The sequence below is a fragment of the Sciurus carolinensis genome, chromosome 3 (genome assembly GCF_902686445.1).
Source record: "Sciurus carolinensis chromosome 3, mSciCar1.2, whole genome shotgun sequence".
Taxonomy (NCBI): Eukaryota; Metazoa; Chordata; class Mammalia; order Rodentia; family Sciuridae; genus Sciurus; species Sciurus carolinensis.
The window spans coordinates 38,606,044-38,676,549 of record NC_062215.1 but is presented as its reverse complement, the minus strand read 5'-3'; the positions used below and the strand labels follow the sequence as shown (position 1 = coordinate 38,676,549).

The 70,506-nt window shown below is 54.3% G+C and overlaps 1 protein-coding gene across 1 annotated transcript; it reads left to right on the top strand.

Annotated features, from left to right (window-relative positions):
- Positions 1-13,136: 13,136 nt before the first annotated feature.
- Tmem132e (transmembrane protein 132E) lies at positions 13,137-65,277 on the top strand. The gene is made up of 9 exons (XM_047545822.1): positions 13,137-14,713; positions 52,815-53,745; positions 54,567-54,713; positions 54,989-55,181; positions 55,798-55,941; positions 58,023-58,228; positions 60,897-61,185; positions 62,101-62,292; positions 63,178-65,277. Exons 1-9 carry the CDS (start codon positions 14,647-14,649, stop codon positions 64,225-64,227), a joined length of 3,219 nt encoding a protein of 1,072 aa, XP_047401778.1. The 5' UTR covers positions 13,137-14,646; the 3' UTR covers positions 64,228-65,277.
- The last annotated feature ends 5,229 nt before the right edge of the window (positions 65,278-70,506 follow it).

The following is a 70,506-nucleotide window of genomic DNA, read 5'->3' as shown; positions in this document are numbered from 1 at the left end:
AACCTGGAGGAAAGGAGATAGTCGGGTACCAGGTGCAAAAATAAGCAGTGGACAAATATTTCGGCATCACTGAGCTGGATCTTCTACTAATAGGGACTATTATTGGCAGGAATAGACTCCTCTAATAATGGGACCATTATGTCAGGAAGAGAGTGAATGAGACAGGTAGTCTCACCAGGGAGAGAGGGATCTCTGGAGAATTCCCCAACAGAGCTCTAGTTCCATCATGCTCTAGTTCCTAGGAAGCCCTTTCTCCTATGACTTCCTCTTAGCTTCTGCCTCCTCTTAACCTGTGCTGGAATGACCCTTAAGTCCTCGCACATTCTCATTTTTTCAGATTCTTCCAGGAACTCCAGTTCTTCTGGAGCCTCTAGTTGCCTGCCCTTGAGTCAAGTGCACCCCAGGTCCTGCCAGCTGGACCGCCGGGAGGCCTTTGGCTGTCCCTGAAAGAGGATTAGCACAAATGATACTGAGGGGTGGGGGATTCTGTGCTGCAGCAAGTCCAGAAGGCCTTAGAGGAAGCACTTGGACTTTCTGCTGAGAGTAATGGGAAGCCACAGGTGGAAAGATACACGGAGTACTTAGCCATGGAACCTACCAGAATATCTGGGGGAGGCAGCCCAGGAGATGAGGGCTTCTGGAGCACAGAGTGCATTAGTAGGGGCTAGTTGTTAAATAAAGTCCAGTTCCCAAACTTACAGAAAGCAGAATTTACCCAACCCCACTATTTTGTATAAGTAAATAGCCAGGGTCTTGCTCAAGGTCACTGTTGGGTGCCCAAGCTAAGCTTGGGTTCAATCTCTAGTCCAGTGTTGCAGAGACTGTGGCTGAAAGCTGACAAGGGGCCCTCACAGAAGGAAAGAAGCCATTTTCACCTTTGCAAGGAATGGGAGCCCCCACTACAGCTGCCTCCTGCATGCAGCTATCACCTCCATGTCCCGTTTTTTCATGGCCAGAGGCAGGCAAAATCACAACTGCACCAGTGCTGTGAGAACCAAGGAGTGGGGAGAAAGAAGTTCCAAGAGGAGCCCTAACATCCTCCTGGTGTGTTAACTAAAGCATCCTACAGCCTACAGCTCAAACACACAGAGTAATGCAACCCAAGCACCCAGGACTGCCTGTGGAGGAAGAGCCCTTCAGAAACACCTTGAGGCTGCACAGGCTTCTCATTCTTCAGCTGGTTCTCCCCCTGGAAACTCAGGTTGGGGTCTGGAGTAGAGACCACGAGGCAGAAGGAGTCCCTGGGTCCTACTCAAAGTCTTCCCTGTCCTCTCTGGGCCTTTTGCCTCTGAAGCTCCTCTGATGTACTCTATCCCTTGCTGCTTTCCATCTTGGTCTCTGTCTCTAGTCATCTCTGTATCTTCATGGATCTTAATGAGTCTTTCCTCTGGGTCTTCCCTTGTCTCTCTGGTTCTCTGTCTTTGTCTCCATGTGTCTATGTCAGTGTCTTTCCTGTCTTTTCCTCTGTTTCTATGGCTCTTTTTCTGTGGCACCATCACAGACTAGCAGATCATAAAGGACTCCTTAGATATCATCAGGCCCAGACCTGTACTTGCAAAACTGAGGGAATTGGGGGCCCTACAAAGGAAGTGAATTGCCCATGATCATCTATCTTGTCTTGTACTACTACAGCTGGAGCCTCTCTTATTTCTCAAAACTGGAATGCTCCTTGCCAGTGTGTGCTGATGCCAATGAGAAGGAGGAAGCAGGGAAGAGGGATGATGGTGATCCGATAGCAGCTACTACAGGAGGCAGAACTGGACCAGTAGAAAAGAACTCAGTTCTAGTGAGGGTTGTCCATACACATGCCACTTAACTTTGAGCATGTCACTTGCCATTTCTGAACCTTAGTCCTCTTCTGTGAAATGGAGATAACTAGAGCAACACTGCCTGCTTCATAAGCTTTGGTTGATCTCTTACTTGCAGAAGGATGTGGTAGCACTTTGGAATAAATTATAAAGCATCACACAGGACTGGAGGGCAGAACAAGGATAATAACTAACAACTGTAGATAACAATCATCCTGATGATGATGATAATAATAGTGGTGATGGTGATGATGGTTATAATGGTGATGGTGGTGTTGGTGGTGATGATGGGGATGATAGCAGTCATGATGGTGGTGAGAGAGGTGATGATAATGATAACAATGATAGTGATGATGACAATAATGGTGATGATGGTAGTGATGATTGTGATGGTGGTGATGGTGGTGATAAAGGTGGTGGTGGTGATGATGGCGATGATAGTGGTTGTAATGGTGGTGAGAGAGGTGATGATAATGGTAATGATGGTAGTGATGATGATGATAATAGTGATGGTATTGGTGGTGATGATGGTGATAATGGTAATGGAAATGGTGGTGGTGATGAAGGTGATGATAGTGGTTGTAATGGTGGTGAGAGAGGTGATGATAATGGTAATGATGGTAGTGATGATGGTGGTGGTGATGGTAGTGATGATGGTGATGCTGGTGATGGTAGTGATGATGATGATGATGGTGGTAGTGGTAGTGATGATGGTGATGGTGGTGGTGATGATGGTAATGTGTGATGATGATGGTGAGGGTGCTAGCGGTTGTGATGGTGGGGATGGTGGTAATAGTGATCATGGTGTTAAGAACTGATGATGGCGACATTAGTGATGATGATGGTGATGATGGTGGTAGTGGTTGTGATGGTGGGGATGGTGGTGGTGGTAATGACGATGGTAGTGATAGCAATCCCAGTGATAAGAACAGTGATGATGGTGACGTTAGTGAGGATGATGATTGTGTTCACAACGACAAATGCAATGTCCTGAATCCAGCCTCCTGGTACTGAGGTGCAGAGCAGTGGGTATGTTTGGAGAGAGAGTCCCCCTCACCACTCCTCCAGAAACAGCTCTCCACTTTGTATTAGACCAGGCCTCCAACACTCACTTCACCCCGGATCTCAGATCCAGGTTCCAGCCCACCATCTCCCCCAGTCCCTGAAGGTGCCACTGCACACTGAGCCTGTGTGCATCCCCTCCTTCCCTGCATCCTCAGCACCACCCCCTGACCACCTCCCCAGCTCGTTCTTTCCCTCCACTCCTCCACACAGGCAAAGAGGACAAGCAGACTCCCTGCAGCTATTTATACCAGGGATACCTCACGTTCCGCTGCCTTGGCCGCCTTCCATTCTGCACCACCCTGCAGTCGCCTTTTGAAGACAAAAAGCCAGGTGAACAGAGCCCTGCCATCTGCCCACACCCAGCTCTTCCTCAGTTCCTGGAATGGAACCACTGTGGGATGGAAGAGAGTTGCTCGTGGGGTACCAGGCCCAGCTCTCGACCTTTCTCCCCAACAGGAAAGTGCCCTCTCAGTCTCTGAAGCTTGTGAGAAGAGCTTCCCACTATGCAGAGGTGGGGGTGCTGTTTAGTGGCTTCTAAACTCTGCTGTCACCCTGCCAGTCCTCAGAGGCTGGAGCCAAAGGAGTGAAGCCATAGGTGGGCAGCATTCTCTCTGTACACTGGGTAAACACACTCTCTTCCTACAGCCTCTTCCTTAGCACAGGGAAGGGACCAGGACCAGTCGGGGGATCTGAGGAAAGAGGAGTAGGAAGAGCAGAGTCATCAAACAATAGAACTGAAAGCTGAACTGTGGAGCCCCCGTATCCTTGTCCCAGTAATGCCACTCATTTGGCATGCCTTGGTTTCCCCTTTGTAGAAGGCAGAGCTCCCAACAGATTCAGAGGCCTTCTGGGTATCCTCACTGCAGAAGTGGGCAGACCTCATAGCCTCCCATTGCCCTGGCCTCCCCTGGGTCACTCAACAGATCCCCTACAACTCCTGCTGCTGCGGCTGCATCTTTGACAGACACCTCTCTGGAATCAATCACTCCCTGCAGAGTCAGGCCCCAGCCCCTGACGTTCCAATCAAGCACTTCACTCTGACCTTGGTTGCATCATCTCGGCTTGGAATAACGTCATCTGTCTTCCCCAGATGGACAGAGCCTGTGGGCCAGGCAGGGGGACCAGCAACCCTCCATTCCCAGAGCTGGCCTCATCACCACAGGGACACATTTCAATCAAGGGGAACTGCAGTGCTCTCAGGAAGAAAAGTCATCAGTTTTCCCAGGGACAAGCATTCATCTCTGCAGAGACAAACAGCCTTGGTAGCCACCAAGGGGAGCCCCATGTTTCTCCCACTGCCCTACCCATTAGTCAGCTGTCACCCATCATTTGGAAACTCCAGAATCCAGGTGGCAAGTGGAGGGAAGGGAGACCAAGGTCAGGGTCCAACAGGACTTGGTTAGATGTGGGGGAAGACCCCTGGCAAGGGGGCCCTTGCCTGACAGGGGAGATTCAACTCTTCCATTAGGCAGCCCCCAATCTGAGAGGGGAAGGGGGCTCTGCCCTGGGACTTCCTCCAGACTGATGGGACATAACCTCATCTGCAGGATGTCCCAGACTGAGCAGGGAGTTCCACCCTTGGGAACCCCCTTTGTGATGGGAAGACTCAACCCTGCCTTGTGGGGAGCATCATTTGAGAGACTCAAGCATGGTGCAGCCTGTCCATGACCTTGGAGGCAAAGCACCTGCCTTGGGAAATGCCATCTGAAGGACAGACATGGAGAGTGCCCCACCCCCACCAGCACCCCTAATATGCAGGGCAGGAACAGCTAAGTCCCTCCATACAGTGCTTCCTAGAGGAACTTTCATGATCCTCAGGCTGACCTGGCCCAAGTTCGAATTCCTACTGTGTACCCTTGAACCAGTGTTTCAGCCTCTCTGAGTCTCCTTTCTTTACCTGGAAAATGGGAACTTGCCTTGAAGTGAAAATGAGGCCAAGCGGAGCATCTGGCACAGGGAGACTCTCAGTAGAGGTGGAGGGCTATGAATCAGGCTGTCCCACAGGCCAGGCAGAACGGTGGCCAGAGCCAACTCCAGGATCTTGGTCCACAAAAAGGGAAAGGGAGCAGACCAAGTCCCACAGGGTAGTAACCAACCCAGCATCAGGGAACAGGAATGGAGCCCCCTACCTGCTCTGCCACATCCTCCTTGAGCTACCATAAGATGGCACCGGGACCAGATGCCCAAGAGGAAGGTTGAAGTTGACCTGGGGATTCAGGCTATAGGTACAGAGACAAACAGAATTCTAAAAATTAGAATCTCTCACCCCAGAAGCAACAGCAAAATTGCCTTGGACACCCCCACCTCCAAAGAAGTGCTTCTGAGCTGGCGCTCTTTCCTTTGGGGGTTATTTTTAGTTTGTTTTCTCAGTAATGATTCTTTTGGGTGGATTTCAGGGTTGTAGCTGTGTGCTCTCTGGGAGACGGGAGCGGTATCCATACACATAAAAAAAAAAAAAAAGAAGAAGGAAAAAAGAGGCTTGTTATTCATAGTAATTCAACTGGATTTGTAAAGTTATTATTAAGCATTTGTCACCACAAAAGTCGCTTTGATTTGGCTTTCCTTGGTACTATTCTCCCTGCCCAATTTTGCTTCCCTGCCTCAAACGGCAGGCCCAGAGCGTGCAGCAGTCTGTCCAGAGCACACAGCGAGACGGAGATGACTGTGCGGGAAGAAGCACCCTTTGGGGCTTGCATCTCAGAGAGGGAATATGGTAGGATAATCACAGTAACAAGCATTCACACAGCACCCGCCACGAGCCAGTGCAGCTCCCAAGTGCTGAGTAACTGTCAAGATCCCCATTTACAGATAAAAAACTGAGCACCAGAGGTTAAATTAGTTGTCCAAGATCACACAGCTGGTAGACAGCAGACCCAGGATTTGAACTTCAGGCCATCTGGCTCCAGGAGTTGGGTTCAGAGCCATCCAGTAGAAGCCCCAAGGAACCATCCAAGACTGGTGGAAACGGGGCCCCCATAAGACCAAAGAGGATTCATCTCTCTGTTCTGTGCTGCAGCCTAGAAAATTGCTTTGTATGGCTTGAGGAGAGGAGTGGGGCTACAGCTAAGGAAATCATTCTACAAATACCCCTGACTCCCTTTGGGTGTTGCCTGATAGTAGTTTCTGGATTGGTCATTGGAATTCCCGAAAATCAGCCCCAGAGGCACTGATAGTTGGATGTGCTCTGAGCAGGTAAATTGAACACAGGCTTCAGAGGCAGATTTTGGATGGAATCCCAGCTCCACCCTTTTCTGGCTGTGTAGCCTTGAGCAAGTTACTTTGCCTCTCAGAGCTTCCTCTTCCTTCTCTCTAAATGGAGATAATGTTTACATGTCACTCGGGATTATAGTGAAGTTTCAAAGGAGTAATGAATAGAATACCCAAGACAATGCAGGACACTGGCCTCCAAAGTATTGCCTCTTTTTCATTCATTCACTCGCTAAACATTTAGGAACATTTCTTTCACGTATGGAACCGTGTTCAATGTTGTGGGAGATTTAAAGGTGAACAGAATATAGTCTTTGTCCTTAAGGATTTTATAATAGAGGAAGCTAAGACAGAGATGGGGTGAATTCTAACTATGAGGCAGACAGTGATTGATTCCATCTGGGGGTGGTAGAATCAGGCTTGGAAGAAAAGCCTCCGCAAAAAGATAAGGAAGGAGGAACAGGTGTGTCCACAGTAAATACTTGGCAAAGGGCTCCAGGGAGAGAAAGGCACAACTCGTTGGGAAGAGGATCCAGGTGAAGATAGGCTGGGAGGTTGTGTCCAGCCCTCGGTGCAAATCTGGGGCATTTGGAATTAAGCCTGCAGGCAGTGGGAAGGCGTAGATGGCTCCACAGCAAGACTAAGACGTAAGTGATCTGAGAATTAGATTTGGGAGGTGGGGCGGGAACCTGAAGAATTACCATCTTAAGAGAACGGGAAGGGGAACCTGGTTCTGACTCCAGTTCTGACATGAGAGCCCGGTTAAGCCAGGGGAAGTACCCATTGCTGTGACACCCCCTAACGCGCACGGATACCCAGATCGCTTGGAAAGACTATCCAGATGTAGAGTGACAGGGCTCCCCCTCCCAGCAGAGTTGGCCTCCTCCACAATCCAGACCTGGCTCCTCCCTCCTCCCCAGCAGCCCTGACTGGCACTCGCCACCCAGGGCTTAGATAGTGCCAACCCTGTCTACGGCCATACCACCCTGAACGCGCCCTATCTCGTCTGATAGTGCCAACCCTAGGGGCCAGACAGAGTTGGCCAGACAGAGTTGGCTCGACAGCTATGTGGGGGCATAGACAGCAGCTCAGGAGCCTCTGGGGAGCAGGGAGGCCCAAGCTCATCCTCTCCTGCCTGCACACAGCAGCCAACTCGCAGAAGTCATAGTAATGTCAAGAGTCTGCTACCATTTAGTGTTTCTCTCTCTCTCTCTCTCTCTCTCTCTCTCTCTCTCTCTCTCTCTCTCTCTCTCTGTTTGACGGGTGTTTTGCCCTGGAATTAAGTGGAGCTGGAAGGGGGATGGGGTGGGGAGGAAGGAGGGGGAGAGCAGCATCCAGCCTACATGGCCCCGGTCCAAATCCTCCTTTGGCTGGGAGCCCGGGGTGGTCTCAGCTTACTGCCCACGTGTGCTGGAGGGAGGAAGGGAAAGGGAACAGCCAGGGTCAGAGTGGGGCATGGGTGGGAGCTGGAAGGAGTATACTGTCTAAAGAGGAACCAAAGGTGGAGATTTTAATGAAACGAGAGTAAAAAAGACCCGTGAACAGACGGTTCAAAGGGCCACTTATTTTGCAGGAGTTGGGGTGCGTGTGCATACACATGTGCTGCTAAAATGCTTTATAAGCCTCCCAGAGTCTTTGACCTTTATGTGTGAAGTTGTGACTGAATATAGCAGCTCAGAGAATGCCTGCCAGCCCAGGCAGGTGCCTCTGTGCCTGGGGACGGTGTGTCTGCAAGCCTCTCCAGCCTCCTTCCCCAGCTGTACCCCAGCTCCAGCCCTGCTGAGATCCAGCTCCCTCATGCACCAAGCTTCCTGCACCAGGCTTATGAAATATACTCCCTCTTCCTGTACCTCCTCTCTGTTCCTTCTTCTCACCACTCGTCTGGTCAGAGGCAAATCGTCCTTCCCTCAGTGCAACTCAAAAGTCACCTCCTCCAAGAAGCTTTCCCTTGTCCAACCACACCTGTAACTTAGGTTGAACTAGATGTCCATGGCCCCTGTACTTCCCTCTGTGGCAATAGTCACTGTCACCATGTATTGTGTACCCTGAGTCTGCCTTCCTGTCCCTCCCACCTGCTGAGCTCCCTGAGGCCAGGGACCATCTCACTCATCTTCAGAGCTCTGAGCACATAGGAGGTGATTGACAGTTCATTTTTCCATGATCATTAACTGAGTTCTAGATAGATGTCAGACCAGGAGCATAGATAGGATGGGGACAACATAGACTACCTGCCTTCCTGGGTCTCTGCATAAGATTGGTTCCCAAGTCTGCAGCAGAGCTGAGCCTGGTGGGGAAATTCTAGGGTGGGCACAGTGTGGGGCAGGGAGCCAGGCCATCCGTTGCAAGGTTGTATTCCTGTCTGAGTTGGTGACTGATTGTGCGACCTTGGGCTCATCACTACTTCTCTTTGGACCATCGGTTTGTTATCTACAAAAATAGAAGCAGGGAGATTCTGACCTGTAATCCTAAATTGCAAACAGGACTCCATGGGTGAGGGCAGGATTTACTATGTAGCAATGACTAGGTGCTCAAGTTGCAGAGGGAGACTGGGCAGAGGATAATGTACTTAGGGCTTGAGAGAGATACGGTTTAAAGCAAGGCTGCAGAAGGAGTGACAGGGCCAGGATGTTAGGTAGCCATATGTTCCAGTGTGCCCTAAAAGGCCCACTTAAGGCTGCCATTCCAAGGTAAATATCAATAGCACCCCCTTTAATTCTCAAAATTATCCCAGTTTGGATGATCAGTTACAGTCACTGTTTTGATCCAAATCGTGTACCCCTAAAATTGACATGTTGAAGTCCCAGCTCCAAATAACTCACAATACAATTGTATTTGGAAATCAGATTTTAAAAGAGGTGATTAAGTTGAAATGAGGGCATTAGCATGGAGCCCTAATCCAATACAACTGGTGTCTTTACAAGAAGAGGAAGAGACACCAGGGATCCACGAGGACACATAAATGACCATGTGAAGACACAGCAGGAGGGCATCCATCTGCCAGTCTAGAAAAGAGACTTTGGAGAAACCAACCTGACAACACCTTGATCTTGGACTTCCAGCTTCCAGAACTCTGAGAAATGAACTTGTTTAAGTCACCCAGTCTGCCATATTTTGTGATGGCAACTGAAACAGACTAGTACAGATACCTCATCTTTCAGAACTGGAACCAGGTGTCCACTTGGGAAACCTGTGTGCTGGTCATTATGCCTGCTGCCCTTAGCTGCTGTCATTCTGACCTGTGAGCCAGCAGTGGTCCTGGAATCTGAGCTGGGAGGCAAAGGTCCAGTGGCAGGGTAGGGGCTGGGTGACTGTTATGCTAGCCAAATGTCTGCACAACTGTGTGCTAAACTGGATGTAGATCTAACGGCATGCAGGTGTGAGTCTGGATGCCAAGAAAAAGAGGTGAGAGGCCGAGCTTCTCAGGTCAGTGCTGCAGAGATCACTGCCCTCTCTTCAGAGGCCCCTTGCTGCCAGAGACTCTGTGCTGACCTCCTTCACACACTGCCCTCCCCGGGTGGAATGTCCTGTTTAAGCCTAGAGTTCCATAAGCATGTCCAGGGAGAGATGGTAGCCTTGTCATCTAATAATCCTGAGCCATTACACATCATGTAAAAGTGTTAAGTGGGCTACATCACTGAGCTCTGGAACCACATTCCTCTGGTTTTGAGTTGGAGTGCTACTACTTTCTAACTGCATGACCCTAGGCAAGGAACTTCCCTTCTCTGAGCCTCAGTTTTCTTATCTGGAAATGCTAATAATTATAGTTTCTATTTAAGAGGGTTGTAGTGAGGACCCAGATAATGTATGCGAAGTGCCTGTCATAGTGGCTGGCATATAAAAAGCCCTCATTAATGTTTGCTGTTAGTATTACTAGGTTCTCAATATGGGATTTTTGAAGCTTTTGAACTTGTACCATCTGGGTCTTGGCTGTCTTGTTCAACCTATGCATTCTAGTGCCTAGCACAATGCTTTATACATAAAATTAGAGTTCAATAAAAATTCAAAGTATTTAATAAGGTGACTGAATTAATAGGCCTTTATTTTCGCAGCTGTAAAATGAGAGGGCTGACTCAGGACATCTGGAGCCCTCCTCTAGCTGAAGAAAGACCGGGACTCCACAGTGGTCCCAGGAGCATCCTCTTCCCAGGAGCATCCTCTTAGTGATGTCCCACATTGGTTTGTTCTACCTTCTGTCAATAGGCATCCTGAAAGACAGGGGTGTGCGAAAAGGCATGCTGTGAAGATCCACTGCGGGATAAGGTGGGCAGGGGAGGAAGTGGGTTCCAGTTTCAGTATGGGCCCTTGATGGGGTCTGGGGGCAGAACTCTGCTAGCTGTCCACCTACTTGGAAGGAGGCTAAGGCTGTTCCAGGCATCCCAGAAGCCAGAAATTGAGACAACCCCTAACCACTGCCAATGCCTCTATCCAGAAAGACTCTCCACCCCAACCAGGAAGGGAAAGCAGAAAGGAGATAATAGTGCCTTAAGTTAAGAAGGTGCTTATTTGGCATGGTTCCTCCCTCCAGCCTGGGCTCCACCTGGAACTGCTTCCACTGAACTGCCCCCTCTCCAGGCTCCAGTGGCATGGTGGTTGGGAATCCAAGATTAGGACTCACAGGTGAGGCCAAGGGCATCTTTTTGGTCTGGTAGGAAAGGCAGAGGGAACAAAGGACTCCCTCCACAGGTAAAGCACCTGTGAGATGGGAAGAGTGGCAGTAGTTGACTGTATCCTCCTCATACCAATTGCCTTCTCCCTGAGTCCTGGAATGTGCACTGCCAAAAGGAACAGTTCACAGGGCACTGATGTTGGTCATTGGTTATTCCAGTTTCCAGGTGGATACCAGCAGTTCTTTACTTCTCCATGACAAGGAGGAGAGAGATCCAGCATTTGGAGAATGATTACAGGGTGATATCAGACACAGTCCATGAACAGTTTGTCCATGTAGGAAGTACAGAAAGAACAGGCTGAAATCATGTCCTCTAAAGAGCACAGGGGTCACCCTCACCATTCCTGATATGAACCTCTGTCTTCTCTATAAGATGAGCAAAAGCACATAACTCCAGGTATCACAACTGTATTCAATTATAAGCTTAGCCTCTGCCTTCCTTCTAGAATGTAAATTCCACTAAGTTATAAGCTTAGTGTCTGCCTTCCCTTTAGAAAGTAAGTTCCCTTCTAAATGTAGAATGGGGACAAGGGCTAGTTCTCTCTTGCTCACTGTTGTGCCTATAATGTTTTTAATGTTGGTGATATTCACAGTACTGTTGTGAAAGGGAGGAAGAAGGGGAAACTGAGTTAGGGGCAGGGAGAAGAAGCCTGTGTCTGAGTCCCTGTATACCTTGACCAGAACACTGTGCTCAGTTTCCAGAGTGGGCTGAATCACTGGCCCTCCAGCTCCTGTGCAAGTTGCAAATTGTGAAGAAGGGAAGTTTGGTCCATATCTCTGGGGGAAGCAGTCTTGTCTCTTCCCTCTGGCCACACTCAGATCCCATGTCCTTTCCAGTCAGGTGGATAGGCAGGGGTAGAAGGATCCCACTTCCTTCCTCCCTTCTTGGAGTCCTCTCCTGCCTCAGAAGGAGGTTCTCTCCCCCTTTTCACACACACACACACAGCCTGAATGCTGACTTGCCTCTGAATGGGATGGTTAATAAGCCCTTGGGTGACATTAATTGCCATCAGGCATTGGGGGCCTCCTAATGAGAATCATCTTCTTTGACTACTCCAGCACCTTCCATTCCCAGGGTCTCCAAGAGCCTAGCAAACGCTTCTCACAATGCATCTCCAGCTCCAGACAGATGTGGGAGTGGGGGAGGGGTGAAACTGCTCCTGCAGGCAAGCTGAGGCAGGGACAGACAGCAGCCAGGGAAGAGAAAGCCTATTTTCCAAAAACAACATGTCACTTTCCTGGATGAAAAGGAAACTCAGGGTCAAGAGGGTTGAGGGTGATAGGATCCAGAACTGAGCACCCCATGCAGCATTATTCAGATATATCTTACCCCACACTCTCCATCTAGTTGAATGCAAAGGTATGGAGGGGTAATCTTCAAGACCCTGCCCCCCAAAAGAGGAGTATAGGACTGAAGACCCTTTTCCTCCAGAGTAAAGCAGGATTGAGATCAGGCCTCTGGGGGTTAGGGCATGACGCCCAATGATGCCAAAATCATTGCTATTGATCCAATGCTTGATTGACCGTTGACGGTTGACTTGTCGGGTCTGATCTTGGTTGTGAACTAATGGAAGGGTCCTGATGGTGGGAATGAACTGCCATCCACCCCTCCCCCTCATCAGCAAATGCCTGGGTGAATGTGCAATGGCAGTTCCTCGCCCAATCCCCAAACCCCTTTAAAGGTTTACAAAACAACCTGTAAGCTGACAGTCGCTCCTCTCCGGCCCCATCCCCCTACTGCCAGCCGACTGGTCTACCCGGAGCTGCGACCCTGGCACATCCTGGCACGAAGCTGAGCCCAAGAGCTCCTCGCGACTCAAAAAGAGCTGGGCGCGGCAGCCAGGCTGATTCCCACCGGTGCCCTGGAAAGCCCCACACAGACCCTGGTGGCGCGGGTAGGGTGCCCCCTACCCGCGCCTCTGGCAGAACGACTGTAGAACACCTCCGACGCCCGGCGGGGAGCTTGCATCCTTTGAAAAGGGACATCGGCGACTGCGGTGGCATGTTCCGTGGAGAAACGCAACCGCTGCAGTCGGCCAACCTCACTCGGGTCCCAGCGCTAGCCTGCGTCAGGGAGGAAAAATGAAACGTAAACCCGAGGAGAACGGAATCGCTAGGTCGGCTCTTGCCCGAGTCTCATTAAAGAGCCGCGCGCGCCCCTAGGCTGGGAATGCGGAATGGACACGTGGACGGACGAGGGAGAGCTAGGGCGGGGGAGCCTCCGTGGCGCGCGAGCCGTGGGCCGCGCGCTCCAGGGCCACGTGACCACGGGGAATCTGGGAGGGGAGGGGAGAGGAGGGGAGGGAGGGGAGCGAGCGCGCCAAGCTCTGCGCCCGCTACTGCTCTGGTGGGCGCTGAATCCCCGACCCGGGAGGAGGGCGGCGAGCGCGAGTGTGTCTCCCGAGTGTTTTACGGTGGAGCAGCCGGCGCGAGCGCCGAGGAGGCGGTGGCGGCGGTGGCGACGGCTTCGTGCAACTGTGGTTCCCCTGCCTCCTCTTCCTTATTGCTCCTTGATTCTTCTACTCCCCCTACACACGTCCATGGGGAGCCGGCCCCCCTGCTGGCACCTCTCTGCTCGGCCTGATAGGCACCAGCTGCCGCCTCCCCGGCCCGGGGCTGCGCAGGTGCCGTGTGCCCTGGCCGCTGGCTCCGCGCCGATGTCTCGCCACCCGCAGCCGGGACTGGTGCGGTGATCCTGTCGCCCAAACTGACTCCAAGAGAGCGAGAACCGATGCCCTGCTGCACGGAGACAGCGGGCGAGCGGGCGTCCAGGGGCAGGGCGGGGGCGGCGGGGAGACGGAGGCGTCGGAGACTCTGAACCCCGGAAAAGTTCAAGGTTTGTGCAGGTCCCCCCAGGGAAGGCGAGGAGCGAGGCGGGGTAGCGCGCCTCTGCTGATACAGCGAGACCCGCGAGGGGAGGCCGGGAGCTGCGGTGGGTTGGTGGAGCCCCTCTCCATCCTACAACGTTTGTGGTCTGGAGACTGGAGTCGATGCTCTGGGTAGGAAGGGCTCGGATCAGGGCGCATTAGCTGGCTTTCCCGCTCCCTCGTTTCTCTAAGCCCCATTTCATCTCCTATGGGGCAGCGGGTCCCGGCCGCGCCACCCTAGCCTCAGACACCGAGCCGCTGCCGGGCCAGGAGGCTCAGGGCCTGCTTGTGATGAGCGCGGGTCCTGGTCGAGACGTGCGAGAGAGCACTGGAGTCCAGGAGCGAACCCTGCGAGGGGACAAACATCTGGCCACCCGCCTCGGGCATTCGGTCTGGGCGTCGCCTAGGGTGGTGGCGATCCACGTCGCCCGTCTCAGTACTGCACGGAAACTTTTCCTTCTCTGGATGGATTAAAGTTGCCTTGATTTTCTCTTTGCGAAAGAAATCATTCATTTGCACCCGACCTAGGATTTTTATACTGGGGCTGCTGCAGGGCTCTTGGAGGAAGAAAGCTGCGCTCTCCATGTGGGGTTACCACCGAAACCAAGGAAAAAGGGGCTTCTGTTGGAAATCTGCACCCTCGTGCGAGTTCAAATTCAAGCTGGGCCGCGGGGCCAGGGAATTCGGCGCTCGTCTCTAGGCAGCCCCCGGGACGTCCGCTGCCACCGGGCCCCGGGACTGCACGTGCGGCTCCCCCCTCGCCTCACAGATCCTGCAGGGGGCACCAGCTGAGGGAGGTGGAGGCTCCTCCCGCCCGGAGCTGCGCCCCCACCATCTCCGAGGGTGTAGCCGGTGGCGCCTGGGACGCCCCCTCCCCGCAAAGTGTCCCCGAATTGCGCTTCCTGGCCCCCGAAGCTTAAACAGAGACAGCGGGACGCCACTGTCACACTGAGTTGGATTTGACCAAGCCCATCCTGGGGCCAAGTCATCGTCGACTGTTGCCCCCTCGGACCCCTTCGGCCCCGCCTCGACCATGGCCCCAGGGATGTCGGGCCGCGGCGGCGCCGCCCTGCTCTGCCTTTCGGCGCTGCTCGCCCACGGTAAGTGTCGCGGCGCAGACTCGGGGGTGAAGATGCGGCGGGCGCCACTGGAGGGGGCACAGGGAGGACCGGAGAAAGGAGAGCCCCTATCCCCATCCCCCCGGACTCTGCCGCCGTTCCCAGCCTAGCATCTTGGGCTGCAGCTTGAGTTATCGCCGGCCCCTAAGCCCTCTAGCGGGAGCTGAGGCTGGAGATCCGCGGAGGGGACCGAGCCCGGCCCAGGAAAAGGGGTTGGGGGAGGGTTCGTTCCATTCCTCTCCGGGTTAGAAAGAAGGGTCCAAACCCGAGAACCTGGGGGCGTGTCCGTCTACGGTAATCTGGAAGGGTCCGCTAGATCACATTCCAGCCTCCCCACCCGCGGTTTCCCCTGCAGCGGGCCGGGCTGGGGGCTGTTGGGATCGCGCGGTCGCATCTTCTCCGGCCGCTGGCGCGCAGGCGGGTGCGGGGCCGCGCGGCCCGCTGTCTGGCTTCCTGCGGCGGTCCTGAGGAAGGGAAGTGGACTGACAGGGCCCGGGGAGCCGGCCGCCCGCGGTCCTGTGAGCTGCATCTAAATGGCCGGCTTAGCGAAGCCGGGAGGTGGGGGTCTGGGCAGCGGGAGCAGGCCGGCGGCAGGGCGCGCGGAAGGAGCGGGCTCCGCGCTCTCGCTTTCTGCAATCTGTTGCGTCTGCTCCCCAGGCTCGCCCGGGGCTCCGCGGGAGAGGGGTGGGAGCGGGAGGGGCCGGACTGGCGCGCTTTGGCAGTGGGACAGCGGGGACACGGGTGGGGACAGAGGATCTCTGAACAGCCCCCCAGCGTGGTAACCCAGACCAGACGGAAGGTGGCTGCGTCGGGCCTTCCGCAAGCTGGAGACGCTCCAAGAGGCTACGGGCGCTGACCAAAGGGAGAGAAAGAGGACTGAAGGGAGGAGAATGGAGAAAAGCGGCCTCTGCCCCTTCCCAACGTGTATTTAACAGAGCTGGGACACATTTCCCCAACCAGCAAGGGCGGGGCGGATGATGAGGGCGAGCCTCGGACAGGATGGAGAGGGACTTGACAAAGGGGAAGTGGCTTCTCCACTTTGGTGAGGGACCCTCCATGTGCGGTGCTCAGCTTTTGCCCAGAGCTACCCAGTCCCTAGGAGCCTGCCCAAGCCCCCCCATGAATGAGCCCAAGGTCCCTATCCAGCGGCCTTGCTCACCCTGACCAGGGTGCATTCACAAGGTTGAAAGAATAAGAATGATCTCTGAATCCAAGGGTCCTGGGGCTATGAGGGGGAGGGGTGTCGGCTGACCGCCCTCTATGGATGGGGATTGGTTGTTCCCTGAGGGTAGTGATTCCAAGGGCTGTTTTGCCTTGAGTTCTTTATGAGAGCAATGGGCAGGGCAAGGGCCAGCCTTGGGTACGTGGAAGTGGGTGAGGCTGCTGGGAGTGCAGCCAGGAACCAGAAATCTCTGCCTGCCAGGTTTGCAAGACTGAAGGTGGGGAAGGGGAAGAGGTGGACTCCTCCGTCCACTGGAGCTGCATGGGCTGCTGGTGACTGGCCCTGGTGAGCATGGAAATTGGAGTGCCCAGCAGGAGGAACCCTGAAAGCTCAGGACCGAGTTTAGGCATGGTTCTTCCCATCTTTGCATTTTGCTGTCAGACTTCCATCCCGAAATCCAGTTACGGCCTCAGGGCAGCTCAAACACCGTCCTTAGGTCTCCTCTGTCCACCTTCCTAAAACTCAGCACTAAATTTCTTTTCCCCTTTGTCACCTGCCAGCATCCTGGCTGCTTCCTAAGCTCGGATTCCAGGTGGGCCTTGGCTCCTGCCTGCAAACACCTGGGAGTGTTTGCTCTCTGCCTCCTGTTTTCCTTAGGAACCCAGGACTTCTCCCTGCAGGTGGTCCTGGAGCAGTGGGGCGGAGCAGTGACTTTTTCTTCTGTCAGTCCTCACAGCCACTGCTAGCACAGTGCCAGCACTCATGGGGCTCAGGACCTGGCTGCAGGAAGAAAAAACTTGAGGTGGGGCAGGCTTCCACCTCCTGACCTTACGGCTACCTTTCCAAGCTCCTCTCCTGAGACCCGGAGCCTCTTCCCCATCCCAATCCTTAGTGTCCTCTTCCTCAGGGGAAGATGCTTCAAACTTGGGGATCCCCCAGATGGGAAGGCCCGAATAAAAGAAACCTCTCCCCCCTAAAGAAAAGGTCCCTTGGGCCTTCCTCCTCCAAGGCTACTGATGCCCATTCTGCCAACCATTTCCTCTGTTAAGAAAGGTACATGAACTTAATTTCACTTCAAGCTAATTCATGGTTGGGTTTTCTGGGCTATCCCGATACTGTGGGGTGAAGGGGCAGTTGCAGTGTTTCAATGCCTAGCAGGCTACTGGTGCTACAGGTTTCTGACCACAGCCAGACTGGAGGCAAGTAGCCTAGGTTTCTGTCTGACTCTGGTGCCATTGGACAGGGTGACCTTGGCCTGCCTCCCTAGTGTCCCCACCTTCCACGAGCCATGTGGTCTCTGGCCCATCCCTCCTCTCCTCTCTTTCTACCAGGACTGCTGGGCAGAGGCCCCCACTCCCTTTCAGGGCCCAGCTCAGCTCAAAGGGTTGGTGGTGGGGATATCTGGATGCCCCTACACCATGGCCAGTGTCAAGGCCTCTTCCAGAGATCATCTCTGAAGGCCACTTTCTTATATGTGCCTTTGGGGAGACTCTCCACCATTTTAGTTTGAATATGAGTTTGGGAGGACCGAGTGGTGGCTAAATCTGTTGGAGATCTGATCATATCAGTTGCCTTCTCAGTCAGCTTCACTGGCTCCCCACTGACTGTGAGGTCAAGGGTACACCCTTTGCCCTGGTGTCCCGCATCCATCTTGATCTTGTCTCGGTCGACATCTCCCTGTCTGTGGTACTCCCCTCTCCATCCTCCAGGTACCTTAGGAGGCATCACTCTGCTCCACTCTCCTGCCTTTCTGCTTTGCACTGCAGGTCCCTCCATCCGGATCACCCTTCCTCCAGAAATCCTTGCCTACCCTTCAAAGCACAGTTCAGCTATCACCTCCTCCAGGTTGTATCCCTAGATTTCCCACTGACTGCTCCCCAGCAGCCCTCCTGCCCCAACAGAAGTACTGGAGCTGTCTTGGTGCTGCCTCTGTATATCCTGCTGCCTTTCAGGGACTGAGTCCAGGCTGGGCACACACACAGGAAGCATGTGCACAGGAGTGTTTACCTCCTGACTGTCCCCACCTTCTTTGAGGACAGGAGTCCTGTCTTCCATGTCTTCTCCCCGCACTTCAATGCTTCACACATAGTAGGTGCTCAGAAGAAATGGATGGGGTGAGGGAGAGAGCTCTGGACCCTGGGGCCAAAGAGGGACAGAGGAGAAGACAGGCAGAGACACTAGGAAGAGAGCAAGAAGGAGCAGGCCCATGCCATGCCCCTTGAGTGGCACATACAAGACCCTTGCATCATGCGTCTCAGGTGTCATGTTATGACATGGCCTCCGGATAGGAATTCCGTGTCCCCCATTGCTCTGAGTGCATGATCCTGAGTGCATATGGTGTCTGGCCCAGCAGCCTAGTTTCTCCTGCAGGTTATGTCCACGCTACCCACTCTATTCTCCTGACCCAAACTGAGAGCCCCTCTAGAGATGCAGGAAGATAGGGCAGGCACAGGCTGGGGCGGCCCTGCTGCTGGGAGCAAGGCATATGCTGCCTCCCTCCTCCCACATCCCCGTTGCTCCTGGCCACATGGAACCCTGTGCCACCACACAGCCTTGTTAATGTTTGAGGCCAGTAGGTGGGGATGTGTTATAAACTTGGTGGCAGAAAATGAGCTTTATTGGAATCTATTCTGAGGAGGGCTGGGTGCTTGGCTGCGGGAGGTACTACCCCTGTGGACTCAAGGCATCTCCAGGGCCACTGCTGGGGGCCAGACAGGCCCCCACAGACCCCTGAGGCTGGGGGCAAGTGGAATGCTACTGCAGAAACAAGACCTTGAGAGGTGCTGACCCCACCACCAGGGTCTGGCCCACTGCCTGGGGCAGGGTCTCTCTTTGTTCCCCACACATGATGTAATGACATCCACAACACTGAGCCACCACAGAGCCACCGCATCCAACCACTGTGTGGCTAAAGAAATAGATGCACAAAGCCAGGGGCTGATCAAGGTCACCCCCCAAGTTAGTTCTGGAATCAGGACTAGCCCAGAGCCTGAACAAGGCTCATGGATTGACAGCAGGCTCCACACCCCAGTCATCCTCCCTCTCCTCAGCCTCTTCCACAGCGGCGCTTCTAGTCTTGAGCTAACCTCTGGTCGAAAGCAGTCGAGGCAATCAATCATGAGTAGCGTTCTTAATAAACCTGACCAAGCACTAAAAAAGAAACACAGAGGGGTTGGAGTCTCCTTCCCAGCTCCCTATCAGGAGCTCCAAGTCCAATTGCAGAGACCAGACAGCCCCCTATTCTTGATATTCAAAGCAGTTTGAAACCACAGACCTCAGGATGCAGGACACCTGGGTTCAAACCCTGACTGTCATCCATTTGCTTCGTAGCCCCAGGAATCCCACTCCCCCCTGGAGACCTCTTTTCCTCCTCTGCCAGAGAGGGGAGGATGAACTCTCCAAGCCCGGTCCCACCCTTGCTTGGTGATGGAGAAGCCCCTCATGACCCTCATCTTCCTAGCCTCCCTGCAGCAGATGCTAACAAGCCGAGATGATTCTCCTCCCCGCCCCTTCCCCAGGGTCTTCCTTACTCCTTCCTCGCCCGTGCTCAACACGGAATTTAATAAGAAATTAATGAACCGGTTGTGTGCGTGTGTATTTTTAAGAAAATAAATGTCTTTTCCTGTTTTCCTTCTCTGTCTTTTTAAATGCAAAGAAAGGCAGGACTTGTTATCAGCCATTCAGCTGGCTCTGCCATTTCCAGCAGTCCCCAGGATGAGGCCCTGTGTCTCGGAGCACCAGCACTCAGTCAGCCGCACACCAGTCTCTGGAGGCAAATGGACAGTCCAGGGGAGGGGGCCCTGCGACAAATGAGGCCAGCATGGTCACAGGGGGACAAGCCAGCCCTGCGAGCGCCCCAGCACCCACAGGCTGCGAGTCCAGAAGTGACCTTCCCCTTTCCACCCTCCCGTTTGCCCCCTTCAGCTCCTCCTCCCTCCTACCCGCCTCCCCCCTCACACCCCGGCACCCCAGGCTCTGCTGGCTAGCAGACAGCCCAGCAGGACAGAGTGGAAAATGGAAGCAATTACCTAGATAATTCAGTGCTTATTGCACAAATGAATGAATGCAAGAATGAATAATTCAGTGCAAAAAAAAATGGGGGTAGAAAAGATAATTGAAGAAAATCTCATTTTTTTGCCTAAATTATCTAAATAATTATCTGCCTTTGGAAAGTTCTCCTTTTTATCAAACTTGAGTCCTTTCCACTGCATTCTCACCCACACCTATGGCCTATGGGGATGAGCAACTGGATAGATACTCTTCCGTGCATGACTTTCCTTTTGAGTTCAAACTGGGAACACGTGTGTGGACTAGCTGCTGTGGGGTCTCTCAGCTTATCTCTATTTCCCTGAGCCCATCTCTCATGATCCTAGGGGCCTAGAGAGTGACGTCCCCTTATCGCTTCTCGGCCTTTTGGCTAAGATCAAGTGTGGAGAATGATGTCCCCATTGTCACCAGGATGGATGGATGTCTCTTAAAATGATCCAGGTTCCCAGAGGCATCTCCATCTAAAGACTCCCAGGCCCAAACAACACTGGACACTACAGGGCAGCCCCAGAGAGGGCAGGCAGCCAGGGCACCCCTCCCCTTACCCACAGGCCCCTCCCCAGGAACGTAGCCCTGCAGGGCCTTTAAACAGAACCGGTCACAGCCGCACTGGATGGCAGCCTCTCTGTTTTACTGAAGGAGAGGAGAGGAGGTGGAGAGATGTCTCCTACCCTCAAGGAGCACCCCATTTGACAAGAGCCAGCCTCATTTTCACAGAGGCTGAGGAAGGCAAAGCTCCAGCCCTCACAGGTGGCCTTTGTCACCTGCTTGCTGAAGGTCTGACGGGGAGAGACTACCCTTTGCCCAGAGGTTGTAACCCCCCACCTTGCAGGCCTCCCGCCCCGGCCCTGAGCCCTGGGGGCTGTGGGGAGCCTGGCTCTGGCCCAGAAGCGAATGTATTTTTGGCAGCTTGGTTCAGATGATACAGCAGACTTGTCACGGCAGGAGAAAGGTGTCGGTGGGAGCCGGAAGAGAGGCGCATGCTCAGTGCACACCTGCTCAGCCGCGGACACACGCTGCCTAATTGAGAGTTCCAACAGTCTCTGCAGTTCAGATCCACTTGATGCTCATAGTGGCCTCTGTGTGATGGCAGTCCTGTGGTCCCCATTTTGTGGGGGAGGCGTACTGGGGATTGAACTTAGGGGCACTCAACCACTGAGCTTCATCCCCAGCCCTATTTTTGTATTTTATTTAGAGACAGGGCCTCACTGAGTTGCTTGGCACCTCACCATTATTGAGGCTGGATTTGAATTCATAATCCCCCTACCTCAGCCTCCCGAGCTGCTGGGATTACAGGCATGCACCATTGTGCCTGGCCTGTGGTCCCCATTTTACAGAGGGCAACGCTGAGGCTCAACAGAGCCCTGACCACACTGCTTTTGAAATCAGGTTTTCTGAGCCTGCACAGGGAGGTCTTTTTACCATACCTGCAAATAGGCACTGAGTACAGGCGTGAACCACAGACAGGGACCATCCCCCTAAACCAGGCACATGCCATGTGGGCCCCTCCAGCCTTTCCTTGAGCTCCCTCCTCTCCCCTGGCTGCTTTTCCTGGATGAATCATACTCTATTCCAGTCAGAACTTCTGCACCTGCTGTTCCCTCTGACCTGAACACTTTTCCACCCATCACCTACCCACGGCATGACCACCACCAGAAGGCCATGCTGATTCTCACATGAAAGATTTGCTCTGGTTTTAATGGGACTTCCCCACTGGCCCCGAGCTCACATAGGCACAGACAGTGCGTGATGGCTTCCCGGTCACTGCATGCCCAGGGATGTCTGACGAGAAGTAAGCATTTGATGATCAATCAGATGAATCCACGAACATGCACGCAGACACCCCCACCTGTCAATCAACAAGTGTTCAGCTAGGGTGCTTAGTCGTCATCAGTGGACATAACTAAATCCCTGCACTCAAGGAATCTATATTGTGGGGGAAGGAGAGGCAGAGGTGGATCATGAATATATTCAATAAGTACATTATATATGTTAGAAGGAAGAAGTAGGGTGAGAGGAACATGGGTGTTGGGGAGAGCTGTTTAGCCTTAAAGTGAAGGACCACTTGATAAAGCATCACTGAGCAGAGACTCGAGGGAGGGGAGGAGGTGAACTAAGTGATAGCCACACATCTGCACCCGTGACAGACTGAGGGCAGAGGCAGCAGCCAGTGTCAGAGTCCTGGGGCACGGACTTGAGGATTCAAGGAATAGAAAGGAGGCCAGAGGGGTGAATCTTCCAGGGTTCAAAGGTCCTGGTAAGAAAGCAAGCTTTGTAGGCCGAGAAAGATGGGGACTGTCCTGGTGGAGCCCAAAGACCTGCTGTCCTCATCTCTGCAGGGCATTTGGGATGCTAAGCAACTTCCAATTTCTTTCACAGGTTTTAATGTCTTAACAAATTATCTCTATTTACAGAAACTCTGCTTCGGGGGGTGGGGGACATACCTATGCTGTGCCTGATTTGCTATCTCTCTTATTTGGGGCGTGACGTTCAGGAAGACTGGAGGCTCTTGAGTTCAGCGACAGCAAAGCCCCATTGCCTTTGAGTCCCTGAACAGCCTGTAGTGACTGGGTTACCTGCTGCTGGGACCTCTCCACCTGTCCCTGTTTTACGCCTGAGGGGGTCTTGGTTGGTGGCCTTTCCTCCTGCCACCAGCAGCCTGCTGCTGCATGACCACTGCAGCCCACACCTCATAGCCAAGGAGGTGACCTGCCCAGGGGTGACCCATACTGTTCTCTACCCCGACAGGCTCATGGGGCCTTTGTCCAATAGGAAGGAACTCTTGGATTGGAAATAGGAAAAATTGCCATTTTCTCAGCTGCCAGCACGGCAGAGAAATGATCTCAATTTTCTGTGGTTGTTCTCGGCAGGAGAAAAACTGCCAGCAGCCAGCCCATGCATGAGAGGTCTGAAAGGCTGGGGACAGGAGGCTGGAGCTGGGGGTGGAGGGGTGAGAGGCAGTAGGGCTGGTCCAACCAGGTGGACATTCTCAGCCTCCAGCCCCCGCTAGACACACACCTGAGTCTGAACAGCCATACAACTGTCTAGCTATCTTAATAGTCATTTATTACTGAGCACCTACTGTGTGCCACTCCGTGCAACCTGAGTTGCACAGTGAGCCTGCTGTGCTTGTATGTGGTGGAGACATCCATGGCCTCCCCCTCCCCCTTCGCCCTTCCCCTGCGCTCAGCTCTAGAACCAAAATGCTCATCTTCATCCAACCCTGTGTTGTTTGGGGCAAGTTATTTAACCTCTCTGTGCTTCTGTTTTCTCATTTGCAAATGATTATGAAATTATTCCACTTAGAAGGTTGTTATGGTGATTCAGTGTATTAGGACATGCCAAATATTTAGAGTCACACTTAGCACATAGTAAATGTGCAAAAATGACAGTTGTCAATATTATTGTTGTTAATTTTATAAGCACCATGCTGAGTGTAAAGATGAAGGAAACATGGTGCTTGTTCATGAGGAGCTTCTAACGTGGCGTCCCAGGGAGGTGAGCTAGGTCTGCAGAGATTGCGGTCAAATGCAGAGCCATAGGCACTTTGGAAGGGGTTCAGAGTGTTGTGGAGGGAGGGAGGGGGAAGGTCCATGACTGTTAGAGGAATCAGGGGAGGCTTCAAGAAAGAGGTGTCACTCCAAGAACCCTTGACTAGGTTCAATAATCCTGCTTTCTGAAAACTGCTCAGTCAGCATCTCCTGTGTCTGATACCCTAAGGAGGACAGAAACATGGGGCAAAAATAGTTACTGGCCTTAGAGCATTCAGAGTCCAGGTTGGGGTCAGCCAGGGAAGCTGGTGGCAAGACAGGATATGAGGCTCTCTGCCAAGTAGCGGGTTGGTAATTCTTTACCTGGATGATCTCTTAAGACCTCTCAGAACTGTGACCTTATGGTCAATGGAATTCTGGGGAGCCCTGGAGGTTGTAGAGGGAGGGAATGACAAGATCAGAGCAGGATTCTCAATAATTATTGGGTCAGAGGTCAATTTGCTGATTGGTGCAAAGCTGAAGGAAGTTGGTGCCGCAGCTCCTCTGGGAATGGGGGTCTCAGGATGGGAAACCATGAGAAGTCATCCAAGATACGACTGCACCACGGCAAAGAGCCTGCTTTAGAACCAGGGGTGGGGATCTGAGTGTGAGAGCCTTCTCTGCCACTTAGCAGTAGCCTGACAGCTCTTCCGGCCTGACATCCCTTCTGTTCCTTGGTTTCCCGTCCAGCAACCTGGATTTCCAGGACAGGGACACCAAACTCCACCAGGAGGTAGGAAGGGTTTGTTCCCAGGCACAGCTGGCCAGAGAGCTGGGGGAGAATCGAACAGTGAGGTAGAGGGAGAATGGCCGGTGGGGTGGACCAGGCTTGTCTGAGGTGAGTCCTGAGGGCTCCCTGAGGTCAGCGACACTGTGGACCATCAGTGGCCACATACTGAGCCGACTGTGCAAGGCAGGGCCAAACCTCTGCTGCCCTGACAACAGCTGCATGGGACGGGCAGGCTTCTCTTCCCGTGTTGACAGATAAGGAAACTGAGACAGAAGAGTGGCATGCCCGTGGCCACCTGTCACCTGCCAGAAATGGAGGAGCAGGCCCTGGGCCAGGACCCTCAGGAGCCAGGCTGCAGGAGTGGGGAGTCCTGGGCTCCGTTTCAGAGAGTCCCTATGACCCAGGCCTGACCTGGCAAAGGCATGGGCTACCTGCCCCAGCTCTGTGAGCCCTGCCTTAGGGGCTACCATGGAAGCGGGGCAGACATCAGGGAGCAGTGGCTTGGCCATCCAGGTACTGGATGTTGTGGTCAGAAGCCACAGTCAGGGGAGTGTCCTCCACCCCAGCAGGCTGCAGAGACACCGGGAATGTGGGCCGAGGCCTGTGGCTGCTTTCTGGGGAGGGAAGGAGGAGGAAGAAAGGAACAGGGGCCAGCAGCTGGCTACTACTCTTAAAATCCAGCAGCACGTTGCTAGGAATCATCAAGGAAACAACAAAAAAAGAGAGAGATCCCAAACAAAACAAAAACCCAACCACCAGAAAACAGCTCTCCGGGAAGCCTTTGGCACTGTCTTAATGTGCTTCCCGGCAGCGAGGCCTGGCTCCAGGAAAGAAAGGAAGGAAACGAACCTTGGTTCACCTGTCCCTGGAGCAGGCACCGACCTGTGCTCTGGGTGCTTCCACGGTGGACTCTGACCTGGGGAACAGCAGGTGACAGAGGACACCTTCAACCCGCCACTGCAGAAGGGGACGCTGAGGCTCTGGGAGAGAGACGAAGTAGACAAATGCTCACCGCTGGCCCACCCAGTTACACTGTGGCAGGGCCAGGATTGGAATCTACTGGTGTGATCCCAAATCTACCCCCATTCTCTGGCACGTGGGCTCCTGCAGCCTTCCTGAGGCCCACACCCTGACAGGTCCCTGGGGCAGGTCTGCCCCCTTGGCTTCTGGCTGACCGTGGAGTGTGGAATGAGGAGGGGGAAGATTCTGTCTCTCTGCCACTTATTCTGCCTCTTATTCTGCCACTTTCTCCAGGACTCCTGGTTGGAGGATAAGGATACCCTTGCCCCGCAGGGTTGGAACTGCCGTGAGCGGTAGGCAAGTCCCTTATGCTCTCCAGGCCTTGGCTGCTAAAATAACAAATACACTTGCAAATACTGAGCCTCTGCCATGTGGGCTGCCCGCTGCCATTTGCCATCCAGACTCTCAGGGTGGAAACCAAGGAGCAGAAGGGATGTCAGGCCGGAAGAGCTGTCAGGCTACTGCCAAGTGGCAGAGAAGGCTCTCACACTCAGATCCCCACCCCTGGTTCTAAAACAGGCTCTTTGCCATGGTGCAGTCGTATCTTGGATGACTTCTCATGGTTTCCCTTCCTGAGACCCCCATTCCCAGAGGAGCTGCGGCAGCAACTTCCTTCTGCTTTGCACTTCTGGATCTGCTCTGTCCAGAAGAAACAGAAGAGGAGCTGGCGTCTGGTTTGAAACATTTGTATTATCACATGGGAAAAAGAAACAGATGACACTGATTTTAATCATTTATTTTAACCAACATTTCTAAAGATTTGTGCTTTCACCTCACATTCCTCACGGGGCCATGTCTTCTCTCCGATTCAGTCCTTGGGCTCCTCGCTTCCACCAGCAGCATGTCTGGGGTCCAGCGAGCCACACTCTGCTCCATAGTGACATGGGGCCAGCACTACAGGCACAGGGCTGGCCGCTGCCCGAGACCCTGACTCTCTCTCCCCTGGTGTTGTGAGCTGGGCCCACGCCCCTCCCTGCAGTCCTTCTTGGAAGTCCCCTGCCCTGCCCAGAGCCCGCGCAGCACTCCCCAGGGCTGGTGTGGTTCATGCTGGCCACTGTAACTCCCAGCCAGTCAGGCAGCTGTGTCCAGGGCTGGGGAGGAGATGCCCAGTTTCCCCCTCCCCAGAGACCACATCCCTGAAAGCCACGGGTCAGTCGAGCCCCGTTTCTGCTCAGAATCTTCGCCTCCCAGGAGTGAGAGCCAAAGTCCTTACCCCAGCTCACAGGCCTATATGGGTGTCCCTTTCCAGACTCTGCCTCTCCATCCTGCTCAGCTCCATTCACACTGACTTCTTTGCTGTCCCCGACATGACAGGCACTTGCAGACTTGGTCTTGCTGCCCCTTTGCTTGGCTTTCTCATCTGGTGTCCCCAGATGCATCTTACCACACCAGCCCTGCCTGGACACCTCTGTTCCCTCGCTCCTCTCCATTTTCCTTCATGTGTATGTGGGTATGTGTACACTGACCCCCGTTGGAATGGAAGCCCCCGTGAGCAGGGGCCACGTTGGTCTTATTCACTGCTCTGCCCCAATACCTGAACCAGAGCCCAACAAAGAAAAGCTCAGCATGTATTTATGAAATGAAAAAAAATAAATCATGGAGGTGACTTCTTCCCATCCTCTTGCCCTTTCCACCCAGGGAGCCACTATAAAGACAGATTGGTAGCTAAATGGGTGACAGCGACCAGAGGTGAAGAATTTATTCCTGCATTCACTCATTCAGTAACACATTGGTCCACCAAATCCTAGCTGTGTGACCTTGGGGAAATTACTTAACTTCTCTGTGACTCTATTTGCTCATTTATATGATGGGATATGAGGATTATGTTCCTCATGGAGTTGTTAGAATGAATACATGAGTTAATGCAGGTTCAGGACTTGGGACAGTGCTTGGCTTACAGTACGTGTTCAATAAATGGTGGCTATTGTTTTATTTATTGTTTTATTTATTTATTTAGAACATTTCCTCAACACGAAGCACTGTGGCAATGCCAGGCATATGGTAATAAAAGTCCAGTGCCTCTTGACATGTGGCAAGGATGGCAAGCAATGTCAGTGCAGTGCAATGCCAGGGTGGCAGAGTGCCAGAACACCTGGACTCACCGGGACTTTGGAGTGGGTCAGGTGGGGTTCTTGTCATTTTGCAGCAACCACTGCCAAAATCCGTGTGAGCTGCCAGCAAGTTGAACTCCAGCAGCTCCATGGGATGACCATTTTGCCCAGAGTCTTCCTCCTCGGCTTTTGCAATGTGCTGGGAAAGAATACAGCCTGGGAGTCGGGGGCTTCCACAGGGACCCCCCTCAGCCAAAGTCACTTCTGCTTCCTAAGCTGATATGGCGGGGACTCGATGGGTTGATGACTTGATGCTCAGGAGCCATGATTAATCTTAGCTAGTAGGAGAGAATGTTATGACTGTGTCACTGGGACTAGCCAGTGGAGGGAAAGATGGAGCTGAGCCTCGCGGTGCATGCCGGGTGCTGGGGAACCACCCTGCAAGCCTTCTCTCTGGGCAGTGGCACAGAGGGAGACTCAGGGAGGCGAGGTTCCTAAACTCAAAGAAACTTACACAGGGAAGTTAGAAGGGGACTTCACACCCCTCTCACCTGGAACCATCCCTGTCTTAAAGAGAAGACTAAGCCCCAGAGAGGGGAAGGATCTTAACGCAGGCCACACAGCAGTCAGGAGTTACAAAGCCAGGTCTGAGACCCAGGTTCCTGACTCCCAGGCCAGCCACTGATTTTGAACAACAGTGTTAGGGGCGGGGGGAAGAAAATCACTGGTCACATTCACCCCAGCTTCCCCTGGGGCTCTATCTGGGAGACACACCCCAACAGGCATGGTGTCCTCTGGGGTAACCAGATTCCATCTTCAGTAATCACATCACAGTGGGGACTATGGGAAAAGTTTGCTAAACTTTAGTGTGACCAGTTTTCTTATTTTTTCCCTGTACTCCCCTCTCTGTGACCCACCCCTCCTTTTGACATCGTGTGCACACACACTCAAAATACCTGTGCTCCCCAGGCATCCTGCTCCGACCTCTGATCCTGCCTAGCCAAGGCCGGTTATGTCCTTGTCCAGCCTAGAAAGAGCAATTTCTCCTCCCCTGTCCGGGGTGTGGGCAGGGGAGCAAGCATCTGAAGCTGGGGTTCTGGTCCTTGAAGTTCCCCACCCCTCCCCACTGTGATCAAGAGAGGCGGAGCCCTTGGCTCCTTAATAAAAACTGCACACGTCTCATTCCCTGTAAAGCCTCCTGGATGAAATGGGTAATCGTAATCCCCATTATCTGGATCAGGAAACTGAGACTTAGAGGGGGAGGTGACGGCCCAGGTCACAAACAGGCGGTGTGGAATGGGACCACACCTCCAGAGACCGCCTTTCACTCTCCCTGGGCTCTAAGCACCTGACTCTGGGGTGATGGGTCCCAAGCCCTGCCACTGACCTCCAGTATCATGGAGGAAGTCATACCCATTCAGCCTGGTCCCAGAGCCATGCACTTTGCCCATGTAGGGTGCCCCAGACACAAAAGGAGAGACTGAGACCTGGAATAGCCAGCTTAGCCAGTGGAACTGGCTCCCTGCTCCATGTCTCAGCCCTCTGTCTAATACATGCTCCCGCTGATCCCTTTCCATGGTCCCCAGCTATTCGTCCAGTCTCCTAGCCCTGGCTTGTGGGGGGCCAGGGACCACAACCCCTGTGGCTCCTCCTCCCCCACCCCTCTGGGAATCTAGACTCCTTCCTCGCATCCCTGCAAAGCTGATTTGCATAAAACCATCCCTGGGCCCTGCCTTTAAAAGTCTTCATCTTTTCTCTTCTCCCTAAACGGCCCCTAAATGATTTCTGTAAATTGCTCTAAGTAGCTCAAAAAAAAAGAAATAATAATAACTCAGCGACTGGCTGCCTGACCGGAATGCCGATGGCTCTCCTGCCGCCTGGCCACAGCTCCTGGCTCCTTCCCACAGGGCTGCTCTGCTCCAGGGCCAGAAGTGGGAGATCCACCTCTCAGCCTGAGCCTGGCCTCCTCCCTTGAGCAAGGGAATGCCAAGGTCAGGGCTGTGACCTCCATCGGACACAGGGAACTCCTGGAGCAGGAACATACCCCCTTCCCCTCCGCCTCCCCCAACACACTGGGGACTCCCAGGGACAGCCGCGCCTGCCCCATCAGTCTGAGGACTCCTTCAGAGAAACCTGCCTCTCTCATCAGACTAGGGGCTTCCCCAGCAAAGGCTGTGCCTGCCCTATCAGTAGGGAATTCCCTGTCAGGGTTTGGGGGACAACTGAGGCCCCTCCTTCCTCGTTCTGCATCCCAAATTACAACAGAGCCTGTTTCTTCCATCCAGCTTAGAAATCTAGGCCCTGACTGCTAGACTGAGACCTCATTCATTCATTTGTCCTACGAAGCTTTCCTAAATACCTACTGTGTGCCAGACTCTGAATGAATATGTGTCTTTCTGCGGAGATGGTCCCTTTGAGGAGATCCTGCAGCCAGCGATCCCAGACGTGGCTTGATTCTCCTTGGGGCTGGCACTCAGCACCCCTATGGACAAAAACCCAGCCACAGCCCTGGCCACCACCAGGGTCTTCCTGACCATGACCTCTGTTCAGTGTGGCCTCTGACAGAGGCAGGAGAGTCCCACCAGCTCTAGGGACTATAAGACTGTGTCCCAGCCAGGGCTTCACTCTCCACCCCCACCCTCCTGTACGCTGGCCTATGGAGTTCCGCCATCACCTAGCCACTGGGGGCTGAGATGAAGAGACCTCTCCACTAGCAGCCCAGCCCCTAGAGTGACAGTGTAGCCTTGAGCAAGACCCTTCCCCTTTCTGGGTCTCAGTCTCCTTGTCTGAGATATGATAGAAGTGGATGAAAGCAGTAATTTTTCTAAAATATTTTTAGCCAGAGAAATATATAACATATATAACACATCATTATATATTTCTATAATGCACATAGATCATATAAACCATAAGTGATACAGATGAAATCAGAGCTGTTGGTTGAAGGGAAAGTGGAGGTACCACTTTTCCCTATTACCCAGTAGCCTTTGAGACACCCCCAAGGAGCCCAGCTGGCAAATGCTTGGTCCCTCCCCCAGACGACCACTACTGTGCCACTGAGGGGCCTGGGTGGTGCTGTTGATGGGGGCAGGCCCACACCTCCTGCCCACTATTCCCTGGGACCCCACTCTGTTTTCAGTGGGGGTGAAGTCCAGGAGAAGAACTGGCTTTTGCCTGAGCACCAAGCACCCCTGGGCTCCCTGGAACGAGTGCAGTCCTAAGGAGACACAGGCATGAGAGATGCTCTGGAGGGGTCAGGCAAACCCAACCAGCCCCCAGAAGGCGGAATCGTTCCAGATGAGGAAGAGCCATTAGTCATACTCCGTGCACTCGATTTGATGTGCCGGAGGAGGAAGGAGGAGAACAAACAGACACAGCCCAACACTCCCTCTCTGATTTAATTGGAACCCAATTAAGTGAATAATTGTTACAAATGTGAAATTACCTTCCACCAACTTGGGGAAGTGGGCCTGTGCTCAGCATGATGGCTGACCTGGGCTGGGCCTGGACTGGCAACTTAGGGTTTTCTGGGGGTGGATGGGTGTTGACCCAACAGGTTCTCCACCTCCTGCTCTATGCTGGAAGGTTCAGCCAGCCCCTCAGCAGCACCTGCTGCTTCAGGAAACGTGCCTTCAGGCTTCCAGCCTCTACCCAGATCCTGACATCTGCAGCCCTTTCTCCACCCTGAGTGTGTGCTCACTATCCAGAGCTCACAGACGATGGTCCGAGGAAGCCCATCTGAGCCCATAAGTGGCAATAAGTGAAAATAAGTGGCACACTTATGAAATAAATGGATGCACAGACAGGGGTCCCAAGCAGAGACAGACAGAGAGACCCAGCTAGAACACCGCCAGCTTTAGGCAAAAACCTCCTAGATGGAATGGGAGCAGGTCCTGGGGCTGTCCAGAGCAGGTCTCTTCTGAAGAAAGAGAGATGGGGCTTTCTTCACAGCAAGAGGGTGTGTGGAGAATCAGAGCATGGAAGATGAATTGCCCACATTCGGGGGCATCCTAGAAGCCTGCATAAGGAACACCCAGCATGATGCCCACTGATGTGTCTCACCAACCCCCACTCACTGGCCAGCAGTCAGTCACATCCTCTTGGAGTGTGTCCTGTCCTCACTGGGGTGGTGGGCTTATCTGGTGGTGGCCTCTGCACTGTGGCTGTTAAGATATAAACCCCTCTCTGATGGCCCATGCAAAAGGACTGCTGCTACCGCCATGTCACAGGGTGGGCTGGGGAGTTACGGAGTCTGGTGATCTGTGGATGGAGGTGGAGAACAAGGCGATACTTATTGCAAGACACAGAACAAGTCAGACAGTGGTTCTCCATCTTGGCTGCATGCCAAGGAGTATCTTTTAAGTGCTGGGGTCTGGGTTCCAGCCTAGAGATTCGGAATTTGCTCCCAGATGATTCTCATGGGAAAGCAAGATGGAAACCCACAGCCAGAGCAAGGCTGTCCCAATACTGCAGAGCAGGTACAGTGGGACCCACACAGGCCTTCTGAATTAGCATGGGGGAACCCTGTGACTGTGGCACCGGGACAAGTCTAGGGAGGTTCCCTGATGCTGGGGACTGCACAGGGAGGAGGACGTGGAGACACCGGGGGCCAAAGCATAGGACCATGGGAGGAAGGAGGCAGGTCTAAGGGTGCTGAAGATGGGCCTGTCCTAGTTATAAATGATTTGGATGGAAATTGTTCATTTCCTGCCTCCTCTGCCTCACTTAGTCCCCTGCTCTGGGACCCAGAATTCAAAGTATTTCTCTTAGATCCCAGATCAGTCGCACCATATACAAAGTGGAGGATCAATAAATATTTACCAAATTATGAGTAAAAATCTGCTTGGTGGGCTAATCTGGGAATATAAATACTGGTAACTACCACAGGTCGAGCATTCTTAATCTGAACACCTGAAATCCAAAATGCTCCAAACTCTGAAACTGTTTGAGCATGGACATGACAACCCAAGTAGAAAATTCCATGCCTGACCTCACACGTTGGGTCATAGTGAAAATGCAGGGGCATTGAAAATAATTGTGTAAAATTACCTTCAGGCTGTGTGTATAAGGGCTTATAGATGAGCCATCAATAAATTTCATGTTTAGGCTTGGGTCCCATTCCCCAAGATACCTCATTATGTATATGCAAATATTCCAAAACATATACAAAAAGAAAAGGAACCAAAAAAACACTTCTGGTCCCAAGCATTTCAGATAAGGGATATTCAACCTGAGCTACTACTGATGACTCCTGATAATATTGTTTCTGTAAGAAAATGTGTTGAAATGTGTTTCCAAGTTCTAAGAGCCAATTTCCAATGAACTTTTGATAAGCAGTCCGTTTATAAGTGGAAGTAGGCATGTATAGAATGTGGAGTGTGTCCCCAGCACCGCAAAAAAAAAAAGAAAGAAAGAATGTGGAGTGTGTATGTGTGTGCGTGTGACAGAGAGACAGAGACAGAAATGTTCTGCATTCAATAAAGCTAGTTAGCAGGGGTTCCACCCTCAGGAGCATTCTCTGTGGTGCATTTGGCACCTGGGTTGAACCTAGTAGAGCATTCATGGAGATGGCCAACTGCCCTGTTGTCAGAGGAAAGAGGGGAAGGACCACAGAGAGAAGCAGCTGGGAGAGGCCAGAGAAGGGCTGAGAGGTGTAGAGCAGTCAGAGCAAAGCCCAGGGGCAGGAGACATGGGTTGGATGTTGCCCTGGTAGAACTGGAGCCAAACGGAGCTGGGAAGTGCACAGAGGACTGGACCTTTGCACAGGGCTCAGAGGAGCATGCAAGAGCTCCTGGAAGATCAGATTCCAAACAGGAAAAAGTTGGGTGCCACTGGAGAAGGGAATCTATGGGGCAAGGCCATGAGGTCACTGGGAATCTGATCTGGCACCCAGACCCAGAACCAGCTCACCAAGGGCATTCCATCAGTGTTTGCTGTGGGAAGCAAGAAGGTCTCCACCAGGTAACAGGCAGGAATCAGAAGGCCACTGGGGTAGACAGAGGCCCTCCTGCTCTTTTGAAGTGCAGACCCTTGGCAGGAATAGCCGGCAGGAATCCTGTGGGGGAGTGTCACCAAGGTCCATTGAGGCTTGCAACCTTCTAGAGGTTTTCAGGAGGTCCCCCTTGACCCCGCCCCAACATTGGTAAGGAAATTGGTGAGGAGTTGAAAGAGGGATGCAGAGTAGCTCAGGAGGCCCAGCAAAGTCCACCCTTTTGCCCACCTCTAAAGCCCAGGAGGGGGACAGTGTCTCAATGGAGATCCTATGGTCAGTGCCACTGTGCTCTGGGGACTCTCTCTCCCAGAACTGCAATTGAACTCAGAATGAGGGGCTCAAAGTCCTAGGATGGGCTGTCAGCTCTGAGGGGAGCTTTGGCCTCTGGTCAGAGGCAGTCTTTGTCCCCAAAGCCCCAGCCCTACTTCCTGTAGATGGAGGACACCAGAGAGACTGCCATTCACAGGGAAGATGACCCTGATGGCCTTGGGGGAGGGGGCTGTCCCTGACCACACAGGATGACAGTGATTAAATGGACCAGCAGCTGGGCCATCGGGGCCCTTCCTGCTGCTAATTTGGGTCAATTAAACCAATTTGTCTTTGTTGACTCCAAGTCCCTTCTCCATAATGGCTCTGGCCCCTCTGGGGCTTAGAAGGGAAGAAGGAGGGAGGAAGTGCCCAGGCTACAGGGCTACCTCCCCACCCCTATCCCAAAGCCCCAGGCTCAGGAACCTTCCTGAACCTGTGACCCCTCCCATTGTACTGAGGGCCTCCATAGCCCATGAGCAATAAGGACCCCTTCAAAGAGGACACTGCTCCAAGTTAGCAGAAGAGAAAGGATCTGAACCCAGCATTCAGACTCAGGGGCCAGTCCTCTTCTGTGGATACCATTTGGCCTCCACAGTTTCTGCAAGGCACTGGGTCTGGGATCTGACCCGGGTAACCCTGCAACCACAGCCTCCTGCAACATGGTTTGAAAAACCACCTCCCTAACTGGGCACAGTGGTATGTGCCTGTAATCTTAGACTGGGGAGGCCAAGTCAGGAAGATCACAAGTTTGAGGCCAGCCTTAGCAACTTAGCAAGGCACTGTCTCAAAATAAAAATAAAAAGGACTGGGGATGTAGCTCAGTGGTAGAGTGCCCCTGGGTTCAATCCCAAGTATTATAATAATAATAATAATAATAATAATAATAATAAAGAACAACCACTTCTTTATCCCATCAGGCCCCACCTTGCACAAAAGAAAGGGTTTTTAGGGAGAAACTAGTTGCCTTCTGGAAGCAACAATAGTGCTTCTAGGAAACTGGGCCTACTCTAGAGTGTCCTCTGGGCTGTGGGACCCTAGTGAGACAGCCCCCTGGCCTGCTCTAGTCCATAAAGTGTTGGTCAAGCACAGATCAGAGGCCAGACTGACACCTAGCCCTGTCCTCTCTCATTGTGGGCTTGGGGGACCCCTTCACTTCTCTGGGCCTCCGTTTACCACCTCTAGTGCATGGGGGATAGAGAGGAGGCTGGGCTGGATCCTGCAGCTCACACATTTGGAGAGTCGGTGGAGCAGGAAGGGCTCTCCTCTCTTCCACACCTAGGAAAGGGAGCCTCCCTCTCTCCCTCCACCCTGGACAGGTGAGAGCAGGACATGCTGTCATACTGGAAGACTCCCAGGGACCAGGAAGATCCGTAGCTTCCCCGTGCCCCCTGCAGAAAGCCACGCCATCCCATGGAGCCAGACTGGCAAAGGGAGGGCATCTCCCAGACAAGCTGCGATTCTCGTGCAGAAGAGAATCTGGGAGCGGCGCACAGTGGGCTCAGGGCTCCATGCTTCCCTTGTGAACCCCACAGGATGGCTCCCTTAGTCCTTCTTGTGACCAAGGGCAGAAGACCAGGAAGCAAAAAGGGGGTCTGAGTGGGATGGAAGCAAGATGTTTGTCACTGCACGGAGAGATGGGATTTGCTTCTCTGGAAGTCCTCCTGGTAGCGTCCATCAGCCAGCTGTGAGTGAGCGGTGGGTGGTGGCATGGCCTCCTGGGGAGACCTTCCTGCAGGCTGTGTTCCGCAGCCTAGGCTCCCTTGCGTGGGCTGGGGTGGCCTCCCTGTGTGAAGTCTCCTGTGTGATCACAAAGCAGACCTCGATGAGGGAGGGTCAGGCTGTGGCATGGTCATGGTGGAGGAGACCCTTGCCCCCCAGGCTCCTCTCCTGGAGGGTGCACCATGTTTCAGGTCAGATGTGTGTGACTTCACATTCCCCAGCTGTGGGTGTTGGGACCCCAGAGCAGGAGGCTGGAGACTGGCAGGTTCACAGGCCACAAGAGCTGCCAGGGCTACAGAGGACCCAAGGGAAGTGCCGCTCAGCCCCTTCCTCTTATTACAGGCGGGGACTCTGAGACCCAGATGTCCCCTGTCCCCTATGCACTGAGCAGATGTGCTCCGCAAAGGCCAGCAGATGACTTCCAGGCTCAGCCCAGCATTGCCTTCTGGTCACAGTAATAGACCTCTGGTCCGGGCCAGGTGCCAGGACGAGGAGATGGGTACTGTGGCCACTTCTGCACCCAGCAGACAGAGCCACAGTGGGACCCAACCTGCCTATCCTGGCCTGGTCCATGGAGGGTGTGGTCTGTGGCATGGTCCTACTCCAACCCACTCTTTCCTGGGGGTGTCCCAGGTCCAACCCTGCCCGCCCAGCCTCAGGGCAGCTCCTCAATGCCCACTGTCCCCGGTGAAGAGCCATGGGCCTCTCCCTGGGCTGTCTCAGCCCCTCATCCACCATCTCCTTGGGTTATTCCACAGATCCGCACTATGGTCATCAGCAAGACCCTCAGTCCCCACCCCCTCACTCCCCAGGCCTGGCCCCTCCTGTCCCCCTGTGTCACATGGTGAAGTCACACTCCTTCCACCCCGATGCCAAGCAGGAACCCTGCCCACCCCGCTGCACCTCTCCCTCTCCCCCCACCTCCCCACTCCCTGACCACCAGGTAGCTGATCTGTACTGCCATGAAGTGACAGCAACAGTGGCCACCTTGTACCGAGCACACACCTGGGGCCAGGCGTCAGTCCAAGGGCTTCACATGTTCAATCCATTTAATCCTCACAACAGCAGCACTTTGCAGGCCCAGAGAGGGGGAAAGCCGCCCAAGGCCACACAGCCCTGGTAGGTGTGGCTTTGGCTCTCAGGACGGGTGCTGGCCTCCCTACTGTCGCTGCCCTGCTCAGCCCTGCCAGCCTCCCCTGGACCATGTATCACACCCCAAGTGCCCATGCTGGTCCCGGTCTCCTGCCTGCAGGCCACTCCCCAAGAGAACTCTTCCTGAATGAAAACCCGACCGAGTCATCCGGGTCCCATCGGCACTGGGATCCTCTCCCATTGCCGATGCGGACGGGCAGACACTCCCAGCTCCTCGTGGCAGCGTCCGGGGTCAGTGGTCCGGCCTCCCCATCTGTGTCACCACCCACTTCTCCATTCTCCCCTCAAACCATGCACACACACCACGCCCACCCCACACCATGACCACTGCTGCCTAAGCTCACTGAGCCCTGTCACTTTAACCAGGTTCTTCCTGGTCAATTCCTACTCAGCTCCCTGCTGAGGTCACTGTGCTTCCCGGGTGGGGGTCATCTGCCTGCCCTGGGTGCCCCCACAGCTCTGTTAGCTTCTTTCAAGTCTGTCTCCCCTTGGAGGCCAATTGTGACTTCTCTATGCCCCACACGGCACACAGTAAGCTCTTGGAGGACCAGATAGAGGAATGAATGCACTTTGAGGAAGAGAAAGTCTGACATCTAATGAGAATGACAGGTGACTAATAGCACTGCTAAGGGTTATGACAGCACTCATTCTGTGCCAGGCCCCGTGTGTGGCACTCACCACCCCTTCCTCAGGCAACCCCATGAGGTCAGCGCTTGAAAGGACAGAAAGCTGAGGCTCAGCAAGGTTAATCAACCTACTCAAGGTCACACAGCCAGAAAGAGGCAAGACTCAGATTCAAAACCAGGTTGACCTAGAGGCTGCTACTGCCTGGAACCCAGCTCCCCAGAGCTGCTGAGGAACCAAGTGGGCCATGCCGGAGGATCCTGAAGACTTGCTGGCTGCACTGAGGAACGTGTTTGTCCTCACTGCCTGAAGACCTGCTTGTATTTCCTTATGTAATCAGTCGTGAAGTCCTAAGTGAGCAGATTCAGGTCCCTCGTCCCCGACTGTCACACGGGCAATTGGGGCCCTCAGAGCATGAACCGTGTCATGAGCGAAGCTCGGCCCAGCTTCAAGATCCTCACTGTGCTTCACAGCTGGGCCCAGAAGAGCTGTCTCTGGTTGGAACAAGGGGGTTAGGCGTCCTCAGTGCCCTGGCCTTGGTGTGTGTGGTCAGGCAGGATGAGGCAGTCCCTTCCAGACCTTTCCTGGCCATCCAGAGCAAACCCCACTGAGCCGGCCTGCCCCTGGTGCCCCCAGCCTCTCAGAGGCCTGACCTGGCCTGCTGTTCCACTTGGCTGCCGACAGACAAGGAACTGCCCTGTGGCTTTGCTAAGCTGTGGCCTTGCATACTGGCAGGGGATTGGCTGCAGGGACCCTGTAGAGGCACCTCAACATTGCTGGATTCCGTGCACCTTGGAAAGATTTATTAGTTCTTGACATGAATATGCCACATAATCCACCCACCCACCCCTGCCGCAATTCCATGCCCTAAAATAATGAGTATTTTCTTCTCATGAGGCTGTAGGTGCCTGAGGCTTGGTTATTCCAGCCTGTCTGGCTGACCGGACCCCCAGCTTCTGGCCAGTCCTAGTCTGTGCACATTTCTCCCTTGTTGACTACACCAGACCCTCCTGGAGGAACATTCTTCTCTTAATAAAAAGGGACAATTGTGCCCAAAAGAGGGCTCTTTCCATCCTCTGTGTATGTCCCATTGGCTAAAATCTCTTTAGCTTAAGCCAGGCATGGGCAATCCCCAGCTCAGGAGAAGGCAAGCTCTCTCCCACTCCGAGGGCTGTGCTGACTGCGGCTGTGTCCTGCTATTGCAGACACTGAAGAACTGAGACCACTGGTCAGTCTGTCACCCAGGAATGGGTGGTCCAGAGATCAGGAGTGGAAGGGGCTGAGAGGCCACGGACATGGAAACTGAGGCCCAAGGATGTGAAGGGACACCTGCCAGTCACGCAGCAAGGGCTGGGCAGAACCAGAAGACGAACCACAAGTACTTGGAGTTCTAGATCTGGTCTGCCACACAGTTCTTCCTCTCCCTTGACTCTAGGACTGCTAGGAAGCCTGGAAAAGGGATGCCCAGCCTCTGTTCCTGCTGGGTCTCCTGCCAAAGAAGGGACAAACAGGGCCATCTGGGACTGAGGGCAGTGTCTCACCCCTGTGTTAGGAAGCTGACTAACATAACAAATACCTGAGGTAACTGAGAGTTATTTTGGGCTCCAGTTTTAGAGGTTCCTATCCATGACTGGACAGATCTATCGCTTTTAGACCTCAGGGTAAGGGACAGCGTGTCATGGCAGGAGTGTATGGCAGAGCAAAACCATCCCCTCAAAGGCAAAAATGTGAAAGAGGAAGAGGCTGGGTCCCAGCATTTCCTTTGAGGACACCCCCCCCCATGGCCTACCCTTCTCCCATTATGCCCCACCTCTTAAAAGTCTCTCCACCTCTCAATAATAGCAAGTTGGGGGCCAATTCTTTAACACAGGGGCCTTTGAGGGTCATTCTAGATACCCCGATCCCATGACCTCCCCTAAGAAGCAAGGACATGACTGTCAGTTTCTTCAACTCCAATCCCATCTTCTCCCTGGCTGCACCTTCCCTGCCCAAATGAAGCACAGGGGTCCCTCTCTCCATACCATCTTCTCTTCGTCCTTCCCTCTCCTCTCTCCTGACCTCTTTCCTTTCCTCCTCTACCCTCCATACAGTAAGCAGCAGTGCCAGCCTATAGAAGCCTCCCAGAACCTCCAGCCCAAAGGGCATTGGGCCCACCTCCACCCATACAGAAGGCCCGTGCAGCATCCCTGATGGAGACTGCCAAGCTTCAAGTGCCTGGGGTCCTCCCAGGGACTGGAACTCGGCCCTACAAGGCAGCCTCTTCTATTGCTGGGCAGCTCGGACCCTGAGAAATTACTTAACTCATTTTTAGTTCCCATCTGCTCTCCTCCAAATTCCATTCACTGATCTAGTTCAACTACTCTTTAGGAAAATTTTACACCAGCTGGGGACTAGAGATAGAGATGGGAATCCCTGTCTACCTCCTGAAGGGCCCACATGGCACAGGGGAGACAGATAAGGACAACATGGGTAGGTGGAGACAGGTGCTCAGGTCAGGAAGGAGGGAGAACAGTGGTAGTCCTGGAGAGGACCCCCAGTCTTCCTGGGACAACAAATGAATCTCTTCCACAAGAAGACTTCATTTCTCTGTCCACAACACCTTGACACCAAATGTGAGGGTTTGTTTATTTTCAACACCAGGCAATTCACCAATTCTCTACAGGTGCCAAATGAGTGTCCTACAATTCGATCCGTTTCTGACACTACCTGCTGGGCATTCCTGCAGGGCTTATGGGTTAAGGTCCCATCCCACGAGATTGCTGTCTACCTCAGATGCGAGGGCAAGTACCAGGTGCCCAGGGTACCCACACTTCTTCCATCTTGGCTACCGTGAGCCTCTCCTCGGGTTCTGTAATTTGCTCTAACAGCTCAAAGAACTCAGGGAAACCCTGCTTACCACTGTGAGTTTATTAGAAAGGATATTGTAAAGGATGCAAATGAGCAACCCAAGGAGAGGCACATAGGACAAGATAGGGAAGGATCTCTGTCCCCAGGGAGTTGAGGTGCACCCTCCTCCAAGCCCATGGGCATATTCACTACCCAGAAGCTCCCCGAGTCCTGCAGGCTAGGGGTTTCATGGAGGTTCCTTACAGAGGCAGGATGGATTACGTACTTACCCACTATTGATCAACTCAAGCTCCAACTCCTGACTCTGCCCAGAGGTCAGGGGAGGGGCCAAATTTCCAATCACATTGTCCTCCCCACAACCAGGACATCCTAATAGAGTCAGCTCATTAGCATAAACTCAGGAATGGGGAAAGGGGCTTATTATGAATATCAAAAGATGGTCTTCTCACTCTATCACTTAGAAATTTCAAAACCTTTGGAAGTTGCATGTCAGGAACAGGGGACAAAGACCCAATGTGTTTTTCTAATTATGTCGTGATATCGCCTTTCCCCAAGATACCCCCCACGGGTGCTTTGGTGATAGGACAGGGTTTGAATTTCAGATCTGTGATCTCCAGGGCAGCTGAGCTGCTGCAGTGTCTCTGTGTAGACTTGAGACCACAGGTGTGTTCTCTGGTGGCAGAATGGAGGAAGCTCTGTGAGTGGGGGTGTAGCCTCTGTACTGTGGTTAAGGACACGCCACAGGATGGAACTAGCATGTAGCATCCGTCAGTCATATGAAACTTTGACCTTCTGAGTGGGACCTTCCCCTCCCCCCAGGTTGGAGTCTTCAGAGAATTGGGAATCGGACTCTGTAATCCATGTTCCCGACTCTCCTTCTTGGAACCGAGGCGTGGAGGTGCTTGGCAACCAGACCCAGCTGTGGGCATTTCAGAACACATAAGAGTTATCTTTTTAGTAGAGACATGGGAGCAGGTGGCCTCAGCGCTGAAGAGGATGTCATCTGCTTTTTGTGTGGCCTCTTCCAGAATCTGAGGACTGTAGGGAACTTCAAAAATGTCTAGTTGAATACTCCAGCTGATGTTTGGAGTCGGGAGGGTGAGGACAGTGGAGACACGGTCCAGAAGTCCTACTTCCCATCTGGCATTCACAGCTGAGTGGTTAATCAGCTCTGGCTCTTCTCTTGCCCTGAGCTGGGACTCAGTTCCTGAATGGCTCTCATCTCAGCCTCCTTGACATGAGACACAAAGATCTCTGAAGCCGCCTGGCTCCCTGCTACCTGGAGGAGGTGGCATTTCAGCATCTTTTTAAATGGACACGCCTCCTCTGGGGAGGGTCCTGAGCTCAGCTGTGCATGGCACCCCCGGACTCTGCTCTCCAAGTACCCTCAGAGGCAGGGGCTCAAGTCAGGTGTGAGGCGGGGGAGGGAGGAGAGGAGAGAGAGGACGAGAGTGGTGAGATGAGGACAGGAAGAGGAAGCAGAATGCAACTGTGACCAGAAAGAACCCTCGGGGGAGGGAAGGAGATGCCCCTTCCCCTCAGGATGCCCAGCCCTGGGCAGGGAGCTTGGTTCTTGGTAGCCAGGTCAGCTGGCCAGATGTGATAATTATTGAGACAACGGAAGCTCAGGAAATTAATTATAGCAGCAGCTTCTCAAGCTAGACACCAGCAGCTCCTCCACTTCACCCTGTGATGGGTGGGGGTGGGGCACAGGGGCAAGTACCAGCTCGCAGTGTCACACCCTCCTCCCCCACTGCCATGGCAGAATGCCGTGGACCCACCAGTCCTGTAATAGCCCATGTGAAAATCCAGACCTGGGGCCTCTTCACAGAGTTCCCGGGCTCCAAGGAATATTTGAGAACCTTTGGAATAAATCCACACACTACAGCCAGGCCTTCAAAGCCTTGGCCCTCCAGGGGCCACCCCGCCCATCCAGTCTCATCTCTCTGCTTTTCTTATTTTATGCCACTCCATCCAAACCTGCCTTCCACGCCTGGTTCCCACGTGCCATCCTGTCCTTTCTACCAGAAGTGTCCCTGACCTCTCCCACCCCAGGGGCTGCCACAGCCAGCCTGCGGTTGAATTTCCACCCACTCTTCAAGACCCTCTGCTCAGTGACTGCACCCTCTGAAAGCGCTTCTCGCGTGGGTGGCTGGCTCCTCCTGGAGCCCCCAGGGAGCTCTCTCTTCTACCAGGGCTCAGTGCACTGCCCACCTTTTAGCATGGTTATTTATGTACTTGTCTGGTCTCCCTGTTAGCTGGCAAATTCCTTAAGGGCAGAAACTATCTTCTTTATCTCTCTCTCCCTGGCAGTTCCCAGCAGGGTCTTTGCAAAGAAAGGTTGAATAAATATTTATTTGTTGAATATCTTTGAGCATCCGTGACAAACCCTAGTACTGTCCCAGGCACCTGGGCTGCATGAGCAAAGGTCTGGTCCTTGCCCTCAGCAAGGATCCATCTGACAGAAAACACAGCAGACACAGCGATAGTCAAAGCTCAGAAAGGACAGATCATAGGTGCAGTGGCTTAGACACCAGGGCCTAAATTAGCCCTGTGGAGTCATCAAGAAAGCCCTCCCATAGAGGAGGTGACACCTGGGAGACGTCAAGATACACGAGACACTAACCAGGTGGAATGTGCTGGGAACAGCAAGGCTGGTAGAGGGAACAGCATTGCAAAGAAATAGCAAGAGATGTCCAGAGAAATGGGTGACTGGGGAGTGGGAAGAGAGGGCTCAAGAGCAGGTAGGGATAGACAAGTTAGAGCACTGTGGAGCAAACAAGACACCCGACACTGGGAAACCTGGGGCTAGGGGACAGGAAGGTAAGCATCCCATGGGGAGAAAGAATGGGCAGCAGTGAGGCAGAGCAGGAGCCAAGGAGGAGGGAGCTGTGAGATCCTGGACCTGCAGGGTTTTCCTCCTCTGGACCTTGGTTTTCCTGTCTGTAAATTGGTGGTTTGAACCAGAGAGTCTTGGAGCCCCTTCCTGGCACTGAGTTAGAAATACCCAGGATGCATCAAGAAGACAATCTTCAGTCCATCCATAGGATGGGCACAAGAGACACCTGCTACAATAAGGCAGTTAGAGTGGGGCCCTGCCAATCAGGGAGGCTCCCTGGAGGACACGAGGCAGGTGGGGGTATCACAGGGGATCATGGATCCCGCACCTCACAATTGTGCATGGGTGGGCTTTGTTGGCCCCATTTTGCAGATGGAGACGGTGAGGCTCAACTTCTCCCGGAGGGCACTGTGTTTGCTGCAGCCTTTACCCCTGCCAAGGGCTGAAGAGACCCCAGAGCCTCCCAAGACCCCAGAGCTCAGATCTAAACCCACCCCCATTCAAGGCAAGCATGTGCTGGTGCTCTCTCTCTCTCTCTCTCTCTCTCTCTCTCTCTCACACACACACACACACACACACACTTTCCTTTTCTGTTGTTTGCGGCTAATTGCTTATTAGGAGATGCAGGCGGCTGCACCAGTGGGCAGGCTCAGCTTGCTCCGCTATAATTAGGATAATGCACATTCGTCATTTAGTGTAACTCACAGCGCGCCCCTCCCCCGCACTCCTGCTGCCACCCACCCCCTCATTCCCAGGCCAGAGCCACCGTCTGCACAGGTCCCGCCTGGCTCCTTCCCTGGCCCTCCCTGGCCCTGGCTCCCCGCCTCTCCCTCCCTCCTCAGCCACCGGCTGGCCAGCCCAGCGTGGGGCTTCCCTGCCTCTTTCCCTCTCTATAGCCTCACCTCAGGGCTTCTCTCTGCCTCTCCCCTCCCTCCTTCAGCCTCGGCCTGGCCTTCTTTCCAAGCTCTCGCTCCCTTTCCCCCAAACCTTGCCCCATCCTGATCCTGGGGCAGGTCAGGTTTGTCAGGTTGGGTGGGCAGGCTAGCAGAGCCAGTCGGGCCACCGCCCTGTGAGGACAGGTGTTGGTGGCAGTTCTTGTCTCTGATCGCCTGACAGAGAGTCCAGACCGACTCTGACTGTTAGAGTCGCCCTCTTGTCCTGCCCTCCTCCCACCCTGAGGCCCTGGCGTGCGTGGGTGAGGACCAGGCTGGCAGACCACTGTCTCCACAAGGCCCCTTGGTGAGCACATTCCTGCGCTCCACTGCTCTCTGCTCCGATTCACCCATGGCCGCCCCAAACCCAGGAAGCCTGAGTGCTTCAAGTGGAGGTGGAACTCCCCTGGTGCTGGCTGAGCAGGAAGCCCTTGACTTCATGCTGCCTGGCGTGGACAGGGGAAGCTGGTGGTGGGGACACTTGGGAACAAAGGATGATTAAGACAGTTTCCTTTGACCTCTAAACCCACACCCGTTGACCAGCTCCAGACCTGGGGACTAAAGAACCCCTGGCCCCTCTTCCTCCACGAGGGGCTCCCGCACCCAGCCCTTTCAGATCCCTTACAGCTGGGCAGACTGAGGGCTGGGGCTGATGGGAGGTGACTGCTGGGGACAGGGTGAGAGATGGGGCCCCTCCAGATTTGCAGAAATCAGAGCGGTTTCTGGGCGTGAGGGACGCTCCACTGGGAATACAAAGCTTTCTTTCTTCACAAGCCTGAGGTCACAGATGCAGAGGGACTAAGAGACATAGGCCCCTACTCACAGAGCAGGCATGCGGGAAGACCCAGGCCACCCTGCCCTTAGAGGGGCAGGGCTTCTGTCCCCACAACAGATACCTTTCCTCTGCCTGAACTTCTCCTCTCAATACTGGACCTCTAGGCTCCAGGAGGCTCCTATCTTGAGACCCTCAGCCCAGGCGCAAGCCTGAGCAGTACCTCATATAGGCCCTTCCCACTGGAGGTCCACCCCACCCCATGGCGCTACCCCTTCTCAACCTCTGTGCTGTCCCTGCCCCTCAGAGACTGGAGGGAATGGCAGGGACCCTGACCTAGCTGGTTTCCCAGGACCAAGGAGCCTTTTCTTGGTCTGCCCTGCGATTGCTTCCCTTCTGGTGGTAGGGCTCTAGGGACCAGCAGGAAGGGGCCCCTTGACTCTCCGGGAGAGGGAAACAGAGCGCTAGGTAGGGTGCTGTGACTTTGAGCAAGCCTTCTCTCCCGAGACCACGATTTCCCAAGGAGTACTAGATGGCAGCCCTAACCAGGGGCGGGGTGGGGCGCATTGCTAGCAATAGCTTCTTGGCGTCCTGTGGCCACCTGTCCTTGTGGCACCCTGGCCCTCGGGCTCTCAGGGAGCAGTCCCCGCCCTAGTAAGCTAAGCTCGCCTCATTCTTTCATTCTGCCGCTGGTCTGCCCCGCCTCCATTCCTCTGCCGGGTCCTTTGATTTCCTTCCTTAGTCCCAGAGATGAGAGAGTCACAGTGAGCCACAACCTCTAGCCTGAGAGCACAAAAGGAGTGTCCAGGGAAGGACAGATGACCCAGGACAGGGGTAGGGCAGGGGTGCCTGCCAGGGAAGCCAGGCAGGCTGTGCATGAGTGTGTGTGTGTGTGTGTGTGTGTGTGTGTGTGTGTGTGCGCACGCGTGCACGCTCACATGTGTTAGCAGGCACAACCTCCCAGGGCCACCCCATCACTCCCATTCACTCATTCTACAGCCCTTTATTCAGCTTTGACCACGCACAAGGCTCTGTGCTAGATGCCAGATTCCAGTGATAAAGACAACAGTGGCCACCCTGCCCTTAGCAGGGGTCATTTCCACCAGCAGTTGGTGCAGATTAGTGCTGGGGCTCCTACCTAGGCGGGGCAGTCGGCTGCCAGGTCTTGGAGGATCTCTGGACCTGACTCAGGAGGCGGTGGGGAATTCAGTTAATGACGATAATAACACTCAACTCAGAGCTAACATTTAAAGAGGGCTAACTGTGCGCTAGGCAGGGGGAACATTTTGTGGATAACCTTCTCATAGAGGCATTGGTTCTCAGAGCGATCCAGTGAAAGAGGCATCGCCACCAGCTCTGCAGCTGAGGAAGCTGAGATGGAAGGATGCTAAGCCAGTCCCACCCCAACCCTCCTGACCCAAAGGTTCCTCTTCAGCAAAATGTAGGGGAGGAAACTGACATCCCTCTGCTGAGAGGTAGGGAGTTCCCAGGCAGGTGGCAGCTAGCCAGGGCTGCTGGGTAAGCCGGCAGGTCTCCTGGGAGGGGCTTAGAGCAAAGCGGGGGAAGGGCGTCCCTCCTGTGGCCTCCTCCCAACCTTGGGCTGCAGCCAGCATGGGGGTGGGGCGGGTGGCAGCCCTGAGAAGCTGCCTCTCCAGGATTTACAGCCTGCCAGGGGGCCAGCCAGAGTCATGGGGCTCTGGGCTGCTGCAGGCTTCAGTGGAACTTCCCCTCACCCACCACTTGGGGCGTGGCCACAGGTATGTGGGGCCCTCAAGGTTGGGAAGCAGCACAGGAAGAGAGAGGACGCCCTCCCGCCCTGCAAGAGCACCCCTAGGGTCCTAGAGGTGGGGTCTGCAGCCTCACTGTGGGGGCACGAGTTGCTTTGGAAAGGGGCAGTTTGGAGGAGGGAGGTGAGTGGGACTGGGGGTGGGGTGGACTCTACACCTATTCCTCTGCCTCCTACCCGGGCACCTTCTCATCTCCCCTCCAGCCCAGGATGGTCCCCTGCAGCTGCATCCTCCAGTGGGCCCACGCCCTTAGGGACTGGCCTCTGTGGAAGACTCTCTCTGCAACTTAGAAAAACCCAGAAATGGCCCTACACTAGGCACTGGGAGTGGTGGCAGAGTCAGGCTAGGCTGGAGCCTCACCTGGAACAGGCACTGTCCACAGCAGGAGCCCCTGTCCTGGCAAGAGGGGAGACAGTATTCTGGGCCCTGCCATCGTCCCCCTGGGAACAGCTTGACTCTGCTGGGTGCAGAGGCCCCAAGGTGCCCTGCACACATAGCCCCTGCCCACCTCTGGGTCACCCATGTGGCATGCAGAGCAGGGGTTAGACTTTGCTCCAAGACGAGGAGCTGAGCCCAGAGAGGAGAGGGGACCTGACCAAGGTCATGAAGCAGGTCAGTGGCAGAGGTTCCTGGGCTTGCTTCTAGGGCTTCCGACAGGAAGTACTCCCTCCAGCCTCCCTGTTTCCTTCAAGGCCCTTGGGACCCAGCTTTGTGCACCTGTCAACTCTGACTTGTCCTATTTAACTTAACAGACATTGACAGAGGACCTGCCATGAGCCAAACAGTGCACCAAGTGCTGGAGAAAAACAGGTCAGCACTTCCCTCCTCTCAGAACTAAGCAACCAATGAGTGTCCAGTGAAGGAATAAAGGAGCAGATGACATGGAGCATCAACTCTACCAGGAACACCAAGCAATTTTCTTAGTTAATCATGGCAACTTTATGAAATAGGTTCCCTGATCCTCATTTTACATGTAAGGAAATCAAGGGTCAGAGAGGTTAAGTAACTCCCCCTGGGTCACACAGCTAAGATTTGAATGTGGGATTTGAATGTGAGTTTGTTTCTCCAAAGTCAGACAGCTTCCCTGTTTTGGTTTGTTTTAATTCCTTTTTTTTTTTTTTTTAATTCTTGGAAAAGCTTCAAACACTCTCCCTCATTTTTAAGGACATTTATTGTTTTCTTTGTAATTTTACAGGCAATACATATTCATTGCAAACAATTGGAAAATACATAAAAGCATAAAGTAAAAAATAACAATCACCCGTCATCCCCACCCCTCTGTGATAACCACCATTAGCATTGTGAAGGGGTTCCTCACCATGTCTGTATCTTTTCATAGAAGACTGGTACCAGGCCTTGGTGTCCTTCCTTTGTCAGTTAACATTGTTTTGTGAGCATTTTCTCCACTGAATAAATATTTTTTAAAAAATTTTTTGATCTATAATGAATGCACACATCCTATTCTTGTGCATTTGCATTTATTTAACTCGACCTTACTTTTGAACATTTTAGGTTGTTTCTAATTTTTCACTAATAAGCATGACATCACAGTGAACATCTTTTTACATAAACCTTTGAGCAGATTTCTGCTTATGAGATCCCCACAGGAGGATTTACTAGGCTAAGGAGCATGAACATTTTTAAGGCCTTTAAAACATATTTTGAAATTGCTTTCGGAAAGCCTACCCGGTTTACCCTTTACCGATGGGGTGAGAAAGAGCCCCATTTCTTAAGCCCTTGCTAACATCAAGTACTACTCATTCTTTTCAAAAACCCAAGAAAGTTTCTAGGGTTCTCCCACAGCAGCACTGCTCTACAAGGACTGCTGGGTTCCATTGACTGTGAAGCACCGTTTGCCCACAGGGAAGCTGGGCCCAGAGAGCAGCAGTGGCCGGATAGGTCAGACCCTCTGGTTGGCCAAGGAAGGGCAGGCAACCTGCCACCCAGGCACCCTTCCTCCCAGTCCAGAGCCCTCATCAAAGCACCCCAGGCCTCAGCTTCCTGCACAGCGGCTCTCCTGAGTCAAGGTGTTTCCCCAAGACCAGTCCCTCCCAACCCCTAGGTCATAGCACTCCAGTGGCCCTCCAGGTCAGGGTGGGGGAAGGATTGCTGGGCATAGCCATCCCTGGCTGCCTGGTCTTGGACCACGTGACCCCTAGGACCCTCACCACCTGTGTTAGACATAGTTCTTGTTCCCTGTCATTGGTTCATTCATTCATCCATCCATTCACACGCTTGACCAAAAAAGACATGGCGCCTATCTGGTCAGGCACTGTTCCAGGCTCTGGATATTTGTCATCATTACCCATCAGCCTGGCCACCAGGCACTACGCAAGTCCCAACCTCTTCAGCACCTCCACCAACCCTCCCTACTGAGTGCTGCTTTCCATATTCTGTGATGGTAGCAGCGCCTGGGCTGTGTGCTGAACACACAGATGACGGGGACTGTGCTCTAGGAATTCTGAAGTGCCCACCTGGATCCGTCCCGAGGCTTTGTTGGCTGTTGTGTTTGTCCCAGCTGATTCTTAAATTCAGGCAAGGGCTGAAGGATCTGCAAACACTGACCTCAGACGTGCAACACAAGGGAGCAGGCCGAGCCCTCTCCCAGTGCAGCCCAGCACCCCCGATCCCAACCGGCGTGCCCCGCTGTGCCCCGCAGACTCAAACTCACCAAAACTAATTATATTTTTTTTTCTGATTTGCAAGTGATTCGTTTTAATTTGGGGACAATTAGAGGTAGAAGCAGGAGGTAGCTGATCTTGATTAGAAGGGGGGAGATGGCCAGGGGCACCAGCCTGCCTGGCCCCGGCCGCTATGAAGATTCATTTATGTGCTCAAGAAGGTGAGGGAGGGGCCTGGCCTCCGCACCTGGAAAAAAGACTGTCGGGGGGTGGCCAGAGGGTCCCACTATGCTCCCAGACAACTAGGACCAGCCTGGGATGAAAGGGGAGAGGACTCTGTCTACCCGCGGGCCCTGAGCAGGTACCCCCAGCCTCATAAGTGGATGCAATTAACATTTATTAAGCACCCACTGTATGCCATACCTGGCGCTATGCACAGCTGATTCAGCTCCCCACAGTATTCCAGTCAGTGCTGGCCGCTCATTCAGACAATGTCACTCTTTCAACAAACACTGACTGAGGGCCCACCGTGTGCCAGGCCCTGTTCCAAGCACTGGGGCAGAGCAGGAGCAAGCCTGTGTCTGCGATCCTGGTGGCGTCATGTCTAGTGGACAGGAACCACGTGGGCTCACCGTGGAAAGTCAGGTGGCAATAAATACTATGAAGAAAGTAAGTCAAGAAAGGGGACAGAGAGAGACCAAGGGGGGTGGAACATGCTACTGTAGATGGGACAGCCAGGGCAGATGGCCTCTAACAAAGACTGGAGAGAGAGACCAGGAGAGAGAGGAACACTAGGCAGAGGGGACAGTACATGCAGCAGCCCGAGGCAGAAACATTTGCTCAGCAGATTCTGAGAACAGCAAGGGCGCTTTGAACGATCCAGGATCTTGGTTGTGCCAGACCACTTCTCTCCCCGGGGGGGAGATGGGGACATGCAAACATGCCTCCCCAATCCCTTCCTTCACGCCCCTCTGAGTCCGGTGGCCATCTGGTGGCCTCTGCCCCCACTGTGCCTTCCAAGGGGTCCAGATGGTCTGCCGTGAAGTTGGGCTGGTGAGAGGCAAATGGAACTAAGTGCCACTTAGCAGCCTCTGGGGTCTCCTGGGGATGGCTACCAAGGGCAGGGTCACCGTTCCAACACTCCACCCTCCACCTCAGCCTGTCCCACCTGCCCTGCATACTGACCACTCACGTTCTCCTGACCACAGCAGCCCTCCTCAAAGCCCAGAGGGACAAGCATGGTGTCCCGTCCCCGCCTCGGACCCAGTACTCAGAGGCCCTGGATATTCCCACCACATGATGCCTCATTCCCCCAGGGCTGCTTTTTCTCAGAGCATGTCCTACCCCTGGGTCTTTTAGCTACTGTCAACATCTCTGTGAGGTGGGTGGGACCCATGTCACCAGTGAAATTTTAGAGATGGAATCCGAGGCTCCAAATGGGAAGCAACTTGCCCAGGACTCTGGCAGGGAGAGGCCTTAATGATCCTGTTCCCCTGCTTCCTGCTGCTTCCAAAGCAGTTGATTGGCTGCTGTGGCCTGACTCGGGACACTGCCCTGGATATCCATGTGCACACCTTGAGGCCAGTCCCCCCAAGCTGTAAGGACATGTTCTGAGATTGTTCCAGGTGCCAATCAGGAAGGTTTTTCTTATCTCTGCAAACATCTTCCTGACCCCATCTTGGACTCCGCTGCCAGCTTCCACCCCAGTGACTCCTGGCTCTGCCAGCTGCAGAGTGTCTGTCGTCAGGAAAGAGTCACCTACAAACTGAGGTCTCTTGGGAATACGGTGAGGCTGTCTGTTGGCAAAAGCATGGGCTGCCCAGAGGACCAGGGACCAGCATGTTCCTGGTGGATCCTCAGGGCTGCTCAGGAGGAACCTTAAGAAGGAGTGGAGAGACCAAGAACCACTCCTCCTACAGCAAGTGACCCCAAGGGCCTCCACTCAAGCCAATTGCCTTATTTTGTTGAATGAAGAGATGAAACTGCAGATTTTTAAAAAATAGGATGGAGACACTGGATCCTCAGGTACAAGGAATTTTTAGTTCATTGCTTTCATGAGGAATTAAGTATGAATGTTTGTGGAACCGTCAAAGTTCCAGGGACAGTGATAAAATGATAAATATGCATAAACTACAAGAAAGTCTGGCGCTGGCTAGGGGTCTCTCCTTTGAACAGAGGTATCTGCAGATGGCTCAGTGGAGATCAGCAGGACTTGTTGAAGCCTTGCTTGATGCAAGACGTGTAGCTAACCAACTTCCACCCAAAGTAGGATGTGAGAGGACCCCAGAGAGAAGGACAAAGCTCTGAGGGAATTCCCAGAGCTGAGGCACATCCTGAAGGCTTCCTGGAGGAGGTGGCATTGGCACTGGGCCTGGAGGAAGATTCAGATTTGAAAAAGGAGAGGGTTGGATGCAGAGGGCACAAAGGAGGGTCCATAGGGCAACACCAGGGGGCAGTAAGGACAGTGAGTCGCCTGGTCACCCTGCAGGAAGGGCTCAAGAAGAGGAGTCCTAGGGGAAAGAGGGTCCTGGGACCACAAGTAGAGGGCCCTGTGAGGTGGGTCTGGGCTTTATTTTGTAAGCATCCTACAGGAGAAATTCCTTAATGATACCTACCCACGTTTGCATTGAGCTGTACAATTGATAGAGGGTCTCCTTACTGGGTTCTCAAACACAGAACAAATAACAGCATGGCGTCTGGTGAACCAGCATCGTTATCACCCTGATCTTAAAGTTGATGAATGGGACTCGGAGAGTTTATGTGAAGCTCCAGAAAAGAATCTCAGACTTTAGGTCTCCACTGTGAGTCCTACCTGTCCCCTGACAGTGACATCATGCTCTGAAACAGGACCGAGGGTCACTAAGTTCTGGCCTGTCCAGGAGAAGGACCACTCTGGCTGCTGTGTCAGGGGAGCAGGGAATGTCAGGAGCCAGAGAGTAGGTGAGAGAAAGTGAGGGGAGACCCAGTTAGGCATGGCGACAGGAGTGAGACCTGGCCTGGGGCTGGGTCCTGGGGACAGAGGACAGCCCAGGACAAAGCAACTGGCCAGGAGGCAAAATTGCTAGAACTTGGCAGCTTCCTGGGTCGGTGGGGCAAGGCTCGGAAGGAAGAAGAAACCAAACACAAGACCCACATTTATTTCTGGGAGACTGAAGATAAAATTCCCTGTTTATATAGTGTATGATAAGAGGGAGTAAGGGAAATCAGGGGGTCCCTGGGGAACCCAACACCATCTGAGACTGCTGATGCAGGAAAGGACTGGGGTTTGAGAGCCAAGTGGCTTCAGGTTCATATCCTGCTCCTGACCCTTTGCTCATGTGACTCTGGTAAGTTATTTAAGTGCCCCACACTTCAGTTCCTTTATCTGTAAGATGTAAGTGTAGGTACTCAAAAAAGAAGTTATTGACAGGAAAGTGAGAGGGATGGAGATCATAACATGCCCACCTCCAAGGACAGAACTGAGGATCAAACAAGCTAACACTGTCTGAGTGCAGGCACTGAGCACAGAGCTCAGCATGCGGGGAAGAGTTACACTTCTCAGCCGCCAGAGCCACTCAGCCCTGTGGGCACCCGACTTTAGAAGGTTCTCACCTGGCACTTTGAGGCAGAAACAATTTTGAGGCTCATTTGGCAGGTCTTGAGGTTTCAGGGCACCAAGGGATGCAACCTTACCAAAGCTTCACGAGGCTTTGTGATGGGATTGGCTTTACCCTGCGGTTGAAGAGGGAAAAAATGAAGAGAGGGTGATCGGGTCATTAACACCACAGCCAAGGTGGTGCCAGGCTGGGTGCCCCACAGCAAGGCCCTGAACCACCAAAGACGGTGGACCAGGCTGAGCCGGGGTGCTTGGGGAGCAGAGGCCCTCTGTGGGGGTGGGGGCAGGCAGCCAGGGAATGGTGTGAGCTCGTCTCTCCTGACCACTCTTGGCCTCTCTGGTCTCTGTCCCCAGCCTCCAGCCGCTCCCACCCCGCCAGTCCCAGCCCGCCCGGGGCACAGGCCAGCCCGGTGCTGCCTGTCAGCTACCGCCTGTCGCACACGCGTCTGGCCTTCTTCCTGCGGGAGGCGCGGCCACCATCGCCCACGGTGGCCAACGGCTCCTTGCAGCGCTCCGAGCCCTTCGTGGTATTCCAGACCAAGGAGCTGCCGGTCCTCAACGTCTCCCTGGGACCCTTCAGCACCAGCCAGGTGGTAGCGCGGGAGCTCCTGCAGCCATCCAGCACCCTGGACATCCCCGAGCGCCTGACGGTCAACTGGAAGGTGCGGGCCTTCATTGTCCGCGCCCGAGTGCCCGCCTCGCAGCCCGTGGCGCAGGTGCTCTTCTATGTGGCCGGCAGGGACTGGGATGACTTTGGCGTCACCGAGCGACTGCCCTGTGTCCGCCTGCATGCCTTCAGGGATGCCCGGGAGGTCAAGAGCTCCTGTCGTCTCAGCGGGGGGTTGGCCACCTGTCTCGTGCGGGCCGAGCTGCCCTTGGCCTGGTTTGGACCCCCAGCCCCCGCAGTGCCCCCGAGCGCCCGCCGCAAGTCCCCAGATGGGCTAGAGCCGGAGGCGGCGGGGGAGAGCCAGCAGGCTGAGCTCTACTACACCCTCCATGCCCCGGATGCGGCGGGGGGCTGCGGGGGCTCACGGCGCGCACCTGGGCAGGGGATGGGGGCCCGCGCCGAGAGCCCCACTCAGCACCCCTTGCTGCGCATCGGGAGCATCAGCCTCTTCCGCCCGCCACCCCGGAGGGCGCTGCAGGAGCATAGGCTGGACAGTAACCTGATGATCCGCCTGCCCGACCGGCCGCTCAAGCCTGGGGAGGTGCTGAGCATCCTCCTCTATCTGGCCCCCAACTCCTCCTCGCCCTCCAGCCCCAGCGTGGAGCATTTCACACTCAGGTAATGGGGTTATGGGTCAGGGGTCTGGTTTCCCTTCCAAGGTCAAATATATCCCTGACACCTTGTCCAGGTCCCAGCTGGATCCCTGTCCAGCATCCTAATCTCAGCTCTCCCATCTATGGCTTGAGCAACCTCAGGAGACAGTGCACTAGGTGAGCCCCCTGCCCCCATGTTCTTAACCCTTCTGAGAGCAATCAAAACCTCTGCCTCTCCTTGGTCTCAATGGAGTCACAGTCACAGTAAAAGGCATAGCCAGTTTTCACAAACCTAGATAGAGGTCTGGAATGATGGGATGGAGCTGAAAGGGTCCAGGGACATCAGGTGTACAACTCACCCATTTTACAGATGAGGAAATAAAGGCCAGGGAGGAGACATGGAGATCAGAAAGCACCCCCTTGGCTAGTAGCCATAAGACCAACAGGTACATGTGCCTGTTGGGACATTGGTCCCAGTCCTCAGGTTGAGAGAAAAATTTTTGAGCATCCTGCTTTTTCTACAACTTGAGAAAGACACAGTTCATGAATTCAAAAATGCTTAGATCATGTCGCATCCCCACAAAACATGAAGTTTCCCAGTGGAAATGCATGATTTGAGTCATGGTGGGTGATTCTGACATAAAAAAGACCCCACAGACATGCCACCCCACACGAGCAATATGCAGCTATGAGGCGCCAGATTCCCAGACCCTTAAGTATAGGACTCAGGGTCTCTTAGCTCACCTATTCCTCCACCCCAACTCCAGCCTAGGGGTGGTAGCCAGGCAGGCAGCCTTTGGGTCCCAGCCTGACCCTCTCCCTCTTCTTCTTCCCCTTTTGTTCCAGGGTGAAAGCCAAAAAGGGTGTGACCCTTCTAGGCACCAAGTCACGGAGTGTCCAGTGGCACGTGACCTCAGAGCTGCTGACTGGGGCAAAGCACTCAACGGCCACTGTGGATGTGGCCTGGGCCCAGGGCACGCCCCTGCCCCCCTGGTGAGCTCTAGCTCTCTGCAGAGCAGACACCTAGAGGGGTAGGGGTCCTCAACGCAGGAGGCTGGGTTTGTGAAGGGATGGGACTTGGTGGATGGGAAATCTGCCATCTGGGCCCCAAAGTGGGATGTGGGACCAGGTCACTTCAGGAGGGCTGAAGAGGCTCAGGGCCACAGAAGACAGCTGCTAAGGAGGGACGGGGTCCCTACTGAGGGTTTCAGAGCTCTCAGACTTCTCCCAGCCTATCCTCTGTTCCCCTTCCTTCCCCTCCCTGGCAGGGAGGGCCAGGGCCCTCTGGAGATTCTGCAGCTAGACTTTGAGATGGAGAACTTCACCAGCCACTCCGTCAAGCGGAGAATCATGTGGCACATCGACTATCGTGGCCACGGGTCCCTACCTGACCTGGAGCGGGCAGTCACGGAGTTGACAGTCATCCAGCGAGATGTACAAGCCATTCTGCCCCTGGCCATGGTGAGTGACTAGGTGACCAGGCTGGTGGATGCCTGTGTCTCTGTGTGGGAAGGCATGAGCGTGGCTGAGTGTGTGTGCTCGTAGGAGCCTGCCTCCAGCATCCAGGTGTGCACGTGTACAAGGGTGCAGGTGTGCACTCCTGGGAGGCAGTGCTGGCGGGGGGCAGAGGTGGGAGAAGTCACCCTGTAGGGGCTGCTCCGGGAGGTGCAGGAGTGGGGATGTGAGCAGTTGCTCCAAAGGAGCCATGGGTTTAGAAAGTGCAGGGGATGGTAAGGGTGGGGTGACTGGGACCAGCCCAGGGCACCTCGAGTAGCCAGGTGAATGCCTTGTATATTACTCTGAGCATCCCATGGGGCATGGAGGATGTTGGAGAGAGGAGGGTGGAAGGCTGGGGAACAGAGCCAGGCATTCCTGAGGCTCCTGCAGCAGTGAACAGACCCTCTGAGAAGGAGCATGAGCCTGGGTGGCAGCCCACCTCTGCCCATGTGTCCCAGTGTCCCCACGGGAAGGGTATGCCTCTGAGGTGTGGCAGCAGCCACGATCCAGGGCCTTGGTGGACATATCCTGGGAGAGAAAGGGACTAGCGACAGAACCCCCTCCCCCTCTCCTCCTGCAGGATACAGAGATCATCAATACAGCCATCTTGACGGGCAGAACAGTGGCCATCCCTGTGAAAGTCATCGCCATTGAAGTGACAGGCCTTGTGCTAGATGTCTCCACCCTAGTGGAATGCGAGTCCGACAACGAGGACATCATCAAGGTGAGCTTCCTGGAGGCAGGTGCTCTGGACGACGATGGCGTTAGAGCTTCTGGGGGAGTGGAAACCCCAAACCAGAGTCGAGGTGGCTGATCTCACTCCTCCTTAAAGACTGCACTTGAATCCTCCCTTTCCCTTCCACAACACCAGGCTCATGCATCCTGAGTGACAGCAGGCCTGTCGGAAACAGTCCATCCCCAAATCTCTTCCCCCCTGGGAGGTTCCCTCCCTCAGCCCCTGAGTACTGCCCCAGTCAGTCCTGGAGGGCTTCCTGGAGGAAGAGGGAGTTGACTGCTTGGCCATCCTGAAGGGAAAAGGCAGTGTTGACAACTCAAGCTCAACCCAGCAAGTCATTACTGAGCCCTGGGGTGTGGAAGACACTGGTCGAGGCAAGGGAGACAGGTGAGGTGGGCCCCTCATGACTGATCCTGAGCCCTGGGGCAGATGGCACGCAGGGAGGAAGTCCTCAGAAGGTTGTAGAGGAAGATCCCCAGTCTGCCACACACCCTGATCCTGCAGGTCCCTTGCAGCTGCAGCTGTCCAGCAGGTCCTCCTCAGCCCAGAACACAGGACACACTTCTGACTTGGGTGGCCACTTGGCCACCTCTCTGTTTGCAAAGTTGAGATGGGGAGGAGACAGTGGAAGGAGGCAGGGGTCCTCTCTGCTCACCTGGGCTACCTGGTGCTCACTCTCTCCATGCCCTGCCTCAGGGTCCCACTGAGTGTGGGGAACCTGGTGCTGCCCTCCATCCAGACCCTGGTAGAATGCTCTCCAGGGCAGTCAGAGCAGAAGCTCCGCGCCACACCCCATGGCCCCTGGCAGCAGCTTGGAAGCCTTGCCCCGGGCCGTGGGGCTTTCCGCCGCTGGTTGGCTGCTCCCAGAAGCCCTTGCCTGGCGCCTTTCCTTTTGCCCAGATTCCCCTCCCCTGGTGATAGCTTTAGATACCGAAGGGAATTATCAAGGATTCTAAATGGGATTTGTTACGAATCTCGATGCAACGCACTCTGGTTCTTCATGGACTTTGCCAGCATTCTAAATGGAATCTGCCAGCCTGCAGATGGGATTCTCTGCTGCCCAGGTGGGAAAGGAGCATTTCTGGCAGGACTACTGTCCCCACTTTCCCCCACCCACCCTCTGAGATGAGGAAGGGATCTGGATGGCCCAGTCCCAGCACCCTGCCTTCACCTGCTGCAGAGACTCTGGGGATCCTCCACCCAATCCAAGTAGTGCATTCAGGGCACGTACCAGCAGGAGCGCCTGGGTGCCATGCACACAGGAGCCACTCCAGCATGTGCCAGGTGTGTGCGTGGGCACACTGAACACACACAGCCATCTGCGTTTGCCCTGAAGTACTGGCAGCAACCTCTCTGTGAGTGGGCACTGGTCTCCAGGAAGAATGTGCTCCTCAGGAGGCAGCCAGTTTCCATCCAGGGACTCTCTAGGAATGCAGGTTGCTACTCAGGTGGGCATGCATTTGCCAAAGCCGCACACTGGTGGCAAACATCCACAAGTCTGCATTTGGGCTTCTCTGAGTCAGATTTTTCCTCCCCGGTCTCCTCCCCTCCACACCTGGCTAGTGCAGTTCCCTCACCTGAAATTAATTGGCCACCCACTCTCCTGGGGCAGCCATGCCACAGCAAGCACAGAGGAGGTGTGGACCTGCCCCTCACCACTATCCCTTCCACCTCAACTTCCTCCTGCCCAGTGGATGGCCCTCTGTGCAGTGGAGGACTCTACCTGCCAGACACTTGGTTCCCCAGCTGTCAATCATAAAGGGCCCTATGAGGCCCCTTAACCTGGAGCCTTCTCCATGGTATGGTTCTGTCAAGTCAGAAATGGCCCCTAGCAAAAACATTTGCAGGCTGGGCCCTACCAAGGAACAGTAGTCACAGAGGAAGGCTCTTTGGAGAAACAGGGAAGAAACTGGCATATCCCAGTGGAATCAGTGCCTTCCCCCACCTGGCCACCTCTGCTTCTCTCTGCAGCAGCCCTCCGGGCCCTGCTTGCCACATGCAAGACCCCCACACTGCCCTGCAAGAAGACTTGCCAGGCAAGGCACATGGCTTGCTCCTCCTCTCCCTAGGTCTCCAGCAGCTGCGACTACGTATTTGTGAGTGGAAAGGAGTCTCGAGGGTCCATGAACGCCAGGGTCACCTTCCGCTACGACGTCCTCAGCGCCCCCCTGGAAATGACAGTCTGGGTCCCCAAGCTGCCTCTGCACATCGAGCTGTCAGATGCTCGCCTCAGCCAAGTGAAGGGCTGGAGGGTACCCATCCTCCCCGACCGCAGGTACAGCCCCTGCACACACAGGATTCTTGAGACACTCACAGGCCAAGCTGCAGATGTGTATAGGGCCCCAGGTGAACCCATTCTGTGGACCAGCTGTGAAACCAACAAACTTACTGAAGACCTACTGTGTGGTGGGTACTGACTGGTGTTTGAGATGTGGACCCCGCCAAGCTCTCAGTCCAGCAGGGAGGGCAGAGTCGTGGACATGTCACAACACGGCGCTGCATGGGAAGCCCTGTGCACAGGGCATCAGGTGGCTTGACAAAGAAAACCTCTCCCTCCAGAAGCCAAGACAGGCCTCTAGAAGTGTTGACCTTGAGTTAGATTTTTTTGGTACTGGGGATTGAACCCAGGTGTGCTTTACCACTGAGCCACATTCTCAGCCCTTTTTATTTTTTTTATTTTGAGACAGGGGCTTACTAAGTTGCTTAGAGCCTCACTAAGTTGCTGAGGCTGGTCTCGAACTTGCAATCCTCCTGCCTCAACCTCCCCAGCCACTGGGATTACAGGTGTGCACTTGAGTTAAATCTTAAAGGATTTTCATCTCACCCCAATTAGCATGTCTATTATCAAGAGTACAAGCAACAATAGGTATTGGCGAGGATGTGGGGAAAAGGCATACTCACACATTGCTGGTGGAGTTGCAAATTGGTGTAGCCACTCTGGAAAGTAGTATGGAGATTCCTTAGAAAACTTGGTATGGGACCACCATTTGACCCAGCTATCCCACTCTTGGCCTATACCCAAAGGACTTAAAATCAACATATTCCAGCAACATAGCTACATCAATGTTTATAGCAGCTCAATTCACAATAGCTAGATTGTAGAACCAACCTAGATGCCCTTCAATAGATGAATGGATAAACTGTGGTATATATACACAATGGAATATTATTCAGTCATAAAGAAGAATAAAATTATGGCATTTTCAGGTAAATGTACAGAGTTGGAGAATATCATGCTAAGTGAAATAAGCCAATCCCAAAAAAACCAAAGGCCCAATGATTTCTCTGATAAGGGGATGATGATACATAATGGAGGGTGGGAGGGAGGCAAGAATGGAGGAAGGATGAATTATAATGAGGGGTGGGGAGGGTGTGAGGGGAAGGAAAAATAATAGAATGAGACAAACAACATTACCCTATGTACATGTATGATTACACAAATGGTGTGACTCTACTTTGTGTACAACCAGAGAAACAATAGTTGTACCCCATTTGTGTACAATGAATCAAAATATAAAAAGAAGGAAGATAAATACGTTACATCACTTATTCAAGAAAAAAATCTTGAAGGATGAGTAGAAAGGAGCTGGCTGGGGAGACAGGGTGAGAGAGCAGCCAGGTAGACCAAGCACAGCAGATGCACCAACACAGGAACGCAGGCGCCTGTGCCCAGCTGCCTGGCACACTGAGGGCAGATTCGTGAGCACATGGACACAGGCACCATGACGCACGCCCGGCACCCTTGATGTGGTGCAGGCTCACACACCTGAGTGCCCATCTGCAGGGTGTGGACCTGTGTCCTCACCACGCTCCACCCTCAGAGCTGCAGCAGAGAAGAGCCCAGCAGGAAGAGAAGCCAGGGAAGTGGCAGGCAGCTGGAAGTGGGGTGGAGAAAAAGCAGGTGGCCAAGGGAGACCAGGGCTGAGTTCAGTTCTGCAGAAACTTGCAAAAGCAAGGTCATAGAGACCAGAGCCTCTCAAACCTGAATGTGTGCATGCCTCACCAGGGCATCCCGCTAGAATGCAGCTACGGATGGGGAAGGCCTGGTGAAGCCTGGGACTCTGCATTTCCCACCAGCTACTGAGTGATGGGGATGCTGCTTTGAGTAGTGAGGATAGAACGAACTCTGAAAACAGACAGCCTGGCTTCAATCCTGCTTCAGTTATTTACTAGCTGTGCAAACTTGGGCTATTTACTTAACCTCTCTGTGCTTCATTTTCTCTACAAAATAAGCAAGATGATACTTCTCATAGGGTTGTTGTGAGGATTAAATAGTTAACATAGATGAAAGAGCACTGTGTGTGAATGAACACTTGAATTGGTTGATTCTGACAAAGTTCTAGCAAGCGTTCTCTCTGGAGCATGCCTTCCTGGCAAGGAACCTACTGATTTGAGCATCTTTTTCAATCTGCTAAGTTGAGAATTCCCCAAGTCATCAGGTCCCGGGTTCCCTTTAACTGAATGGTTTGTCAATTTGTTTCTCTCTTCTCACGTTTTATTAAAAGCAGCAAGGGGAAACCAGGCTGTACCTTCCAGTCCTTACCTGGAAATCTCCTCAGTTAAGTTTCCAAGTTCATCGCTTGCAAGTTGTACACGATTCAGCTAGGCCTTCCGGCATCTATAACGAGGATCTCCTTTGCTCCAGTTTAGAGTAGAGCACAGTACCAGGCTCATGCTTAGTGCTAAAGAAAGGCAGGAGTCATTATTGGGATCAAGTGCCCACTATTCTGAGGCTTGGGTTAGGGAGAAAAAGGCCAGAACTCCTGGACCAAACCCAGAGATGAAGGCCTGAGCCAGGAGGAGGTGCTGTTTGCAGGGCATCCCCCCATGGGGAGCTGGAAGAACCAGCAGGGCAAGGGTGAGGGCAGGGACTCGTCCAGATCAGATCCAGGGTGAGGTCTCTCAGCCCAGCCAGCCCTGACCTTGGTACATCCCCAACCCAGGTCAGCCCGGGAGAGCGAAGATGAGGAGGAGGAGGAAGAGGAGCGGCGGCAGAGTGTGAGCCGAGGCTGTACCCTGCAGTACCAGCATGCCACCCTGCAGGTCTTCACCCAGTTCCACACAACGTCGTCTGAGGGCACCGACCAGGTGGTCACCATGCTGGGCTCAGACTGGTTGGTGGAGGTCACCGACTTGGTCAGTGACTTCATGCGGGTCGGCGACCCCCGAGTAGCACACATGGTGGACAGCAGCACGCTGGCTGGACTGGAGCCAGGCACCACCCCCTTTAAGGTAGGCACGAGCTGTCTGAGCACAAAGGGGCAGTGCCAGGAGTCTGGTTTACCTGTGGGTGGAGAGATCGGAGCCCCACGAGCCACCCCAGCTGGCCCCCAGGACATGCTTCCTTCCCAAACTTTCACTCTGCCTGAAATTATATGACCCAAGGTCAAGGTCTTTCAGCTTCACCTTGGCAAAGGCTCTCACCGAATGTGGCATCAAGCTCTGTCCAGCCCCCGACCGGGAGAGGGGCTGCACAGAGCCCGCCCTGATAGCAGGGGGAGGAGGTGTGGGATCAGGGGAGAACCAGCAGGTGGGAGATCTGGAAACTCGACTTTGACCTTCCCCTCTGATCACTGGGTGCCTGGGTAGAAATCGTTGATTTAAGAGATTATAAATAGTGACCCATGGGCTGGAATCTGCCTGCAGTCATATTTGGTTTAAAAAATGATTGATCCAACATTTCAAAATTGAGAGGTTTTCTCATTTTAAAAAACAATCTAGATTTCTGGTTTTACAAAAAATGAATCTGGCAAAATTGAGCCTCTATCCCCACCTGGCCACAATCAGCAAGAGCCAATGAGTGTCCCCTTTCGGTGAGCATGCGTTCTCTCTCCCGTTGGCCACCTCTCCCTTTTGTCTCCCTGACAAGGAGGCTGAACATGAGTTATTATTTACCACTACACAAGGGTTATTTTCCTCAAAATCAGCTCACCTCTCATCCATATTCCTCACTGGCTCCTGTGAGCCCCCCACCTCTTGTGACCCCCAGACCTCGGTTCCTGCTTGCAGACCTTAGGCAGAACCAGGTGCCTGCCCTATCACTCTGGGCTCCTCTTCTGGCATCGTGGGGCATCCTCCCTGGGGAGGGACCTCGTGGGGGTTGCTGCTTTCCTGGCTCTCTCCCACCCCCACCCTGCTCTGCCTCAGGTGGTGTCCCCACTGACGGAGGCAGTGCTGGGGGAGACACTACTGACAGTGACAGAGGAGAAGGTCAGCATCACACAGCTGCAGGCCCAGGTGGTAGCCAGCCTGACCCTCTCCCTGCGGCCCAGCCCTGGGAGCAGCCACACCATCCTGGCCACCACAGCTGCACAACAGACCCTCACCTTCCTCAAGCAGGTAACTTGCTGCCTGACGCACCAGCCAGGGAGTCTGGGCTGTGGATGGAGGGCTCAGGGGCTCTGTCATGCCCTTATGTCATGAGCCCCCTAGTTAGGTCTTCAGGTGATGGAGGCTCTCTCTGCCCTCAGAAACCTACATGTCCGCCCTGCCCCCTCCCTGCCCTACACAGGGGTCTGGGCATCTTCTCCTGCACTTGCGACCCTGAGATCTTCCTGTAGAGGCTGTCCCTCCTGGCTTCTCAGGAAGCCATCCCCAGGAAGTATCCCCAGCCATCTCTGGAGCTCCCTCTGTACACCAAGGGCACTGGCTACAGGACAAAGGTGGAAAGGTGACAGGCGGGAGCACAGGGGAGGTGAGAAGGTGGGCATCAAGCATGGAGCCAGGAGTCAGGATGCAGGGGTCCTCTACCCCAAAGCTCCGCGCATGACCTAGGCCCATGGCTTCTCCCTGGGCTCTGCATCATCTGCAAGAAGGGTGATTCCCAGAAAGTTGTGACTTAGCAAGGAGGAGGCCTGGGGCCGGTATTATCATGAGCCAAGGGTTAGATGGGGTACCCCAAGATCAGGAATGGAGGTACAGGGCTATTCCTGCAGCGGAAGAGCAGACCTGAAGGCAGAACTTACCTTCAATTCAAGATGACAGGAGCAGTCTCTGGGGTAGTACCCGGCCTTGATGCCATGACTTGCCATTTACCCTCCCTACAACCTGGGACAACTTGTGCCCAGGCAATGACTCAAGTGCCTGCCACATGGCAGGCACAGTTTCCACTGGGAAGGCAACAGGGGCCAAGGACCCTTGATCGTCGCCCTCATAGCAATCAGGGCCCAACTAGGAAGCCCGTGGATCAGGCTCCCTGACTCCTGTCCCCTTCTCCCCCTGCAGGAAGCCCTTCTGAGCCTCTGGCTATCCTATAGTGATGGTACCACGGCCCCACTCTCCCTTTACAGCCCACGGGACTATGGGCTGCTGGTGAGCAGCCTGGATGAGCGGGTGGCCACAGTCACCCCGGATCGCGCCTTCCCGCTGGTGGTAGCTGAGGCGGAGGGGGCAGGGGAGCTGCTCCGCGCGGAGCTCACCATCGCCGAGAGCTGCCAGAAAACCAAGCGCAAGAGTGTGCTGGCCACGACGCCCGTGGGGCTGCGAGTGCACTTTGGGCGGGACGAAGAGGACCCCACTTATGACTACCCAGGCCCCAGCCAGCCAGGACCTGGTGGAGGTGAGGATGAGGCCCGGGGAGCAGGTCCGCCAGGTACAGGGGGTCCTGCGCTGGCAGCCCCTGGACTGGGCACCTCTGCAGTGCCACCCACCGAAGACTTCTTGCCGCTGCCCACGGGCTTCCTGCAGATGCCCCGGGGTCTGACCGACCTGGAGATCGGCATGTACGCTCTGCTGGGCGTCTTCTGCCTCGCCATTCTCGTCTTCCTCATCAACTGCATCGTTTTTGTGCTGCGCTACCGGCACAAGCGCATCCCGCCGGAGGGCCAGACCAGCATGGACCACTCTCACCACTGGGTGTTCCTGGGCAACGGGCAGCCGCTGCGGGTGCAAGGGGAGCTCTCGCCTCCTGCCGGCAACCCGCTGGAAACCGTGCCCGCCTGTTGCCACGGGGACCATCACAGTAGCGGAAGCTCACAGACCAGCGTCCAGAGCCAGGTGCACGGCCGCGGCGACGGCTCTTCAGGTGGCTCCGCCCGGGACCAGGCCGAGGACCCCGCCAGCTCTCCCACCTCCAAGCGCAAGCGGGTCAAGTTCACCACCTTCACTACACTGCCCTCGGAGGAGCTGGCCTATGACTCAGTGCCTGCTGGCGAAGAGGACGAGGAGGATGAAGAGGACCTGGGTTGGGGCTGCCCGGATGTGGCGGGTACCAAGCGGGCGACTCCGCCCCCTGACCTGCACAATTACATGCGCAGAATCAAAGAGATTGCTTAGAGGCACCAATCGGGGTGGCAGGATGACCCTACATGGTCTGCCTGGGTGGGACCCAGCAGGGACCCCCAGTTCACTCCGCAGGGCGGGCGGGTTGATTTTATACTCCCTGCCCCTGCAGCTTTGCTCTGAGCCGGTTGGTTGGCTCCCTACTCTGCCGTCCCCCACCTCCCCCGGTTACCCTCTCCTGCCCCCTGAGGGTTGTGGGCCCCTTCCTCCTGTGGCTTGCAAGGAGGGAAGCAGTCCTGGCTCTGTTCTATCCTTTCCAAGCTTCTGCCGGCCTAGGCAGGCTGCCTGCCTCAGAAGTAGGGCCCTGAGGTCCAGCGTGGGGACCGCGGGCCCACATTGTGCTGGGCCCTGTCTCCCACTCCCCTGTCCTCTCCCGTGCCCGGAGGACCTGGGGAATCTTGTGTCACAGACTGCACAAGACTTTTCTCAAACCAATATTCAGGGATTTTTGTCCTGCAGGGTGGGGAGGCAGGGGCTGCCTGCCTTGCCAAGGATCTTGCTGCAGACAAAACATTGGGGGGTCGGTGGACAGTCATGGCATCTGCTGGCATCTGGGTGCCTCCCAGGGCCTAGAGCTGACTCTACAGAGGGGTCTGGTGCCAAACCAGCGCCTTCCTGGGTTCTCCTCAGGACTCCCTCCTGCCCCAAGGGCTGTGGACAGGGGCCCAAGCCGGAGGAGTTCCCAGTCCCTCTCTGACCAAACCAGACCCCAGAGCACTGTGGTCAGCAGGGCCCAGGGAGGCGTGGGTGCCTCCTGCCTCCCCCACTGCAAGGTCAACACTACTGCGCCTTAGCCGCCTCTGCTCTGCTCACCACCCTTTCCCTCTGCACCGCAGGGCAGGCAGCCACCACCACCCCGCCCCCAGGAAAAAGCAATCCCTACAGGAGATGAGGGCCCTGGGAGCACTGTGGGGGGCCGAGGGGCCGTGGAGGCCGAGGGAGCTGGCGCCTCCCCTGCCCCATCCCACAGCCACTTTTCTCTTGGGTTCTACCCACCACTGTGTTGGATTTTTCATAAATAAATGGAGGCCATCGGACTGGGGTGGGAGCAGTAACTCCCAGCAAGCAGACAGTACACAGTGGCTGTTTCGGTCTCTCCCACATGTGTGCGGACACAGACACACACACGCACACGCAGCACACCACATGACATGAGGCCACATTGGCTGGCCCAGGTGCTGATCCTGCTCTTCCTGCCCCAGCTTCCTTAGGCCCCCGGATGCCCTGTGGGTGCCTCCATCAAAGGACAAAGGATCCACAAACTGGCAATGTGCCTCACAAAGAGGTGGCAACTCGAGGAGTCTGCCGTGGTTGGCTCTGTGGAGAAATGTCTTTGGGGGTGGGATGCCAGCGAAGATCCAAGATGCCAGAGGGTCGGGGTGCTCCCTGAGTGCCCTCCACTGCCTCCAGAGGAAGCCCCTCCCTGACACCACTCTTAAGGAAGCCTCCCTTCCCTTCCACGTGGCGTTGATGTGGAAAGTGCCGGGGTTTCCTTGATAATTAAAAAACAGACGTGTTGGGTGTCCCCTTGTCCAACCAATGGACAGCCCCTCATACTGAGAGATCACCCCCACACACACAGGCAGCAACCCCAGGCCAGGGACAGGGCACAGGAGGTACAGGCAGTCAGGGCAGGAGCTGGCCCAGCCTTCTATGCCCATGAACAGGTAAGTACAGCAACCATCTTGGAGAAGGGAAGGACAGTCATCCACCCCGCCCAGAAAGGACCATCAGCATGGCGCCCCTCCCCCAACTTGCCTAGCATGTGAAGACGCTCCACCCAGGCAGCTGCCCTACGGGTGTTGTGAGGATTCGGTGAGGTGCTGTGTGTAAAGTGTTCTGTACGATGCCCGGCAACAGACAGGACGCCAGGACAGACCTGCACAGAGAGGCTCTCAAGCAATGGACCTTACCCCAACCATTCTGAGCTTCCAGGTGAGGTGTGGGTTTGAGGGGCAGGCTAAGGATGGACCAGGATGTGTTTGGAACAAGGATCCAGTGGGCTCCGCAGTGAGGGGGAGCTGCTGGAAAGTCGTACACAGGGCAGAACCCTGGCATCACCTGTGGGCTCTCCTGGAGTTCCAAGAGCACCAGACACCTGCCATTCAAATCCACCCTGACTGTGAGCTGCTGGCAACCTTAGAAGGACACAGGTCAGAAGGGAAGGGGCCCCAAATCCACGAGTCTCCACCAATGTGTGCTGACTCAGTTAAAGTCCAAGTGCAGACTATCGATGGTCTTCGTATCACCTGTGTTTGGGATTTTCCAGACTCTACTATCTAATTAGTTTAGAAAATCATAAGTGATCCAAACCATTCCCTAGAGACTCTCATAGGGGAGAGAGATGAGGACAGATGTGACTGAAGGAAGAACACCCCAGGTCGCAGGGTGCAGAGGCTGCGGGCAGTATGCAAGAAGCCATTTGTCCACTCAGCACCTTAGGCTCCTGATATGTGCTGGGCCCTGCCAAGGAGTCTGGGAAGCCCCATGGGCCTGTCCTCAAGGAGCCCCTCAGGGAAGACAGGTAGGTCAGCTGTCCATTGTCACCTGGGATGGCCATCAAGTTTTGCCCTGGGGTGGGGGGCACAGAGGAGTGGGGGGACATGTTCAAACTGAGCTTGCCAAGGACATCCTGGGAACTGGGGAGTGGGCGTAAAGGCCAGAGGTGACCATACCGCTCCTGCGCTTGCTTGTGCAGTGAAGTGACTGCATCTTCTCCCCCCGGGCCTGGAACATGAGCCCCTGGCAGTAAGGAAACACAAAAGCATTTGTACAAACATGTGGGGGCTACTGTCAGCGTGGTGGGGCTGGGAATGGTGGCGCATGCCTGTAATCCCAATGACTCCAGAGGCTGAGGCAGGAAGGTGGCAAGTTCGAGGTCAGCCTCAGCAACTTTGAGGCCCTGAGCAACTTTACAAGACCTTGTCTCAAAATAAAAAATAAAAACTGGGGATTTAGCTCAGTGGCAAAGCCTCCCCAGGTTCAGTCCCCAGTACCAGAAAGAGAGAAAGAGAGAGAGAAGGTACAGTGGGCCCAGCATGAATTTGGGAATCAGGCTTAAGTTTGAGATTCAGCTCCTTCCTTCTCCCTGGGTGAAAGAAGACTGGACAGCAGGAGCAAGGGTGCTCACTAGGAGGATGCTGCAGAAAGGATGCGGGTCATGAGCCTGGGCAGGAGAAGCAGGCTGGTGCATACAGTGGTACTCAGCAGGGGAATTTACCCTGGCTTTATCCCACGTGGAGATGGTGGGAGGAGAGAAGAGCTGCACCTGACTGCTGAGACCTCTTTGCCAAATGAGTCTCAGACCAGGTCACTACCTGGAGGGAAGCATTTGCCAGCTTCTGTGCCTTCGCCAACCAGAGACGAGGGCCCAGAGAGGAAGAGCTTTCGACTGAAAGTCACACAGCACACCTTAGAACATGCCAGAGACGTGCATGCTGCCCTGTCCTGTAATGTGTGTCCCTTCTCTTCATCCCTCCCATGCCAAAACTCAGGAGCAATTGCTAGAAACAGCAACGCCTGACCCTGGCCGAGTTCAAGCAGGAGCAGACTAGGCGGGAATGAGGTGGGACATTAAGTTAACAGCCCTCTGGAATGGCCCCTGGCGCTGAACTCCTCTTTAAAAATTTGTCTTCAACTCTGAAAACGAATCAAGGGACCTTGTAAAGAATAGTTATTGACAGAGAGCTGCTCGGGGAACACCAGGGAACCAGGTCCATGAATCAGCTCATAGCAAAATGAGATTTCTCAGACAGCCAGAGAGGGGAATGCAGGACAGAGACGACAGAGCGGCCACCAGAGAACCCTGACCCCAGACCCATGCTCCAGCTCCCCTCTCCACACCAGCCCTGGAAGCTGCTCCCAGGCCTGTCTTGAACAGACTGAGCACTTACCATGTACCAGGCAGTGCTGCCCTTAAGAAATGACTTTTGGGGCAGGAGACAGATACTGGAGCCAAACAGAGAAGATTGCAAATACAGTAAATGAAATGAGAGAAGGAAACTCTGACTTGAAGGGAACAAACTTCCCAAGTCAGGTTGGCAGGGGCTTCTGGGATCTGCCAGTGTATTTGCTGTGTGACCTCCAGCCCATACATCACCAACTCTGATCCCTCATTTCCTCATTTGGAAAACAGAAATTACCACTACTAGATCAAATCCACTGGCCTTCCTGCAAAAAACCCCACTCTTTCAACACTTGTATTTCTATCTAGAGTCTAGGGACATAGTGATGTCTACTTCTATATCATAGATAAGGACACAGGCACAGAGAGGGCAAGGAACTTGCTCAAGGGCTCCAATTTAGACAAGACCTGGCTCACCTACTGTCTTATGACATCTGAGGCAACAGCCGACCATTGGCAAGTGAAGGGGGACCAGGCTGGAGAAGTTTGCCATGGCGGGAGATTAAGAAGGGTCCTAAGATTCGACATGCTCTGTGCTGGGGGCCAGGATGCAAGACCCCAGTTAAGGTACCAGTGGTGGATGTTAGGGGCAGATGGAGGACTTGGCTCCACCATACACACTGATCTCTCTGCCACTGCTGAGGGACAGCGGGGATGTCACAGCAGATAACCAGGCAGTTGTCAAAGCAGAGACCCTGCAAGGCTTTCCTGAGCAACTACGGAACTGGGCTTTTCTGGACTGCTGGTGACATTAGCAGAGATGCCCAGCATAGGGAGCTGGATGTAAGCCTGCACCTGCCCTTTCTCTTGGGAGTTCTTGCTGAAACCTTGCCATAGATCAGGCACAGAGAACACAGGAATGTTAAAAATCACCAACAATCACCATCTGTAGACCACTTCATATCCATCCTTTCATCAACTTTCACAACAACTGGTTAAGGTAGATATTATTAGACCCATTTCACAGATGACAAAACTGAAGTTCAGAAAACTTATAGGACTTGCCTCAAGCCACACAGCAAATCCATAACAGAGCCAGGATTCGGAACCAGATTACATGGGCCCCCAGTTCCATAGTTTCCCCACTACCCCCCGTGGCCCTCCTCAGGGAGGGCTGAGAACCCAGGGAGGCATACTGATGTGGTGGTAGAGCCCCAGGCTGAAGTCCAGGGACCTGGCAGTTCTCATTCTGCCCTTGTCGGCTGGTGTGGCCATGAGCCTGGCACCACCTCCTGTGGGGCAAGACAAGACCCTCCACTAGCATCCAGGGCCCAGGTGTCCCTCAGGTGCCTTCAGCCTTGATGGTTCTTGGACTTCTAGGTGTGAAGTCCTGGCTCCCACCAAGTCCTGCCGGTTCACACCCTGCTACCATTCCCTCCCCTCTTGGAGGGACAGCTGCTGTGGGCAGGCGGGAAGTGGGGAGGAACAGGCTTCAGTGGTCCTCAGCTGTCTGCAGGCTTTGCCCATCTCTGCTCTCACTGCTGAGGGCAGCTGATCCCGTGGGCTAGGGGCTGCCATGTTGGGAAGAGGCTGTGTGAAGGAGCAGGCAGGGTGGGGATGGTGGGCCTCTGTGTGTGCGCCAGAGAGACGGGGCATCTCCTGAGTTCAAGCTGCCTGTCCCCTGCCCACAGGGAGCTGCCAGTCTGATGCCTGAGTCCCGGGTTCTGCTCCAGGGGAGCCCCCAGTCTGATGGAAGAGGAAGCACTTCCCTAAAGAGGTTTCCAGTCTGAAGGGGGAAATAAAGCACCTGCCTGTGGAAAACACCAATGCAATGCTGGAAACTGACCACACCTGAGGAAACCCACCACGCATTCAGAGACAAACACAAATACGTGCACTGTGATCCGCACGCACACGCGCACTGCCCCAGAATAGAGGGTGAGAGCAGATGTGGAAGACAACTGATTCTGAAAGGAAGCTGGGCCTGGTGTGTAGGGCACTGAGGGGGCATTAGCAGGGCCCACCAGATGGCTGGGATGGGGATTAGGAGTGGGATGGATTTAGCCTGGCTGAGGGATGGAGCCCTGGAGGGGCCTGGCTGAGAAGAGGAGGGTTGTGGAGAGGGGGCAGAGGTGACCCTCTGCAGGCCTGGAGGACTGAGCTTTGGAGGACTGAGGAGGTCCTGGGCTGCCGGCCACTGGAGAGGGACCTGCTACTGTCCAGGATTGAGAGAGGCCCAGAGAGGAACCCAGCCCTTCTCAGCTCCCAGGGAGAAGGAGGTACCCCCAGGGAAGGACCAGGATGGGGACACGGGCCTTGACTTTAGCCTCCTGGGCACCCCATTCACAATGTGACCTTCCCTGTGTTTCAGGTCCTGGTCTCTGAGACTAGGGCTCTGGACTAGATGTCCTCTGAGGCCCCTTCCCAGG

Bases quoted from the DNA above. Each gene is read 5' to 3' on its own strand.
- Tmem132e (XM_047545822.1), top strand. From the start codon at position 14,647: ATGGCCCCAGGGATGTCGGGCCGCGGCGGCGCCGCCCTGCTCTGCCTT. The intron at 53,746-54,566 runs GTAATGGGGTTA...CTTTTGTTCCAG, and splicing joins GTGGAGCATTTCACACTCAG to GGTGAAAGCCAAAAAGGGTG. The intron at 62,293-63,177 runs GTAACTTGCTGC...CTCCCCCTGCAG, and splicing joins CCCTCACCTTCCTCAAGCAG to GAAGCCCTTCTGAGCCTCTG.